The sequence below is a fragment of the Channa argus genome, chromosome 6, assembly GCF_033026475.1.
Source record: "Channa argus isolate prfri chromosome 6, Channa argus male v1.0, whole genome shotgun sequence".
NCBI lineage: Eukaryota > Metazoa > Chordata > Actinopteri > Anabantiformes > Channidae > Channa > Channa argus.
In genome coordinates, this window is record NC_090202.1 from 8,249,472 (window position 1) to 8,321,560 (window position 72,089).

At 41.0% G+C, this 72,089-nt stretch overlaps 2 protein-coding genes across 4 annotated transcripts; one reads left to right on the forward strand and one right to left on the reverse strand.

The window, feature by feature from the left end:
* Window positions 1-1,020: 1,020 nt before the first annotated feature.
* Window positions 1,021-39,325, forward strand: dhx36 (DEAH (Asp-Glu-Ala-His) box polypeptide 36). 3 transcript variants are annotated; one of them, XR_010914588.1, is made up of 27 exons: window positions 1,021-1,605; window positions 2,225-2,382; window positions 2,551-2,664; window positions 2,814-3,015; window positions 3,281-3,319; window positions 3,472-3,642; window positions 3,834-3,913; window positions 6,974-7,048; window positions 7,841-8,007; window positions 8,128-8,209; window positions 8,329-8,469; window positions 10,299-10,404; window positions 13,254-13,341; window positions 14,201-14,256; window positions 14,378-14,442; window positions 15,005-15,148; window positions 15,583-15,700; window positions 17,236-17,334; window positions 18,127-18,300; window positions 18,421-18,507; window positions 18,598-18,681; window positions 18,776-18,875; window positions 20,420-20,510; window positions 21,365-21,485; window positions 22,814-22,966; window positions 23,058-23,350; window positions 39,125-39,325. XR_010914588.1 is itself a non-coding variant. In XM_067506679.1 (26 exons), exons 1-26 carry the CDS (start codon window positions 1,348-1,350, stop codon window positions 23,292-23,294), a joined length of 3,210 nt encoding a protein of 1,069 aa, XP_067362780.1. In that variant the 5' UTR covers window positions 1,021-1,347; the 3' UTR covers window positions 23,295-24,460. The 3 variants fall into 3 exon arrangements, 1 of the variants encoding a protein (XP_067362780.1); XR_010914587.1 differs by lacking the exon at window positions 39,125-39,325 and adding an exon at window positions 24,970-25,109; XM_067506679.1 differs by lacking the exon at window positions 39,125-39,325 and having other exon boundaries at window positions 23,058-24,460.
* Window positions 24,005-49,672, reverse strand: LOC137128522 (rho guanine nucleotide exchange factor 26-like). The gene is made up of 15 exons (XM_067506680.1): window positions 49,441-49,672; window positions 47,562-48,990; window positions 47,007-47,058; window positions 46,736-46,878; window positions 44,732-44,788; window positions 44,197-44,357; window positions 42,088-42,240; window positions 41,765-41,894; window positions 41,104-41,178; window positions 40,790-40,879; window positions 39,338-39,492; window positions 31,848-32,057; window positions 26,301-26,371; window positions 26,011-26,112; window positions 24,005-25,638 (listed from the first exon to the last, which is right to left on the reverse strand). Exons 2-15 carry the CDS (start codon window positions 48,885-48,887, stop codon window positions 25,496-25,498), a joined length of 2,868 nt encoding a protein of 955 aa, XP_067362781.1. The 5' UTR covers window positions 48,888-48,990; window positions 49,441-49,672; the 3' UTR covers window positions 24,005-25,495.
* Between the last annotated feature and the right edge of the window lie 22,417 nt (window positions 49,673-72,089).

Sequence of the window (72,089 nt, forward strand, 5' to 3'; positions counted from 1 at the left end):
AAAAAACACTCAGAAGGCCACTCCTGAGACCATTTACAGCTTCAGAAATGGTTTAACAGTATATTTGTTTTCCCAGGCAAGCTATCTACGGAGAGTTTTTTAGATTTTATGACTTGGTTTTTGTCCTAACATGCAGTGAAATGTGGGACGTTTTATACAAAGATTATTGATGACAGACCTTTAAAAGAGCCATTAGATCAAAATCTCACCTCGACAAATGTTTTATGCTAAAAGTAACAAGTTAGTTTGTGTTATATTGTATCTATTATCCAAAATTGACACAGTATAGCAGCTATAGGTAACAGTATTTGATTGTGGAATCCATGGGAATTGTATCTATTTATATGTAGGCTGCTACAGTAGCCTACATATCAACATCAGAGTTATCTATGGAACAAATATGTCTACCAATGGTGGAAGTATAGGCTTAGGTACTCAGACCCTTTATTTAGGTAGGTTAACATACAAATAAAATAATCTAAAACTTTTATTGCAAGAAAAAAATCAATTATAGTTGGTAGAACTTATACTGTAGCAGCCAATCTATTTTGTATGAAATTGCTACTTTTAAAGCATAATGCACATTCTGCATGTTGAGCAACCTCACTCCCAACATTCAAAAAACAGCTGAGGACAGAAGTCTTCTGCACTTCCTACACACCCAAAGTAAATTTAAAAAAAGAAAAAAAAATTAACTCAATTTAAAGCAAAAAGATATTTTAAGCAATAGGCTAGAGTAACCCACTCATTGTACAGCATATTAATATAGTACAATACAGAGACATAGACTTTATCTTTGTTTTGCTTTGGTCTATGTAAAAGCAACCAGCATGAGTCACATAAATGAAGTGAAGTAAAAAGTAAATTTCACCCCGAAACTAAATGTGAACTGTACTATTAAATGGAAACAGTAAGTTTGTCCGAATAGCTAAGTGCAGTAATAAATGTGCGCTACTCGTTGCGTGGCCGAACAACCAATCACAGAGCGTTACGTCAACATCAGTCAGCTGAAAAATGTAACGGCATCAATCTGCGACATGCCGGATAAACGCTGAAGCTTTTTTTTACAACATCACTTCAATTATGTTGTTTTAAAAAGAGAATTCGTGTCCAGAATTGAAACTGTACTCTCATCTATTCATACATTTACAGTTTGTGGCTGTGTGTGTAGTGTGTAGCTTTATGGTGTTAATCTCAGGCTTTGGGCTGTAAATCGTCCAACACAGTTCGTAGCTAGGTAACGTTAGCATTAGCGAGTAGCCACAAGACACCTTCCCAAGTAACGATAACAGTCGTTTCTTTTATTCGACGGTGTTTTAGTATTTGGTCTAGTTGCCGTTTTGCGGTATGAGTTATGGATACGGCGGTGGAGGTGGAAGAAGAGGTAGAAGAGGGGCTCGAGGGCACAGAGATGGGAGCAGAGAAAGATGGGACAGAGGAGGTGGAGGAGGAGGAGGAATCAGGGGAAACAGTTCCGACTTTGACCAGGACCGAGGGGGAGATGGACAACGGGACCGACCTCCTCCACATCTGAAGGGCCGTGAGATTGGACTTTGGTACGCAAGATACGGAGCCGTGCGGAGGAAGCAAGCTGACCGGAGATCGGTATGGGTTTGGTTTTGGTGCACACACTTACACATTGTGTTGAGCTAGACAAGTTGTGTGTGTTATAAGTTGTAGACCAAGATATCAGGGGCTTTAACATAGACATAAGATACCAAAAGAAAGGGACAGAACCTGGTTTAACGGTTATACGCAATTTGTTGAGAGTACAAATACTTTATAGGGTTGTGCACACTGATCCGTTACTCAGGTCTTGTGTTTAAAAAAAAAATCAGATGCTGGCACATGTTGTATCTTGAAAAGTCAATTTATTGGCTAGATCAAGGTCCTACAAATAAACACTTTTTCTCTCTTTTGCTTCACAATAAAATGCCATTAGATAACCTATATTTGTTCTTAATTTAGTGGGTTTTGAAAAGGTATCTCAAGTTTGATAGTGACAAAAAAGTTTGACCTATAAAGCAAACAAAATGTATGAATGTGTGTTACACACAATATTAATTTGTAAAAACATTATAAATTGATATATTTTTTAAAAATCCTTTAAAAATCTGTCACTAGAAATGACCAAATTTAGATTTCTGTGATTTAAACTAGGCCCTTGTGTCATATTTGGCTTTGGCAAACTGAGTGAGGTTATGGCTAGAATTTCCTCTTGCAGCGGGCAATGGTCCAGATGGATGAGGCCAGAGAGCAGCACATTACCAAACTGCTTAACTCAGTCCAAAATAACCAGCCTGGTCCAGAGAGAGATGGCAGGGTTGCAAGAGCCTCTACATCAGACAACTGGCAGACAGCTGCCAATAGAAGTGGTCACTGGTAAGAACAGAAGCTTGTATTTTCCTTTTTTTTTACTGTTCCAGCTGACAATGAGGAACATAGGAATGCTAGATAGGATCAAAGTGCCTTATGTGTCAATCATTTTTTTAGCTATGGCTGCTGATAAAAGTATGCTGTGTTTAACTTGCTTGTGACCTGTAAATGCAGTTACTTTGATGGGGACATGCCTAAAGAGGAAAAACAGAAGCTTGAGGTCAAATCAGAGGAAGAGGACGAAGACTTTAGTGTTGATCCCAAAAACGCAACCCACAAATCAAAATGGTAACCATGCAAGCAAATCTGACACATGCTAAAATATACCTGGACTTAGTCCAAAGATCTGTTTTTTTTTTGTTTTATCACAGAACAACCAATGCTGCATGGTGAGTGACTTTATCAAGGGTATTTCACACATTCATGTTTTTGTTTAGTGGCTCAGCAGTCCCTAAAGATGAGCCTCCAGATAAGTGGGATGAAGGTGATCCAGAGGATGAGGAGAAAGAGAAACTGAGAAGGAAAGACAAGGATGTGGAGCTCTTGTTTCAGGAAGTAGTCAGAGATAGTTCTCTGGATGACTACTTAAAGAGAGATCTGCAGAGCAAGAAATCAGACCCAAAATACAAAGAAATGCTGGTGAGTATAATATTCTCAGGTTATTTATCTGTCTTACTATATGCCATACAATGTTTTTAAATGCCAAATTATTTAAAACCTTCATTTACACAACAAATGTCACAGTAGTACAACAATGCCATTTTATTACACTGAGCGAATCCTGCAAAGATCTCTGCTTATCAGAACTATCCAGATGATAAAAGTTTACTCTCTGTGAAGTTATAATGCCATGGTTATTTTATTTAATTTTAACAAAGCTTTGCCCACTTTTTCTTACCCTCAGAAATTCAGGGAAAAACTACCATCTTTTAGGAAAAAAGAGGTAAGGTTTTTGTTTTCATGTACATGGTTTTGCAAATAGTCTCCCCTTTTCTTGCACAATTGCACAATTTAAGCTGCAAAATGTTTCATCTGCATGCTGCATGTCCTTCCACTTCCACCTCACCTCACCTGTGTCTATCTTTCCATCCTCAGGAGCTTGTGAAGCTGATCAACTCTAACCGTGTTCTGGTTGTAAGTGGAGAAACAGGCTGTGGAAAGACCACTCAGGTCACTCAGTTCATCCTAGACGACCATATCAATAGAGGCATGGGCTCAATGTGCCGGGTGGTCTGCACGCAGCCTCGTCGGATAAGTGCCATTTCGGTATGTACTCTGCTGCTATTTTTTCAGGTCTGAAAGGTTGTTTGCTGTCGTGTGCATGCTGAGGATGTTCTTTCTAAGGTGTGTGATAGTATGTTCATCGGCAATTTTCATTCATACACATTCAGTAGATGTTTTGTACAGTGCTGACTTATCTCTGAAATCTTTGTTGCTATTTGTGTCCTTACTCACAGGTAGCAGAACGTGTAGCAGTAGAGAGGGCAGAAACTGTTGGGAATGGAAATTCATGTGGCTACCAAATCCGTCTGCAGAGGTACAGAAATCTTTTTAAACATTTGCTGATGCAAACACTATAATGCTGGTTGATTCACCTTTTAGGAAATCAGCAAAGAGTGATCTGTTCTAAAAATCTTCATTCATCATTGACAAAGTAATTTTTAAATTTTTGAAGAGTAGGATCTAATTTCTTTTCATTCTTGTTGGCTTAATTCAACTAATAAGAATTTTTGTTTTTGAACAATTTCAAAAAGTCCAAACTACTTCCTCTTTTGGTGGCAATATAATACCAGTACCAGCCTTTCCTTTAAGTTACGTGAGTAATATCATCTGTCACTGTTCCCATTGGGGACTCCTTCATCTGGACTAAGGGTCTTGCAGCAGGTGAAGATGACAAAATAAGTCATGTTACCTCAGTGATGTGAAAATTGCAGATATCCCATCTCCTCTATGAATCTTGTCTTTGTGTATGGGCTTCACATTTAGAAAGTAACATTCTGTGTTGTATTAGCCAACTGTTAGCAAGTTACCTTGTGACGGTTTGCTGTTAAGGGCTGTTAAGGGCTGTTAAGTGCTGTTTAGGGCTGTTTAGGGCTGTTTAGGACCGTACAGCTGTTTGTAGAGCCAAACGTGCAGTTACTAAAGGTTGGCCTTACCTTTTTGTTTTCATATTTCATATAAGGATGTAGTTACTGGGCATTGGTACTAAATCTAGTTTATAATAGTGTTCTGGCAAACACAGAATTCTGATTAAAACATGAATTGTACATAACATTAAAGAATTCAGTTCAATTTGTTGACCATATTACCCAGCCCAAGGTTACTAGCAAGGTTGTTGCAGCACAGACAAGTTGATGTTTATTTCTGTCTTACTTGGCCTGGTTCTACACTTCTGACTTGCTTCCAGCATCTCAGTGTTTTATTAGTGATTGAAAAAGTTTTTTGTGGCTTGCTTGCATGGCTGTTTCTAAAACTGAAAACATAACTAAGAACTTTTCTTTTATGTGGTTAATGACATTAACTAACTTTATTACTGTTGTTTTTCTTTTTTTTTGTCTGTTTTTTAGCCGTTATAATACTAATCAATGGCGTTGCTGTTATTACCTAAAATTCAAAGCTAAATGGAAAGCACTTGGGGTCTTCGTCATTACTCAGAAATGTGCCTTTAAGCTAGTTTAGGTATCTTCTAGATAGGATTGGTCCAGATAATCCTGCAACTCCAGATGTGTGCATTTTGTTTGTTGAGCTTGCATAAATTTATATGTATAGATGTAACCTGCACCTGAGAAAATGCGGAATCCTGTATACCACAGGAAATTAGTTTAAGGAATAGACCTAAAAGGATTAGCACATAGGAAAGGTTTCCCAAGACTAGGTTTGTAGGAAGACTTGAACAAAGCTGGGATGGAAGGCACTTGAACAGTATTCACATCTAGTAAGCAGAGAGTTACAGGAGCTTAGCGGGTGTAGCTATCCGAAGTGCAGTATCTAAAGCAGTGTATGAGAGAGAATGAGATAAATGCAGTCAGGAGGGGTGGAAAGAGACAGCTTAGGCTTGATGTGAAGGGAGACAGATAAGGGGAATCAGAAGCAAAAATATGAACAAAGAAAATTGATTGCTGCCTGTTGCAGAAATGGGAAAAATAACCAGGTGCCAGACTGAATTTAAGACCTGTTTCCACCTTTTCTAAATCTTTTCGAAATGTGGTGCCATTTTTCGCTTCAGTTGTCTCAGTTTAGGTTCATAGAGTAAATGGTAAATTAAACTGTGTTTTGTATCAGTGAAGTTAAAGTCTAGCCAATTTAGGAAGGCTTCTGTGTGCTATCACTGCCCACAATTACTGTCACTGACTGAGACTCTCAGTGGATATATGCAAAAATGGGCAATTTGTACTTCAGGCATTGTTAAACTTCTGCCGATGTGCCAGCTCCCCCAAATAGCAGCTAATATATTTTAAAAAATCATTCACTTTACAAACTTTCTCATCTTTCAGGGAGCAACTTCTAGAAAATTGAATTCAAATTGGTACACATTTAAATCTGTTTTTGCCAGCTTCACTAACATTTGAAGGGAATCAGCACATTCCATTACTGTATATGACCCAATCAGTGCAGTCAATAAATTAAATCAGTTCTTTCTGTTGCTGGTATTGTGCAGTGCAGTGAAGGATATGTCGTTCTAACAAACATGAATTAGGAAATGTTTCAAAGCAAGTAAAATGAATACGATTCAGATTATTCTCTCTCAGCTATAATAATCAGAAACAGAGATGGCAGAGAGTTTCTAAGTGACTATAGCTCCATTTTAGCTTTCTCTTCACTTGTTGAATTTCAGAATAGCGATTTGTAGGCACCATATATAAGTAGTTTTATGGGTGTGATAAAGCATGATTGCCAAATTGTGCTCAAATGATCAACTCTGTTTGGGTAGTGTTGCAGTTCAGTGTTTAAAGTGGTAGGGGGGTCAAGAGAGGCCCAGCAAGTGTCTTCTTCACTTGTTGTTTTATAATTTTATGATACACATGCTAAATATAAAGTATGTGTGCTGATATTGTTGTTGCTATTATCAGTTCATTTCACATCATGCAGTAGTGGCAGGGCTGTTGTTGATCAGTAAGTTTTTATTTTTTAATGAAGTCTACGGTTAACTTGCTTGTGTAACTGCTTTAGTTGTTTGTATTGCTTGTTGATGTAAAATATTATGTTTTTTATATTATATTTTCCAAATGTATAGTTCAGTGTTGTAAGTGTTTCACTCACACCAATTGTACAACAGAGCCAATAGGACGTTGGCCAGTTGTCATTAAAATGTGTTTCATGGTTACTGTTCAATGTGGGAAACTATTCATCACTGACTCATACTTATGCAAAGTATGATTATAAAGATACTTTTAGAGAAAAGTGCCTGTTATAAGTAATTACATTACTTATTCGGCAGCAAAAAAGTTTGTGTGTCTGTGTGAGAGAGTGAGAGAGAGAGATCCTAAGAACACAGAAACTCATTCTGCATCCTTTGTCTTCACTTTACACCAGTATTAATTTGTGTAATTTGGGAAATGTAAAGTCTTTTCTGTCTTCTTCTCCTCCTATTTCTCAGCCGGTTACCACGGAGACAAGGTTCAGTCCTGTACTGCACAACAGGCATTATTCTTCAGTGGCTTCGTTCAGACCCGTAAGTTTCCCCCATCCCCTCAACCTCATCACATCTTCTCTCAGCATTTACCCTTCTTCTCTGCTGCTTTCCCTCTCTCTGTTCCAGCTGTCCTTCATCCTCTCTTATTCCCTCTGTGTCACTTGCTTTTATCCTCATTGATTTGTGGTTGACTTTACTGTTTGTGGAAGAAGCATTAGTATGGGCCCCCATACTCATAGGCAGAGAAATGAAGAAGCACACTTTCACACAGAGCTTCTGTTGACTCATCCCTGCATGCTCACCCTTGCATTCTGAGTGGAAAAACCACAGATTTTCTTGCTCTTTCAGAATTGGCTCGAATCCGGTGAGTCATTTTAGGAGTTGGACTTGTCTGACAAAACGCTGCAACTTTTTGGCATTGAGGTGTACTGTATTTACATAACACCTGGTGAACAAGCTGCACAGTCTGTATCAATTGCAGTTACACTTGCCTGGAGACATACGGTGTGACTGTATGTCTCCAGGCATCGCATTAGTGATCTATTTGTCTTTTCAGTCCCTCAGATCCTTTTGCTTCCACAGTTGTATTAAGTAATATTTTTTCATGGGCTTTTGCAAATATCTAATGTACCAACTTAGATTAGATAATATATTTGAAAAGTGAGACAAGAAATTTAACAAACAAAGCTTAAAAAAAATTATCTTTATGGGGAAGGTAGTACATGATGCCATAATGGATACAGAATTTCAGTTGTTTAGGCCTAATGAGGACATTTTTCTTGACCAATCTTACTTAACTAAACCTTTTTCCTGTATTTGTCCATTCTGTAGTTTGTTGTCTAGCATTAGCCATCTGGTGTTGGATGAGATCCATGAGAGAAACCTGCAGTCGGATGTTTTGCTTATCATTGTGAAGGACCTGCTCCAACTCCGGGATGACCTCAAAGTTGTCCTCATGAGTGCCACACTCAACGCGGAAAAGTTTTCAAAATATTTCGGTATTTATACCCCTAAAGAAATATGTTCAGCAAAAATGTTGAACTGGTTTAAGTTGTTCCTCTTTCTTATGTACTCACACATATGTACTGTACACTTTCCCTGTGTCAAACTCCCTCTAGACAACTGTCCAATGATCCATATTCCTGGTTTGACGTTTCCAGTGGAAGAGTTTCTTCTTGAAGATGTTATAGAGCTAACCAGGTACAACACAACTCCCACACATACACAGACTTGCTCAGTGATCCACATAAACGAATGGAACAGGTACATGATTTTTTTTTTGTTTGTTTCACTTGAGCTGGATTGTGTCTGTCTGCCAGGTATCGTCCCCAGAATCAGGACCGTCGCCCCTCATGGAAGAAAGGCTTTTGGCAGGGGTGCCACTCTAGACCAGAGAAGGAGGAGAAAGAAGCTGAATACAAGGAGAGCTGGCCTTCTTATGCACGCACACTGCAGGGCAGGTGAGCTGTGAGAACAACAGGGTAGTTAAATTGGCAGAGCAGCTGCCAACGTGATAAATGGGTTGTTTAGGCAGGAAATTGGAGGATTTAGCTTTGTAACAATCTGCGTGAGCACAGACTGAATACAAAGTGATTTGGTTTAAAGAGTGCTTTGGAAAACCGGAGTCTTTGAGAGGTTGTATAGATCTGCATCAAAGTATCTTGCCATAGGTGGCTGCAATCTCTACTAAAGGAAAAAAATGCTACATTGCAGAATAATTGCTCTTCTTCAAAACTTCCACCACATTTACAACTAACAGAGACTTCGCTAACCCTCCAACAACTGTTGTATTTACCTTGCTTTCGTCACTTTGTACCCACTGAATCTTTGTGGTACTTTGTGGTTTTGCCCCCTGCTACTGCCTCAAAGTTTCTGAGGGGGATGAGCTCAACTTCTTTTTCTTTTCTGCCATTATTGCGGCTCTGTAAATGGGAGAGAAACTAAATGCTTCTAGAATACTGCACCTGTAAGAAATGTACTCAAGCTCAACACTGCCTAAATGGACAATGGACCACTGTCCATGTCATCCTACATGTACTACGTGTACTTACATTTACTTTCATACAGTAGATTGCTCTTCTACACAGTATGCAGTCACAGAAAGCTCTTGCTGCCCATGTTATTTAATTGAAATGTATTTTTAATTACATTTATTTTTTTATTGAATCGATAGTGGTATGTACTGTGCCTGTTTGATGTTTTTAGTTTCATTTAAAAAAAATGAATCTATGCAATTTCATATAGTCAGTTTAGCATCACATTGGTGGTGCTCTTGGAAAAGGGGTTTCCATAATTGGAAACTCTGATTTCTGTGTCCAGGTAATTTGCAGCAGTAAAAACCTGAGCATTAATGCTAGAAAAAAAGGAGGAAAAAGGAGAAAAAAAAGGATCCAGTTGATCCACTTATTCTTTTGATCCAAACAGTAACAACTCTGAATCATGTTTGAATCAAAACTGTTTATTTTTTATTGGTGCATAAATATACTCCTACAAAAACCTCTATCTGCCATAATATACAGTCATGGCCAAAAATATCGGCACCCTTAACTTAATATTTGGTAGCATCCCCTTTGAAAAAAAAAAACTGAAATCAGTTGCCTCTTGTAACCATAAATGAGCTTACACCTCTCTACTGGAATGTTGGACTACTCATCAGATCTCATCAGATCTCATGATACCATTGACACAGTCAAGGCATCCAGTGCCAGAAGTAGCAAAGCAACACCAAAACATCTTTGAACCTCCACCATGTTTGACTGTAGGGACTGTGTGGTTTTATTTGAAGGCCTCATTTCTTTTCCTGTAAACGGTGCCACGATGTCCTTTACCAAAAATCACTAACTTTTGTCTCATCTGTCCACAGTACGTTCCCCCAGAAGGATTGCGGTTTTGTCACATCAGTTTTGGCAAACTCCAGTCTTGCTTTTTAATGCCTTCGTGTCAGCAGTGGTGTCCTCCTGGGTCTCCTACCGTGCCTGAAAAGCAATTATGTCTTACAATTTTGACAAGGTGCCAATCATTTTGGCAGAGACTTTTTTTGTGCTGTTCCAGTGCAAACAAAAACAATAAGCATGTGAATACCAAAACATTTGCAATTGGAACAATTTTCTGAGAGAAGGGTTGCATTTTCTGACAGAAATGCAAGGGTGGCGATATTTTTGGACATGCCTGTATATCTCTTGTAGCGGTAACCCATGTATGAGGAGCCAAACACAGAGTAGGTGAACAGTTAGAAACTTGAACCAATAATATTGAACCAAATATGTTGTCTATACGATTTGTTTTACAGATACTCGGACAGCACAATCGCAGCACTAGAGATGCTGGACAATGATGACAAGATTGACCTAGAGCTGATCGTGGCACTGATCCGTCATATTGTGCTCAAAGAGGATGTGAGTTTAACCTCGTTTTTCTGATTTCAGCGCAGGTGTCTGAAAGTGGCAAACAGATGAAAATGGGATTTCCAGGATGCCTGTTACAGTATGTGTCTTGAGGCTGAGCAGCCTAGAAAACCCAGCGTGCTTGTGTCACTGAAACTTGTCTTGTAATTTTTAGGATTTGTGACCTTTTGTTAGAAGAAAGTTAGTAAAGGAGTATACTCTTAGGCGGAGTAGAAAGGGGGAGAGCTTGCTTCCAAACACAGAGGAACATTAGATCAGCAGAAATAACACAGATCCTGGCAGCAGATCCGTGCTAATGAGTGATGGAACAGATGCTATCCCACTGCACGTCCATTCCCTATTTTCTCTCTCTGGATCTTGTTAAATTTCCTAATTTTTGTGTCAGCGTCATTTCAGTGCTCTAAAATGATGCTGACATAACACTGACAAACTTGGTAAATTGGAGTCTAATGTCAACTGAGTCGGATGTTCACCTTACCAATGTCAGGAATTGTTAGAAATTAGGGCAGAATTCATCAGTCACAATTTCAGTAAATTCAATGTTTTATTTTGTATTCACAGTCACGAAAGCTTTGTATTGTGTCAACATGTATAAGGCCAAACCTGCACAATGATACAAGAGTACCACAAATTTACCATTCAGCGTAGAATTTTGTTAATGTCAGAGTAGAATCATTTTTCCTGTGTTTTTGCAAGTTAAGAGAAATTTGTTTCCGAACTTCATAATGTTAGTTTGCGTCTGTTGTTGAAAAACCCTATATGAGAGAGAACCAGACGAAAGAGAAGGGCCCAGAATGAGGAGTGACTAACACAGGCAGACAGAATAATTATCCCTTCCCATATGAAGCCGTATCTCTATCAGTCACGGCCGCCCTGAGTCAGGCAACCAGCTGATTCTCCATGGCACTGTCAAAACGGCTGAGAGGGAACTGTCTGATTTGCCGTGTCGGCATGGTGAACTAAGGGTACGAGCTGTCTGCCACACTTTTGACCGTGATGATTGGTTAATTATGTTGCAGGGGTCTGTGATTAGACACCTAGTGGGTAGACATGCTGGCATTAATTAACGCCTGCTGTGCAACTATGCATGTGTGCATGTATGTGGGTGGTTTGGTGTGGGTGGGTGGGTGTGTGTGTGTGTGTGTGTGTGTGTGTGTGTGTGTGTGAAGCAGTAAACCAACACTTTAGAGCTTACGGTGCTGATACTTGATTTATAGTTGGAATTAATTGGGGCATTTCTCTGCATTTACAGTACGTGTTTGTGTATTTTAGGAACTAGGTATGTTTCTCCTCCTCCAATATCACACACAACAACATACAGTCTTGTGTGGGTGAACAGTGGCTATAATAATAAGCTTGAATTATAAGGCAGGGCTGCTCAGGAACCTTAAGCTACTTTATATCTCTCTTTTTGTTTTATTCTTTTATTATAGTCTCTTTTATTGCTTTAAAGAAAATTAATAGCAGAGCACGGATTTAGTTATACCTGCTTAATAAGATCCTGAGAATCAATTTTGTTTAAATGTTTGTCTTGATGAGCTGAAATAAACTGAAATAGGTTTTTGCTCATGTTTAGATATTTTAACACAGTATTGCTTTTTATTGTGTCATTTCCCATCCTTTTGTACATAATAAAATGTAATGTAAATATTAAAATCATATTGAATCGAATACTTCCATATTGTATAATACTAAACCTTAACATAACTGTATCATATTATATCATAATAGCTTATTGTATACTACTACAATATCGTATGATATCGTATCGTAAGATAGTATGGTATCTTAAGATACGATACTGTATTATATTGTAGTTCATATTTAATGTTCCTGCTCAAATATAAGGAACAGAAGGATAACTCAACCTGTCTGAATTTAAAAAAAAAAAAATCTGTAAGTGGTAAACCAATTTATTCAAACTTCTGCAAGGCCCTGTTTTAGTTTTAGTTTTTGTCTGACTTTGGGCAGACTTTGATTTAAAAACACGGCATTATTGCTCTGTTAATGTTCTTGTTGTAGTGTTTTGTCATGCACATCTGCTTATGTAGAAAACTTAAAAAAAGAAAGAAAACCTGGTAACACAAATACATATCAGACAAAACCATGGTCTCCAGGAAAAATCTTCTTGGGAGAAATCTGGTTTCCTAATTTCTCCCAAGTAAATCCGGTTTCTCTTATCATCTGCCTTGATTAAACAAACTAGGTTTCAGTTTAGGAATCAGCTTTCTTAAGAAAACTGACTTAAACCTTGTTAATTATGTGCGTGTGAATACAATGATGTTAATTGCCTCATAAGCCCTCATTCATTTTAGATCTTTATCTCCCACATATTCATCTCCACATATGCACTAGTGACATCGCTCAGAAACCTGTCTGTTGTCAGACACCTGATTTGTCCACACTGGAAAACCTCCAACTCGATTAGCCACCGCCATCTGTTACCCTGGTGATGTTTACTCAGCTTGCATTTGTGTGTCACTTTATTTTCCAGCCTATTCATTCAGTTTCCTTTTTTTTTTCTTTTTTTTTTTTCTTCTCCTGCTTTGAGAGAATCAAGTCTATCCCTGTGGTAATGTGAAGGACATGTTGTCATAATGAGGTTGGCAGTGAATGTCAGAGACTAATGTGTGGCTGAATGTAGAGGTTGGGAGCTCAGGGCAAGTCGGCTCCATCTGCCTCAGCTCCTCGAAATACACAAGAAGCTTGTTCCTTGCCTGAGTTGTTGCTGCAGGTCTCCCAGATAATGGCTGCTCGTTTCTGATTTTTACTTGAAGCCCTGCTGTTTTTTTGTCTCTCTCTCAGCTGTCATGTGTTGTTTTTATTTCTTTGTCTCACAGGAAGGAGCCATCTTGGTGTTCCTGCCTGGCTGGGACAACATCAGCAGTCTCAATGACTTGCTCATTGCTCAGCAGATGTTCCGATCAGGTAGACACATGCAGTAACACCTATCTGACATGTATAGAAATACAGGCAGTGAAAGAAAAGTTATTATAGTCATTATCTATAGTCATTTTGCAGACCTACATCATTTTATTAATTACCACTTTATAGACCTAGCCCACCAACAGGATCCTGCAAGCTGAGCTTTGGTTTGGGGCCTTAAAGAGACATTAGCTGAAATGAATAATTTCACACAAAACTCAGCTAAATAGCGCATTAAGGCCTAGTATAAGAATAAGCTGTTTCAGGAATTGTAAATTGTCCAGAACTCTTTCAATAGAGCCCTGGAATAAAACCATAAACCCTAAATTATGCATATTATTGCCTCTTTAACAGATTTTTAAAAATGAACGACAAGTGTGTGGGTTGAGGTCAATTCTTCACCCTTCAACACACACATGCAATGTTGCCATCCACAACTATTTATATTTGATTAGGTGCTTTTTTTTTTTTTTTTTATGCTTTGTCTTCAGAGTGATTGCTTTTGACTCTAAAATGATAAAACAGGTAAACTCGCCAATCGCAGCCAGTTTGAGTTCTCTTTGATTACCATTCCTGAACTGATACAAAAGCAGCCTTCACATGTAACACATAAGCAGTGACTATGTTCTTATTTTTAGGTCTGTTGGTGAGAAAGTGAAGTCTATTTATAACAATACAGTAAAATTTGTTATAAATTATAGCATTTTTATTGTTTATTAAGATGTTTGTGTTTTTTAATACTTTTTAATTTTTCATATTTTTTAATACATATCATTGCAGCATCACACAGAACTTGTATGTTGTGTGTAAAAATGGTGATTTGTTGTTTTTTGTTTTTCTTTTGTGGCCTGTTGTGTTTCAGACCGCTTCATTATCATCCCCTTGCACTCCCTCATGCCCACTGTTAATCAGACTCAGGTAAGCTTTCTTCCATTTTTCTCTTTTTCTGTCTGTCTGACCAGATATGTGTCTGTAGATATCAATATATCCAAGTTCAATCTTATCTTCCTTCACTGTCTTTCCTTCTCACTCTCCTCAGGTGTTCAAAAGACCTCCTCCTGGCGTTAGAAAGATTGTGATTGCTACCAATATAGCTGAAACCAGGTGTGTGTGTGTGTGTGTGTGTGTGTGTGTGTTGTGTGGGTTGTCTTTTCTTTGTTCTTACTTCCTTTTTAAAAGGTATTTTTGGCAATGTCATTTTCTGGTAACTGAGAAAATAAAACTGATGACACTGTCACATTCAGTGGTGTATAGGTGTGTTTTTGCATTTCAGTAAGTCCCAGTAGTTAATGGAAGCAGCAGGTTTGGGGTTAATTAGCATATATTTCTCGGATTGATTACAATTACTGTCATATTGGCTTGGATGGAATGCACTGAGTCTCTGACAGGGGCTTTGTTAATGTATTCACAGCCTCATGCACACACAAACACACACACTGAGCAAATTAGGAAGCTGTCTGCACTTCCCTCACATCACTCCACTAAATATAGACTCCAAATCTACCGAAGGGGAAAATTTTATTTTTACTTGAGAATAACTGGGTGTGTGTGTATATACTATATGAGTCTAAGCTAAGCATTATTGACAGGCTGCTTTGAAGTGTTCTTTTTTTTTTTTTTCATTCTGACTGATTTGGACTTTTTCTCCTTTCACTCTTCCTCACAGCATCACCATAGACGATGTTGTTTATGTGATAGATGGAGGGAAGATAAAGGAGACCAACTTTGACACCAACAACAACATCAGCACCATGACAGCTGAGTGGGTTAGCCTGGCCAATGCCAAACAGAGGAAAGGACGTGCTGGCAGGTGTGTGTTTGTGCGTGTCTGCGCACAGGTTGTTGGGATGTTGTTAAAATAAGAGCATGCTGCAGACTAGTGCTTCTGGACGTGTGACACTACTCTGGGAGGATTATTTTTTCTTGTGTTTGTAATCTCAGCTCTCTGTCAGTCTTCCCCATGAGCCCACGCCTTCATGCCTCCTATCTGTAAATAAAGAGAGAGGCAAAGTATAGTCCCTGCCAGGGTGTTTTTCACTGTTTGTCTCAAGACATTTGCTCTATTAGCTAGCTCTGACATCAGTAAAGTACAGAAAGAGCCAATTAGCCAGTGCTGCTGGATGTGTGCGGTTTCATCCCATTGATTCAAAATTAAACCCTTGTCACAGGACTGATACAACACATAACCTTCTTTCCTCTCCCCCATCTCTCTACAAACTCTCTTCTTCCTCTACATATAACCAGAGTGTGTCCAGGGAAGTGCTATCATCTGTACAATGGTCTCAGGGCCAGCCTGCTGGATGCCTATCAGTTACCCGAAATTATGAGGACACCACTGGAGGAGCTCTGCCTTCAGATCAAGGTTGTGTGTGCACAAAGCAGCCAGACAGAAAGAGACAAATGGATGTTTGCTTGGGAGTTGAGATGAAGACAAGATTGCTTTGAATGAGTGCAAATGGAGTGGGGTGTGTGTGGGTAAGGACAGTCTTGAAATACAGCCTCTCTTGCCTAATGAGAACGAGGGAAAACCGTCCTTGGCTGACTCATGCCCCCTGCTCTAATCACTCCTCTTATGTAAAAAGTCCTTTTTTTTTTTTTTTTTTTGGCTTACTATTCCCCACCCCACTCTCTTGTTGCTATCTCTCTTTAAATCCTCACACTCCACTTCACTCATATTTCAACCAGTGCTAATGGAACATTCGGCCAAAGTTCACTCAGATCTAGTGTTTGCGGTGATTGTTTTCACCAGTGGTTTTTATTGGATATGCATTTGAGTGTGTATCTTCTACTGGTTTGGGAGAATGTGTTTGAGTATGTGTATAATGTGGTTTTTGAAGCTAGTCGGTGAGAGGCGGACTAATGCATCAGGCTGTCCTTAAAGTGAGGGAAACACTGACGACATGCTAACCCTGAGCAGACTCTCTAAATGCACAAATGCACAAACACTTCATCACCACCCCGTTAGACAGGCATAGAAATGTGGTTGCTTTATTGTGTCCTAGTTGTTTGGTGCATTTCACAACCTCGTTTTGATGTAGAGCAGAATTTACATTAAGAGAGGGGAGCCAGTCATAGATTAAGTTCTTATGACCACAGTTAAACAGTCCTCAGCCTGAAACATGAATCATATTATTGTGGTTCTATATTAAATTAAAGGAAAGGACGTATTATATTTTTTAAAAAACAGGTTAAAAAAATGGTAAATGTTCGCTTATGTAGCACTTTTATCCAAAGTGCTTTACAGTTTTGCTTCTCATTCATCCATTCATATACACTCACACACCGGTTTTGATGGCTAACATGCAAAGGTCCTATGTCAGGAGTCTTTGTGTATTTTTCTCTGATGGTTAAATGTTGGTGCTTTTCCTGTTGTACACTGTATCACTTAATATAATCACTTAAGGATGTGTGACAGAATATAAGAAAACACCAACATAAAATGTCTCAGTAAATATCAACAAACAGCCTAAGTGTACCATGACATTGATTGTACAGCTCTCGGGAACCCCACCAGAGGCATGAAGCACTATTCTTATATTGCTCTGATATTCCTTCAATTAGTTTCTTGATGATGGATGTGGAGAGTGATGTGTAACATCGTAGTCTAAAATGCAGTCAAACCAAACTAAAATCAACTTGGCCGACTCGACAGTGCCACAGAGCAATGCCTGATGTTGATTGCTCAGTTTTGAAATGGAGTGCACCTGTGTGAAAGCCTGTGCGTTTGTTGTGTTTCTCCACTCAGTTATTCAGATTTTCCTTTAATGTGTCACCTGTCTGTATAATATATGCTTGTGGTTTTGATAGAACGGTCCTGTGATGCAAAACAAATTCTTGTGATTTGTTTGTTTCATACTGCATTGCCTTGTTAACTGTGATGTAATGTGTGCTGTCCAGATACTGAAGCTCGGTTATATAGCTAAATTCCTGGAGAAAGCCCTGGACCGTCCGACTGAAAAGGCCGTCAGCCTAGCCATGAAGAACCTCACAGACTTGGTGAGAAAACAGAGAGACTGTTTAAACAAATCCAAAAAAAAAAAATAAAAAATGTTAGAATGAGATTGTTGTTTAACGGTAATGTTTTCATTAGAGAATACTCTGCTACTCAGTTAGTGATTGTTTGCTCTAGAAATGTCGCTGAATAAACCATGTCTCCTTACAGTTCCATAAAGTCCAAGTTCATGTCTTCAGATAAAGAAGAAAATTCACTTTATTATTGACAATCTTCAAAATGCCACTGAAAAAAATCAGCAGATCATTAAGATAGTTGAGTGGTAATTTGCTACTAACTACTTCATTAGTTTACTGACTCATTGTTTCAGCTTTAATTAACTGTTCTTAACAAGAATGTAATGTGTAAACACCAAAACTGCAGCAGCCATTTGAGAAAACGTAGCATTTTTGGAAAATACTCCTGACCTGATTTTAAGGTTTCAAGGTTACTTGTCCGCTACTTCCAAGCATGCTGTTTAGTGGCTTACCCTGGAGTGCAGGAGGGAGGTGGGGGAGGTGGGGAAAACGAGATCAGTACCTAGGATTGAGAAGATCATACACAAGTAATATTTCATGCAACGAGGTCCCAAGTTAAAATCCATGGAAGAAGCAGTAATTGGATGTGACAATAGCAAAACTCATTGCAGTTGCTTCTGGAAGCTTTCCAGAGCTTGTGTTAACAGGGCTACATGATTAATGCGTTCTTTTTTTATTTACAGGCCCTAAGCAGTGTGCCTTGTGTTGTGGATGACTAAACGTGTGCATTTTATTTGGGTTTTTTGGTAACAATGTTAGAACGCCCTGGACCGTTCGGAGAATCTGACAGCGCTGGGTTTCCACTTGGCTCATCTGCCCGTGGAGCCTCACATTGCCAAACTCATCCTCTTTGGAGCTCTGTTAGGTTGCCTTGACCCCGTACTCACCATTGCGGCTTCGCTCAGCTTCAAAGACCCTTTCTTCATACCCCTGGTAGGGCAATGACAGACATGAAAGCTTGTGTCGACAGTGACACATGTGCACGACTTCAATACATTGCTGCACTCTACCTTTTACGTGAAGTTGGTTTTACAGAAATGTTCCCTCTCTCAGGGTAAAGAGAAGATGGCGGACATGAGAAGAAAGACCCTGTCTAGAAACTGCAAGAGTGACCACATCACTATTGTCAATGCCTTCCAGGTAAAACAGCCCACATCTGTCAGTTTTCTTTCATCTCTGACCGCGGTTTGAACAAACCCTGTTTGAATTTATCCTCCACTGATTGGCCAGGGCTGGGTGGAAGCGAAACAGCGTGGTGCCAGGTATGAGCGGGAGTACTGCTGGGACAACTTCCTGTCTGCCAATACACTACAGGTGAGAGAGGGGAAGTCTGATTACATGTTGCCTTTTGTCTAAACACTTAAATACATGCAACATTTTAGAAGTAATTTGTCTTTTTATCAATCAGATGCTGCACAACATGAAGGGTCAGTTTGCTGAACATCTTATGCATGCAGGCTTTGTTAGCAGCAAGGACCCCAAAGACCCTAAATCTAATGTCAACTCAGGTAACAAAGACTTCGTTTGGTTGGGATTTTTAACTGTGAGCTGGGGCTTAAAACCAGCTTTGGAGAAAAGAAATAAAACTCTAAAAAAGATTTTCAGCAGTGTCCATTTTGAATATAGTCCAATGTATCTTGTGTCACGATTTGCATCTTTTCAAATTTAGCATTAAAGTTTGGCTTGTTATTATTGGCTGTATCTTCAGTTTTCTTTACTATTACCTGCTTTTTGTTAATCATAGATTGGATTTTCATTTGGTCAAAAGTACATCTTAGTAAATACAAACCCTCCATGTGACATAACAGTGATAGTATAGTGTGCACTTTCCAAATGTGTCGAATAAAATACTGTTTGTTTTTACTTAGGTTTAAAAACTTTGAACACATCAAAAAATTACCTAAATTGAAAACTAAACCAAACTAAATCTAAAAAGACTTTCAGTATTTGTAATTGCAAACTCCAGGTAAGTTTTTACTGCTCAGTGTAAGGCAGCTTTCCTAATGTCCCAGATGCCAAGTCTTTGTGTCCAAGGTGTTTTCTTGTCCCTTGAATAATGGGAAACCATTATTTCAATCCATTTTTTTTAATTGCAACATTCTGTAAGCATTTGGAAACTGACAAAATAAAAGAATTTCCAATTTGAATAGATATAGGATTTGAAAAAAATTCCAAATGTTCACTTATCTACTTCTCTCCATCAGTCCATCTCAAATGAGCATGAGCTCAGAGGAATCAGCAGCATTTTTGAATTTTGTTTATTCATGGATGTTTTTTTGAATGCTGGTTTTAATTTTGTGGACGCAGAAACAAACTATTCACAGCCAGTGGCTTTCAGAGATGTTTCTGAGCCCATCCAGTTATTTCCACCACGGAATTCTACCTTTTGTTAACAGTGCTGCCTGAGGGCAAACGGATCCAAAACTATTCAAAATTGGTTTTTGGCCTTGTCCAGATTCTTTCAGTCTCTTTATTTTTTATTTATTTATTTTTTTGTTAAAATGTTTTGAATAGTTCTTCATTAGAAAGATGGAGAAATAGTTGAGAGCAAAAAGGAAATGGGAGCAATGGAGTTTAGTTCCAATCCGACTGGGGACATTTGCTGCATAGATGATAAATACTATAATTCTTTGCAATTTTATGTTGAGAAACATTTTGCTGAGATATTTAAACATGCTTTTTTTACAGAGTGATAAATCTCACTCCATCCTTACTTCTGAAAGACTCTGGCTTTTCTGGTATGCTCTTTTTATACCCAGTCATGATGCTGACTTCACTTGTGTTCACTTGTGAAGCATTACAGAGCTTTTTTACCCACCAACTTTTTTAAAAAAAAGGGTTTATTTTTCAAAAACAGTTCCAATAGTCGATATGTTGTTTTTTTTACAGTCCGACATAACTTTGAAATTATTTTCAAATTAGTGCAATGTTTTTTAATGACATTTTACACAGTTACCTACCTTTTGGAAATGGGGTTTGTATGATCTAAAGCATTGAAATGAATTCTTTTGTCTTCATTTGTTCTTTCTCTAATTCTCACTTCCTTCTTCAGACAATGAAAAGTTAATCAAAGCTGTGATTGTAGCTGGTCTGTACCCGAAGGTGGCCATGATCAGACCATCTCACAGTAGAAAGAGGCCGGGGTAAGTGTTCCTATTCAAAGAGGGAAATGAGCAGTGACAGACATGTGACAGGGCTGCACAGCACAAGATAGACAAGTGCACAATCATTCTTATTGATCTCTAGACAGGAAAAATGGCCTTCACACGGCAGTGTCGCATCAGCCCTCTCAGGTGAAAGTTCCATAAGGGCCCTGTGACAATTGCATGAGGCTGTGCTGAGACCATGTTTGGAAAATTGTCAAATACAGAAGAGCTTTTTCAGCTGGAGATCAATACAGTTGAAAAAAAACTGCCCTCAGGCAGCTGTCATAGGCAGCGGCTGTGACCTGTGTGCAAAAGACAGATTCATGCAACAGGGAGACAGGGGGCTGTCACTTTAGTTAGTCTCACTGACTTTAGACCCAGCTGCACAGTCAAATTGCCAGGGTCATTTTCTTTGCATACTTAATTGTCAACAGTCTTCATTCCAGATTTAATTTTTTTTACACCTCCACACCACAGCTGTGCAGTATTTTGTTCATATAGCTCAATAGCTCAATGAAGCACTTGTTGTTTTTAAACCCGACGACTGTCTGGTACAAGCAGCTTGTTTGCTGCAGTGAAGAAGCCAGTGTTGTTTGGCTGACATGCAGTAGATTGGAACACAGTGTTACTTTCATGTTAGTGATGATTTGTTGACTGCATCACAGTTTCTCGTTGGCACCCGTCATGCCAAAATAGTAGGAGGCTTCCTTTTTCCATCATAGTCACAAGCCAAAAGCACCTGAAGGATTGTTTCTAGCATTATTTTCCGATTCGTTTTAACAAAAAATGTACTCCGGTGATTGACCTTGGAACTTAATTCTTTTTTCCACCTTTCATCTTATCTTTGCCAGGGTTAAGGTGTACACCCAGGCTGACGGGAAGGTGTGTATCCACCCCAAATCTGTCAACGCTGAAGAAAAGGAGTTTAACTACACATGGCTCATCTACCACCTCAAGATGAGAACTAGCAGCGTGAGTAGGCGAGGGCACGTGGGAGATCGTCGCGCTGTGTTTTAACACTGCTGCATAAATGTTGTGCGTTTGTGTGCATGTTGCTGTGTGTCCTGTTTGGTGCAAGTAACCATCTAAAGCTTGGCCATTGGTTAAAGGTTGGCAGCAGTGCCCCACCAGCTTTACACTGCATGAATATTTGATTAAAACACTGGCTTTCAACTCTTTCTCAAAGGCTCTCGTGCTTCAAAGCTTCCAGACACAACGTTAAGAGGAGGAGGTGGTGGGGGGGGGACGACAAAATGGTCAATGCCGTCCTCTTTCCTCTCCTTTTTTTTTTTGTCTGCCCCTCTTCACACTCCCAATTTCCCCTCCCTCCCTTCACTGTCGTTGTTCTTTCTGTGCTGTCTCTATTTGTTACTGCAGAAAAAACACCGTTCATGTCCTCTCTGATTGCTGCCTGTGCTTTTGTCTCTCACTTTGCTGCCTTCATTTTTATGAAAAAGTGTTTTGCCGGGTTTCACCATTGTTATTGCCACCATTTAAATGTTTGTATTTTCTTCTTCCTCTAGCAGTGTGTATGTGGTTTTGAACCACCACCTATTTATTTGTATGTATATTATAAAACTCAAGTGTTGAGAGTGGGCAAAAACTGTCAAGGACATTTGTTCACTGGCAGACAGGGGAGCAGAAAACCAAGGCAGTAGAAAGGAAGAAAAAAGAGAAACAGAAAGTGAGGGATGACGTTAAACTTTATCTCCTCTGACGCACTTGCCCTGGTGGTCCATTACATTACACATTCATGCGGGCAGGTGAAGTCTCTCTGCTTTCTCTTTGGTTGTTTTGTCCCTTGTCTCCTATCTACTTTCTCCACTTTTGTCTACATCTGTGCGATGCTAATTTTGAACACTTACCTTCAGAGCTGTCATAGGCTTTGTTTGACCTCAGTCGGCTGCTTATGTTTAGCCTGTGGCCTTTATTTTCTGTCTGTCTTTAGGACTTATAATTTGCTGCAGTTTGTGAAAATTTTCCTTTTGGGAATCAATAGACTGCTCTACATAAGCAGCTGTCAGTTTAGCAGATGGAGGGAAATGGATGTGAAATGGATGGAAGTGTTACACATTAGCGAGATCCACAGACAGGGCAAGATGACATTTCTTCTGACACTGAAGGCACCGAAACACATTTCAAACTGGCACGGCCTCTCTTCACTAATGGGACACTTTCAGCCCACACCACAGAATAGCTGTTGGCCACCGTGTGTCATAATGATGCTGCTCTCTGTCACTGAGTGTCTTCGTTGTTGTACTAGTCTTGTGTGATAGCGCCATCTCTCTCTGCGTGTTTAGATTTTCCTGTACGACTGCACCGAGGTGTCCCCATTCTCGCTACTGTTCTTTGGAGGAGACGTCACCATCCAGAAAGACGGGGACCAGGAGACCATCGCGGTGGACGAGTGGATTGTCTTCAGATCAGCTGCACGAATCGCTCACCTCGTCAAGGTAAATGACGGACAAGTGGACGGACACATTTTGTGTTGATGAGATTCATTTTGCTGACATGTTTTTTTTTTTTTTTTTTTTTTTCTTACAGAGTTTAAAAAAAGAGTTGGATTCTCTGCTTGAGGAGAAAATCCGAAACCCAGCTCCAGTGGACTGGCAAAACCATCAGTCCAAAGACTGTGCTGTGATCACAGCTATCATAGACCTCATCACCACCCAGGAGAAGCCCACAGGCGGCACTAAGGGTCACGGCAGAGCGTGGGCGACTGCCCCAAGAGGACAACACGTTTACTTCAATGACGACGACGATGATGACGACAATGATTAGAAGTGGCCACATTTTTATGGCTGCCTGTGAGAAGATGAGAAATGACTGGCGCAGAGGTTAGTTGGGACTATCACAAGCTTTTAGTGCTCCCCCAACACTGAAGGCCAAACACAGGACACAAGAGTAAAAATGCACTTAAATGACTCCATCATACAATTTTTTTTTTTATATATTTGGTCATTATTTTGCAAGGACCAATCTACATGTCAATACACTCAGTAAATACCTTGTTCATTTGTAGATTTTTTGTTTGGATAACTTTTTTTTTACACTTAATGGAAATGGGCAGTAAATTAAGGATGTACCATAGCTTCATCTGCCCTGCCAGGCTCTATGTACCTTGATATGTTGCTGGCTTTTGGATGAGAGACCATAAACTTTTCTGTTTTATGACGGGCAAACTCCATTTATTCTGAGCTTTAAGAGCCCAAGCACTAAAACAACCTAAGTAATATTTAGTTGGAATGAACGCCTGTATAATTTGTCACCTTCCGCTGGCAGCCAGTAGGTAAAAAAAAAAATTATCTTAATCTTAAAGGTTATGCTTCCAAGATAATTAATGCATCTTTCTGATTAATCTCTGCCTAAGGCCCAGAGCACATTTATGGTTTCAGATGTCACTGTCATTTAAAAAAAAATTAGTAATTTTCTGTGGTCTGTCTAGCAGTGATTAGATGTCATAATTATCATTCGGAATAAAAAACAGTAACCAAGCAATTAAGCTTTTATTAATAGTGGCTGATACAAATGACTAAGCAGGTTTCTGCAATATAAATCTATATTTTGAAAAACAAACATGTTACAGTTCAGACCGTTTTACATATTTACATTTATACAGGTGTTTTAGAATAGTTGCAAGTGCAGGAAGTGACTGAAACAAAGATTTGCTTCTTAGATGTGGTTATCACAGTTAATTTTCCCTGAGTTGCAACTGCAAAATCGTCTCTAAAGTCTGGATACTCATGTCCTTCTGAAAATGCTTTGCCCCTTTACTGTCATACCTCGCTTCTTGTAGATCAGCAGTTGTCATCCTAGCCAGGGCAGCAGGTTTTTTAGACGGTGTTATCAGCACACTCTGACTAAGCCATTCATTCGCTTTAGCCGGGCATGGTAACGCTAAAAAGATGACTCACAGTGGACAATGACATTAAAAGCTGGGCTGGAAAGAGTCTCTCGTTTTTTTTTTTTTTCAGGTGTCCCCATTGGGCTACACGAAATTAATTCCAACTTGCCTCTAGAAGATGGCTGATATAAATCCTTAGCGGGGTATTTATATATACGCCTCTGGCTGGCATCAAGTGTGTGATATTTCAGGCAGTCCAAACCACTGAGTGAATGGAGAGAATAATGGCATTTGTGGCAAATGCAGAGTCTGATTCATGATGGAGACATTAACTGATGACATAGAGGAAGGTAGAGAGATACATGGATTTCAGCTTAATCTATGTGTGACATACGTGATTATACCTCCTAGATGACTGTAATTTCTAATTTTATCCAGATAATCATTATTCTGTTTACACAAAGTGCCTCAAGTCTTTGATAGTCAACATCCACCATATTAGATTTAGTTGTGAATATTGTTTTAGTTTTTCCAATAACTCACACACTGTAACATCCTTGCCAATCCTATCCACTCGCCAATTGATCATTTTTACAATCCATGTCTCCGCAGTTACATCATTCCTGGCAGAGCTCCTGATCACATACCCCGAGCCTCAGGTTGCCATCACTGACCTTCCACAGTGGCGCTGTAGGCTCTATTATTACATTGCACATTATTTCTACAAAAAATATGTGGAAAAAGACGACACAGTTTACAAATTTCACACCAGGAGTTGTTTTGTAGCGGGGTGTTAAACAGTGACTTTGGCGGTGGGTATGAAGTTCTCTACCAAACCAGGGAAGTAATAAATGTGACAGATCTCACTGTCAAACAGTCCCACTCACACAGGGACCCATCAGTAATTTAAGGAAATTGTTCTTCCAATGTGTTTGTTCTGAATTCAGTCTTTGCTTTACAACTCAGACAACGTGCCTGCGATTCACGATGAGCAGAAGTCTATATTGTCCAATTACAATCTGCTCATTCCCTGATGGTAGTAGGCCAGTGATGTTGTTATTTTCTGGGATTGAAGATATGAAAGGCAGGTCACCGCTGTTTTGGTGGGTCACAGACAGCTGAGTAAAGTCCTCCCTGCTTACACATTAGTCTCCAAGCCCTGCAGGCGGTTCATCCTCTGCATGTTGCGTTCGATGGCGGCCTGGCACATAATTGGTTCGGCACAGGCAGCTGCAAACCACCCCCTTTCTCCATCACGCAGTCTCTCCCCTTCATACCAGCCTGAAAGAAGAAATGACATGAAAACTAAAGCATGTGCTCTGTGTTCCTTGTGCTTTTCCAACCTTTTGATTTGGGAAGCTCAATGCTGTTTTACAACAGTGTCAGTTGCTTTGGTCTCCAGTTTGGAAAGACCTCTGCCCTGTGTGTTTGTGAAGGTTAAAAACAGCTTAAAAATCTGCTCCATTGGTTAAGAAACATGCTGAGAAGGTATTAAAGGAGAAACAGAGCATATAAAAGTTTAAAATGAAAGGAGCTTGAATCAGGACAGTGCAAAATGAGAGGAATACTAAAGAGCCTGAGGAGATCTTATACAAAGAGCAATAGAAGGAGCCTGAGCTGTAAAGGCGAGACAGACACTGACAGCTGACGCACCTTCTACAGTCTGCGAGATCAGCACCACATCAGCCACCTGCAGGGACAACTCATCTGGCTGCTTGGCTGTGTAAGTCCTGATGACCTCCACCTGCATCACGTCTTAAAACACACACCCACGTTCATCAGTCACTTATTTGTGTCTATCTTCATTAACAAACAATAATTAATTAAATCATTTACAATCATAAATTATTTTAAATCCAAGGAAAACAAATTTGTGAAATGACCACAAGGTGGTGCAACAGGCTAAAACAAAAAGTTCTAGGATTGGGAACAGGGGGGCTTACTGGATCTGTCCTCACTCCTCTTGTCGTTGACATTCTGGCCCAGGGCACTGATCCATCGAGCTCGCTCATTCCTGACAACACATAACAGCACATGAACAATTTATTAATCTCTGCTGGTACTAAAGGAGACTGAATGCTATGGAAAGCTGCACAAACTTCACAACTCCCTAAACACCCCTGCTTAATAAGTCCCAGCTGTTTCTGAGAACAGCCTGAATTGACTTAAACCAAGCAATCCAATTTGGATAAATGCAGGCTTGCGTGCGCTCTACCCAACAGGCTATTGAGGCAAATTGATTGTTTAGTTGACTAGCAGGTTAAGCCCCCCCCCCCCCCTTTCTCGCTCCCTCCCTCCCTCCTCTCTGTCTGGAGAGAATAGAGGTGAGGAAAGAGAAGGACAAGCACAAAAGCGGATTCTTAGAATAAGACAGACCTGCTTTTGCTTTCTCTCTCGCGCACTCACTTTCTTGTGTGTGTTACATGTAAGTAAACACCAATGGGTGGAGCTGCACAGGTCCGATTCACTGAAACTCCATCTCTGATTTCACCTGTTCTCCGCAACTACTGAATGGAGAGTAGGACTTTCATACCAACAGGCAAAGTGGGGTAGGGGGGTCAGGAAGTGAACTAGAAAGTGGGTTTATTGAGGCCCTTGGTGACTCAGTGCCATTGGCCTGCATCATATCAGTGGATACAAAAGACAGAGTGGTATTTGTGTTGGGCCTCAAATGGACCTTAAACTGGCAAGTCCCATGAGTCAGACCTCTTATTGTGTTCCCATTATCCAATGTTATGATGTTTTTTAGGAACAGATAAGCTCTGAAATATCGGGTCACGCCATCTTTAACAACTAACTGGATCACAGGAGATAGAAAAATCGCCATAAACCTTTATAACCACAGCTGAGTAAAAATCATGGACTTCAGTGTGAAGCCTCGATGTAATTCATGACCTTATTTTACTGTCTATAGGTGATACCAACGTAAACAGCTGGGGACGGATAACGTTTTTAAAATTCTGCCTTCGCGCGAGCCTTTGCAACACTTAAGTGAAGCTATGAATGTGCATGTATCAATTAAATTGAACACAAGCAAAATCACACAACCACAAGTGACTACAAATGCAAGCTAAAGAATCCTACATATGCACAAGCACGACGTTTTTCCACTCTGCCTCTCTAGATGGCTACAGGCCTGCACAGGATCAGTCCATCTTGGTAATGGTAGTTCATCGCTCTCCACCTTTATCCATTCGTACCAAAGAGCAAGTGAATATCACGAACCATATTGTAAGTCTCTTATCAGTTGTTTTCATTTCACCCCTGACAAGAAGAGAGGCTTCTGGACCGTAACACCTCACACAAGCAGATAAAGAGCAATGACAGACTGTTTCTAACCTTCCTGCATCTGCCAGCTTGAAGTTCATCTCATTTTAGTTTCATTTCTACCTCTCCTCCCGGCTCTTTCTTCTCACGCATCTGTTAATCATCAGCCAAATCCCTTCCCCCGGCTTCCACTTAACCTGTTACGAGAAACCCTGATTATGGTGCATCAGGCTGAAAATAATGTACAGAAAATCAAAAGATAACTGTTCTTCAATCTTTGACCTTTGACTCAATCAAGCGATGGCAAACTACGACAAAATGAAAAAAAAAAAAAAAAGCTGTTGTAGCGATATCCTCAAATGCGTTGCACAGTATCGGGTGACTAAAAGCTCATTTTTAGGGTTGTGTAAAGACTGAGTCCAGTACAGACTAAAACACACCTAATGTACCAAAGCCGAAAGACTCCAACGGATGGGGTCAAATCCGTATTTAGGTACATTTCCTACCTTTGGCAAAACATAACATGTTTCTCTTTCTGGACCAGAGCAGCCAGGGAAACTCCCAGTAACGGAATAACTCCCTTCAGCAACTTCTACGTTATCACGTAAGTGAAAGTAGACATAATAAAAAAAACCAAACAATCACATAAACGAAAGCAGACTGAGGTACGACTAAAAAAAAAAAAAGAAAGAAAGAAAAAAGTTTGCAGTACACACTCCCTCTCCAGACTGTTACATAACTAGTGCTGCTTTGTGTTATAGTTGCATATCTAACTAACAGAACTGTTTTGCTGCAGACCTCTGTAGCTGCTCTGTTCTACTAATAGAGAAGAACTATTCACAGACTCTGGACACAGAGCAAGGTCATTGGGAAAGAGGGTTAACACGTGCACGCCAAACAAAAGGATACATAGAAAAAAGAAGAGGACACAGATAGAAAAGATGAGAATTTACAAATGATGCCAGACAGACAAGTTGGGGACACACAGGCATCCTTGTGCCATCTCCAGTACGGCTGCCTGTCTGAATTCCTGTTGTATTACGCCACTGCTTGGGTCAAAGTTCACCCTGCTGCATGCGTGTCTCTGAGACCCCACAGAGTCATACATAGACACAGGTGAGGCACCAGCCCAGGGCAGGCAGTTAGAGATCCAATGGAAGTGAAAGAGGACCTGGCCACACTGACTGACAAAGAAAAATCCCATTTTTACGGTTTCATTTCCACCAAAACAGTCCCGCCTTTGTTCAGAATGTGTGGAATTTCACAATGAAACCCAACTTAAGAAGCCTAAATACAGTGGCTAAGGGGGAACAATATAATCAGTATGCCCACATCCTTTTTCTACAGAACGTAGAGATGCTTGAGAGCCACTGATGCAAACCTGCTGCAGTAAGTCTACTCACAAAGTACCATAGGCCGACAGTTGTGTGGCCTTTGCCCTGTGAAGTGTGACAGCAAGGCTAAATTCAGCTGCACGTCCCATCTACCCTGTCGGCAGTTTCTTCACCACGCTCGCTTTAACTACATGCGAAACAGGCTTGTAAACAGCAAGTTTTCACAGCGTACCCTCTTTAATCGCTACACCCCCAATTAAGATCTATTCTCTAATGAAATGACTATTAAATCCAGAAATGCAATCATTTAATTAAAGGTCAAAACATTTGTTTCAGCTTCTCAAAAGTGAGGAATTGATGCTTTGTATAGAAAATATCACTGTAAACTGAATATCCAGAGAGAAGTGTTTTGTTGATTCGACAGCTATTTAATGTTTAAAAAAAAAAACCTTATCAGCAAGAATTGTAACGAATTCTAAAGGGTTTTACCAGCCAAGAGTTCCTTTTTTTTTTCTTTTATTTTTTCTTTCATTTTATTTCAAATGGTAAATGTTTTGATCTTGGCAAGTTGGTCAAAAGCTTAAGTGGAAAATAAAAATATATCAATTAACAATGAAAATTAGGTAGATGTCACCTGGGTCTCTGTTAAGCCGTGATTTAGACCAATGAGTGATCAAACAGCAGCAAACCCTGTACATCCCAGCATTTCCTAACAAAGCCTCAATAGTGCTTGTTTGTTTTCCTCCCTTATTTTACTCTGATAGAAGACTGAAATAGACTAACAGCTAATGTTACACCGCCTCCAAGTGTCATGTCGGGTTAGATCACTAAATTGGGATGAATGGCCAAAGGAAGTGGAAGTTATTCTCTAGTCATCAGGAACAAAGAGCAGACACTGGCTGCTGCCTAAAAGATCAGACACAGGGCAGTGAGGAGAAGTCCGTGAGACAGAAGTAACAGACCGGGAGGAGGGATAGTCGTGGGAAACTGCACACTGAACAATGGTCTGCTGCTAGGCAACAGCTAAAACAGTGCCTAGCAACCAGCGTAACAATACACAGTTCCCAGGGATCCTTCTCTGCAGCTCATTCAGCACTACAGTGAACACACACACTTCATCTGAGGGCCCTGGCCCAACTAATGAAAGGAGAAGGGTTAGGGGCTTTCCACTACTACTCACTAGGCCAGAGGCGACAGTTAAGGGTTAAACGAGCATCATCTAAAGGCACAGCAGGCAGCACATTTAAGTCCTGTAATTAATACTGCCACACACAGACCTGTAGCAGTCACACCTAACACTATTACTGCAATCGCTTTGACCATTCTTCACAGTTCAGCCACTGATATCGGTGACCACACCTCTGTGTGACAAGAAATATTAACAGGTAACAAACGCAGACGTGGACAGCAGAGATATGTGATGTCTCAACTGTGTCACTTTATCCAGAGTGAATAAAGAAGGTGTTTTTCCCTTTCATTAAAGTTCTACCGACTACCATGTTCACAATTCAATCTAACATCTTAAAAGTGACATCTTTACCGTCCTTATTTTGTCTAAAGTATCTGATATGATAGTTGAAATCATACAAAACTGTAGAATTGTCTCGGATCTGAGGGGGCAGAGCCAGAGAACTGTTTCTTACAAATTACTGCAACCCATCCGTTCATTATGAAACCTGTTCTGTTTTTCTACTCTCGTGCACGTGTACTATGTGCTGAGCTGTTGTGACGTGGTTGATGTTCTACCCTTAAAAATAACCAATACTTTCTGAATAGGGCCCTTACTGTAAAGTTATTAAGTTTAATTATCACCTACAAAAGTCTATTACTTTTACTACTATTACTATTGACAAAATCCAAAGTCCTTTGGATTGAATCATTAAACCTATAGTCACAAAATACCACTGTGTGTACTTCTGGAACATGTGGCCGATTGAAGAAAAGAACCAGAGTAAGGCTGAGATGCGCCATTTGTACAGAGGAGCTGAAAAACCACAGCTTCTGTAGAGGGAATAGAGAGGGTGGATCTGTAACTCCCCTGGAATGAGGAGGAACTGGTCCTGTACATATGAAAACACTTACCACCACTAGCATTACCACCTTGAACCACAGCAAATAATTACAGTGAAAGCTGAGTGTGTGTTTGTGTGTTGAAGTGCAAGTGCAAATGTGTGCTGCATTGCCTAATAGTAACAAATAAACCCTGTGTGTGTGTGTAGCCAGATATGCGACAAATTCCTTTTGTTTGTGTGAGTTATATAATCTATGTGCACAATCCTGCTTTCAATTGGTTTGTTGTACAAAGAGTCACTTTGAGTTTTACCCACACAGCTACAGGCATTCACTTATTTTTAGGTCAGATGTGTGAGTAATCATTCTGGCTGCACACGCAGCACAACATATTTCAACCGATGGATTTGAAACAACGAAAGGTGCTTTCCTGGAATCGTCGGTTGGGTTTCAAGAGCCACTGTCAACAAAAACAATTTTCAGGTACAGCCGGTCTGCGTTACAGCAGGACTGCAACAGCTCAAAAAAAACATAATTTCCGAGGTCGCATAAACAAAAACAGTGAGGCTCCATCTGTGTCCTGAGAAGCAATGTAACAAAATACCCCTGTGACCTGTAATTGTCCAAAATAAGACTAGGAAACAGGAGCGAAGAAGAGAGGACTGCTAGGATTTTCTTACCACTTAAAAAGCATAAAGATAAGGCTGTAGGGGTCTGTTTCAGGGAGAAGAGAAGGACCTCACTGAGATCCCAGATGTAACCACACAGGGGATGCACACACGGGATTAACAGCAGGTCTCATAAATCTGTAACTGAGCACGAGTGAAACAGAGGCAGCACCATTAAGAGGGACAAAGGTTACAAAATAAAAGCACTCACAGCAACTCAGTCCCCAGGATCATCTGCACCTTGTCACCAGAGTGGTTGCTACGGAAACTCAGTTGAAACACATGGTTGGCGCCGGTTTGCCGTGAGCTCAGCATGCTGGTCGTGCTTCTGACCGGTGACAGGTTGAGATCCTCCGGCTGGCAGGAACTCACCCTGATCTTATCCCTCAGAGCGTAGTCTATCACAGCGTAGCTCTCCTCACTGACAAAGAGAGAGAAATATGGTTTCATAATTTTTATTTTACTCTGGAGGGAAGAACAGTTTGTCAATCAATGGTCTTCATTCATTTTAGATCAAATGAGCTTAATTTAAAGTGTGACAGAAGTTATGATGATCCCTTGGTATGTGTGGTGTGGATACAATATAATTAAAATGCCGCCAGCTTGGATCTTTACTGTGGCTTCATTTGGGAGAATACAATAAAGGAGATTCCCTTTCCCATCATGCCACAACCAACAAAGTCATATTACATGGAGATGCACAGTTTACACTGTGAAGTTATTGTGCAGCACGATACACCCTGAAGGTCTCGGCTATAAAAATTTGTTCTATAGTGGAACACTACACTACTGAAAACTAAATTTGACAGTCAAATCAGCTCATTAAGAAACACTGAACACTGTAGCTCTGTTACTCTGACTCACATATTAAGATCACAAGAGTCTTCGCATATTAAAATATTTGTTTGGGAGGCTGGTATTTGAATGTCCATGTGGACTTTCTACCAGATTTGCAACAATCATACCAAAAAACTTAGACAAATATTTTTTTTAATCCGGGAAGACAGAGTGACCATTAACACACAAATTCAATTTAATAAGAGATGTTGGCATTGACCCTGTTGATACGAATGAATAGGAATGAAGCAGCCGGGAGCAAATTCCTGCTGGGGCTTTGACACTGGTGACGGTGGGGTGAGGCTGCAGCGGAGCATAGGTGGAAATGACAGAAATGACAGACAACAAGGTAATAATGACTAGCTGTTCGTGTGCTGGTCTGCATTCCTGTTCCTCTCCCAGCACAGCTAAATTTAAACAGTATTTCGTGTTATAGTACAAAAATAAATTTTAAACCGTTTCAAAGAAACTAATGTCTCTTGTGTCGGTAAAAGAAATTCCAAACTTTTGCAGTTATAATAAGTGAGTACTTTACTCCACTGGAAAAATATAATAGTTTGTGTTTACTGTTCACCTTGTTTTACGATCCGATCCACAAAACACATCATATTAATCATGTGTGGTTAATCTGATTCACCTGGTTTAATAAATCAGCTGTATCTCAGAGTCTGTGTCAGTCAAAGGTCCAAACATTCGAATGCCCCCTGCTTTCTGCATTTCCCATGACTTCCTCTATCTGAGCATAGCATGACCTCACTGTAGTACACTGTGTTAGTTAGAAACATCTGGAGATGTGAAACAAGGTAGCTCGACACTGGCACTGAAATAAAAGTGTGTGTGAGTGAGTGTGTGATTGTTATAAAACTGAGAATTCGGGTTAAATGTTGAGAGGCATTTAATATTGAAGAAAAGGTCAGAGTGAAGAACTAGATTATGCATAATGTCAATGAGTGTCATCACAACTACAGAGAGATAATTGTGTGTGTGTGTGTGTGTGTGTGTGCCCACAAGGGCCTGTGTTTTCTTGGTACTTGGAAGAACAGGATCTTGACTCCAGCCCACATGTGTTTTATCAACTTGAGACTGGAACGGGAGTCAAGCTATGAAGCTGCTGCAGAGGACACCACTGTAAGCCAGCATGTCCATTAGTGCACGTGTTCAGGGCCAAAAGTAGCCATTAAAAACAGCAGGGAAGAGTGTATCTGCTCACAAGGGGGCTCGCAGGATAAAGTCTGGGTTATCTCCGCACCGTCTCACAGTGACATTTGCATTCTCTGGGTAAATTCAGGAGAAGACCAGGATTAAGGGAGGCTTTGGTGTCTCACTTGTGACAATACACACAAACTAGATCCCAGGATGATTGGAACATCTGGTCACGGTTGGGAGGATGTCAACAAGGTTCACCTGTTACCCTCAGCCCCTGTCCACCGGCCACTCAAGTTACAGTCTGTTGCTTACAACTAATTCGACTTCTTGGAACAGAAAGTACAGAGTGGCACTAATCAGGTAAAAGCAGAGGAAAAAGAGAGAAGAATAGAAGACATAGAAAAGGATGGAAAACATAGCATTTTTGTGCTAGAGCAGCATCTAACTTTACACACAGCCTGACCTGTGCATCGGGCCAATCAGTCTTTATTAACCCCCTTTACTTTGCACTTAAACTGAATAGATTTCTTACCAAACCTTTTTTGAACATGTTTACATTGGCCTCAGTGGTTCATTGAATGTGTTTAATAATTTTCCAACTGAAAGACCACTCAGATGATACATTCTGGCATGTCTGGTGCTCTCGATTTGACTTTACTTCTTTGCAGCTGAAGCCTGCCAAACACTTCTGTGAAGCATGTGAACCATGGATCAGGTACCTACTCTCATTTTAATGTGTCCTTGGTAGTAGGTTTTTCCTGGGCAGTGTCTGAGCTGAATGACTACGTAAATTATTCATTTAATGACCTCGAAAAGGGAGAAATTCTGACTGACTTTTTAAGCAAAGTAAGGGAGGATGTGGATTGTATTTGATGTTTATCCAAACTGGAGACCCATATAAGTGTACAACGTGATCACATGGCATAATACCCAATTTTCATTGGAAGATAATTATATTCCATCTGTTAGCTGGATTTTAGGGTCATCGGCATTTTGTCTTCTCAAAGAATGGAAATGTATTAACAGTTGCCAGGAGTGTGATGGGAAGGTGAAAGGAGTACTTTGAAAAGTTAAAGAATGAGGAAAATGAAAGAGAAGTAGAGGGTAGAAGAGGTGACTGGTGTGGAGCAGGAAGTAACAAAGATTAGTAAGAGTGAAGTGAGGAGGGCGTTGAAGAGGATGAAGAGTGGAAAGGCAGTTGGTTCTGATGACATACCTGTGGAGGTATGGAAGTGTCTAGGAGAGGTGGCAGTAGAGTTTCTGACTAGTTTCTTTAACAAGATCTTGGAGAGTGAGAGGATGCAGAGGACTGGAGGAGAAGTGTACTGGTACCCATTTTTAAGAACAAGGGAGATGTGCAGAGCTGTGGAAACTACAGAGGAATAAAGCTGATGAGCCACACAATGAAGTTGTGGGAAAGAGTAGTGGAAGCTCGGCTAAGGGCAGAGGTGAACATTTGTGAGCAGCATTATGGTTTCATGCCTAGAAAGAAACAACAGATGCAGTATTTGCTTTGAGGAGGCTGATGGAGAAGTACAGAGAAGGTCATGAGGAGTTGCATTGTGTCTTCGTAGATTTAGAAAAAGCGTATGACAGGGTGCCGAGAGAGGAGCTGTGGTATTTTATGAGGACGTCTGGAGTGGCAGAGAAGTATGTTAGAGTGGTGCAGGACATGTATGAGAGCTGTAAGACAGTGGTGAGGTGTGCTGTAGGTGTGACAGAGGAGTTCAAGGTGGAGGTGGGTCTGCGTCAAGGATCGACTCTGAGCCCCTTCTTGTTTGCTCTGGTGATGGACAGGCTGACAGATGAGGTTAGACAGGAATCTCCATAGACTATGATGCTTACAGATGACATTGTGATCTGTAGTGAGAGCAGGGAGCAGGTGGAGGAAAATCTAGAGAGGTGGAGGTCTGCTCTGGAAAACAGAGGAATGAAGCTTAGCTGCAGTAAGACAGAATACATGTGTGTGAATGAGAGGGACCCAGGTGGAACAGTGAGGTTACAGTGAGCAGAGGTGAAGAAGGTGCAGGACTTAAGTACTTAGGGTCAACGGTTCAGAGCAACAGTGAGTGTGGAAAAGAGGTGAAGAGGTGAGTGCAGCAGGTTGGAACGGGTGGAGAAAAGTGTGTGTGTTGTGTGATAAAAGAGTATCAGCGAGAATGAAAGGAAAGATGTTCAAGACGGTGGTGAGACCAACGATGTTGTTCGGCTTAGAGACAGTGGCACTGAAGAAAAGACAGGAGGCAGAGCTGGAGGTAGCAGAGCTTAAGATGTTGAGGTTCTCTTTGGGAGTGATGAGGATGGGCAGGATCAGGAATGAGGACATCAGAGGGACAGCTCATGTTATATGTTTTGGAGATAAAGTCAGAGAGGCCAGATTGAGGTTGTTTGGACATGTTCAGAGGAGAAACTGTGAATATATTGGTAGAAGGATGCTGAGGTTGGAGCTGCCAGGCAGGAGGTCTAGAGGAAGACCAAAGAGGAGATTTATGGATGTAGTGAGAGAGGACATGAAGTTAGTTGGTGTGAGAGAAGAGGATGCAGAGGACAGGATGGAGGCACATGATTCACTGTGGCAACGCCTGAAAGGGAACAGCCGAAAGGAAAAGAAGAAGAGCTCTAAAGGTAAAATGCCAGGAATTCCATTTACATGATGCTGAGGTGAGGTATGGGATGGGTGAGGAATCTGCATGTTTGTTGGATGAGTTATCCCCCGTGTGTGTGTGTGTGGATTATTGCTAAATAGAGGTATAAAAGGGGTAAAGTTGAGAAATCCTACATTAACACATGAGGCAGAGGTGTTAAAAAACTGGAGAAAGATCCCCCACTTTGTGTGTGTCCTTCTCACCAGCTACTAACACAGAAACACAAAAACAGCCACAATCTTACTATACTTCAACACACAAGCAGAACGGAAACAAACCTAAGTCAAGCATGCACTCTCACACATAAACACATGATGTGATTAAGGTGCAAAGTAGGAGTGTTGAGACTATGGCACAGTCAAATAAACAGGCAGAGAGAAAAAAAATACTAGAGCAGAATATGTTTGGATATTAGACTTGCACACACAAAGATAGGAGGGACAAAAAAGCCCCAAGGTCACGACTACAGAGAAAAAAGGAGAGAGAGAAGAGAGATATGGAAACCTCAGCAATGCTGAATGTTTCGATGACGCCCGGCATCACACAGTAGAACAGGAGGAAGTGAAGATGAGAGAGGAGCCAGCTGGTGTGGACTCAGAGTTATGTAAGTGTTCCTGTGAGTCAGAGTGCAGCAGGTCAACACTTTGCCCTGGTGCGTGACAACGGCCTGGTCCCACATGGCCAGGTTCCATTCTGGATCCCGTCCAAAGTTGGTAAAATAAGCAGATTTTGTTAAGCTTACTGAAAACTACTTTTTCTAATTAGCAGTTGGCAAAGTATAAATTATTAATTAGAACGTGGACTGAACAAAGAATTGGAATGTTGAACTTTTTCCAGTAGTAGTAGCTATAAAATGTAAGGAAATGAATAAAACCCACAGATTAACTCGTTTTACCAGCAGAACTTGATTAATTTAGTCCAATATCATTTGGAAATTTTAGAACAATTGTAGGATCATTTTAATGTTTCCATGGTCCAAGTGGATGTTTGCATTAATGTTAAGGAAAGTCCCTCAAAGCGTCATAGTCAAACGATTGAAGCCCATAAAGATAATTCCTCTGACCATGGCTGTCACAGGCATAAAACATTCTCCAAATGACATCATCATCTGGCTTTATCCAATCAACTCCCTAAAAACCCCAGACTGTTTATTTTGCACGAATATAAAACTAGTTTCTGTTATAGGAGCAAATACAAATGTTTAGACTTTGACACTGAATCAGAGTAGTTGCCAATTCATTTAGTTGATTGATTATTGTTTAAATTCGGAAATTGATCGTTTGAGTTAACGTTGGTAAAAGGCTGAAACAGTAAATTTTTATTAAGATATTGGAAGAATATATTGAAACGCTGAAGTCATTTCCAGTTAAATGTTACTGAACCCACCACAGACAGCATACCAAAGAAATATAGGCCTATAAAACTTGAAATCATTCTAAAGATCAGAAGCGTGTTTTTTTTCCACTGGCTGTCTAAGTGCTGTGGTCTTGACCTTTTCACTCCTTCCTTTGGGTTTTTATGGTATTCCTAGACATATAAGCTTTCGGAAAAACAAGACAAAGAAAAGCCCAAAGGATCCAAGCAGGCAGCCTTGTTGCATTTGGCTACAGAGCATGGTTAGCTGCTTCTACGCTGGTCATAATGACAAGGGAAAGAGTTATTAAACCATTATGTCTAGGAGGGTTTGTGCTCGGTGAACCTTGTGTACCTACGTGTGTTTAGGTTTTGATTAGTGCAGATGGAGTAGCGTGCCACAGCAGGGCTGCAGCACTCCCCACAGAACAAACCAATATTATAACAGCTTCACACACACACACACACAGGAGCACTCCCTTTCCCAAACCTGTCCTCCAAACACAGGCCTGACACCACACTCTGCTAGAGTCTGCCGTCCCAGATCAGATTCCCAGAAATCATATGGAATGTTGTTTTTTTTTTTTCTTCCTAAGAAATTCTGAGCCTGCGAGTGGCGGGACAATCAGTTCCAGACACAGAGTGAAATGGAGGGGAAAGATTTTTTTTCTTTGGGTCGAAACATACGCAACTACGCACATGCCACTTTATTAGGCACATCTTGCCGGTGGCGGGTTGATATCATGGCTGCATATCCATGATGTGAATCTTCCAAAGGTTCTCTTTTGGATTGTGACTTGGTGATGGTGGAGACCATTCTCCTTACTTCACTTGTAACAAGTAGTGATTTGAGTTACTGTTTCCTTTTTATCAGCTCCAAGCAGTCTGGCCATTCACCTCTGTCCTCTGGCATTACCAAGGCATTTTCCCCCAGAGAACTGTTGCTCACTGGATGTTTTCTTTTTTTTTTTTTTTTGTTCAGACTATTCTCTGTAAAACCCAGAGATTGCTGGGAGTGATCCTAGTAGATCAGCAGCTTCTGAAAACCATTTTTCAGAAGCTTTTCTTCTCCATTCGGATGCATGTTTGAATTTCAGCAGATCACCTGGACCATGTCTACCATGCCTAAGTTGCTGCCATCAGATTGTCGGATTAGATATTTCTTTGAACAAGCAGTTGAACAGGTGTACCCAACGAAGTGGCCAGTGAGTTTAGCTGCAAATGAAAACCACATCATTTCAAGTCCTCTTTATGGCCTGTGTCATGGTGTTGTGCAAAGACGAGGGAAATCGGTGTGCTAGTATCAGATGACTCAGGAAGTTCTCGAAACTGGTGAAGTTGAGAAAACAAAAGCTCATATTCACAAGGCCAAGCTACAGCAGCTTCTGAAACCTGCACCTGTTCGGCTTAACAAAGCAGGGGGGGAGCGTGCCCTTTAACTCCTGTTAATAATTCCCGAGGACATAAGGTTTGAACTCACACTTCAATTTCTTTGCTTTCTTTTCAGAGTGGACCTCAAGGTTTTTTTATGTGAAAAGGCTCAATTCCCAGAACAAGTTCAAACACGAGGACAATGATGCACACTCTGTATTTTAGATATGTGTGCACTTCATACTCTCAAACACAGTGAAACCCAAGGGCTTATGGTTACACTTTCACCATCAACATGCCAGAACAAGTGAAGAGCCTGCCCACACTGTCTAACAGCTTGCTGGCTCACCTCTTCTTCCTGGTGACGATGAGGACGTCGTTGAAGAGGAAGAAATAAACCTGTTGCCGTGACATCCGCTTGAGGAAGATGTTGTTTTCCTCCACAAAGGCCGTCAGCTCTCCTCTCTTTACCATCCACCTGGAGGATGAGACCAGTGGGAAAGGCTGGAGGAGAGAGACAAAGAGAATGTTATAAAACGCAAAATGTACAAAAAGAACAGTAACTGAAGTATGTTGAAAATGTCTTTTGATGACGTGAGGAAATCACAAATGATGTGTTTGTGTTTGTTTGTATGTGTTTGGGGGGGGAGGGAACAGCTGGCTATGCAGAATGACAATATGTTCATGAGACATTTGTGAATCCCAAACGTGCCAACAGTTATTTCCCACACTACTTAGACACACTTGAGCTTGCCAAGCCTTGTATGTATTATGTTTATACTAGACACTCGCCAAGAGAGCGGTGTGTCCTATTGGTATTACTGTGAGTGCATGTGCACATTATCCTGGGAAATAAGCTTATTAAAATGTTTACAATTTTGTGCTTTCATGTTAGTTCCTAAGCAGAGTTATCTTATTTCTTTTTAAAGAAACACAAAGCCTATTTAAAGAAAAGTCGGGACACTGATTTTAAACATTTTTTAATTGTAATTTTATTATTATTTTTTTAACTTTATTGTATTACAAGATACCAAATGTTGAAAATGTGACATATGTTGAATGTGATCCTGTGCAACACTTAAAATAATTGGGCAGGTGTATAAAATAATGTATTAATACGTTAAATTGTTACGATTTGGACGTATTTCATTATCTACACTAAATATTATTGTTGAAAATCCAAAGAATCCAGACAAATCTCTGTAGGCAAAACCACTATTTAATATTCAACATCTTCCAGCCCTCAGGCAGCACTGCAATAAAACCACCATCATTTTGTTGGAAATCACTGCACTCATGAATATCTCTTTGTCACTGCATCCACAAATGCAAGTTAATGCTCTATTATGCAAAGAAACAACCATATATAAACAAGATCCAGAAACATCATCACTTTCTAAGCTCAAGCTGATTTACAATTGACTGAGGTGAAGTGGAAAACTGGCCTGTGGTTTGATGATGGAATCAAGAATATAAGCATTTTTGATTTCAAAATTGAGGCCATTGGTTTCCACAGACTTCTAAAAGCAGAGGTGATGTAACGCAGTGTCAAACAGGCTCCTGTCCAAAGTTTTTTTAACCGTGTTGATGTTATCAAATTCAAAACAAATTTCTCAGTTTCAACAATTTATGTTGTTTTTATGCTATTAATTTGTTTTAAATGATTTGCAAATCATTGCATTCTGCATTTTTATTTACAATTAACAAAATATCCAAACGTTTCTGGACATGGGCTTTGGACTATCAAAGCCCATGTCTGGATATGTCTGGATACTGGATTTGTTATACACCACATTCATACCTTGATCTTAAACTCCAGCTGAGAGTTGATGGTGTACATCATCTCTGTTCTCTCCATTGTGCGAGCTCCTTCATTACACTTTTTTACCACCTGTTCACGCATGTCCACACACAAACACACACGCACACACACACCGAGTCAATCACAATGATTGTTGTGCTTCAGTGTTCAGTGTTGTTAAAAAAGAAACTACAAAATTGTGACATGCCTATGGCAACAAAATGAGGCTTTTAAGAAATACTATGCTCTACAACATATGAAAATATGTAACCATATAATCCAGAATGCAGTGTGTACATTTCAGGTTGACTGACCTTGCTTACTGCTTGTAAAGCCTTTTTACATTCTTCATATTGTGGGGAGTCTTTCGGTGTCTTTTGACAAATTGTCTGTAACACAGGGAAGGAAGGAAGAGATCATTTACACTAATGAATATATCAAAAACCCACAAAACACATTCTTGTAAGACATTTTAATTGTGGCTGTATTGTACAACAATTCACTGAACCCATGCACACCATCAGAAGCCTGATCAAATATTGATGCCTAAAGGAAGCTGTGGGAAGAAACAAACTGAGACCGAACTTTCTCAGGGTCCAGAAGCCTCTAAGTGTACAAGTATAAACCCCAGAGTCTCTGGAGAGACACTGACGGAAGACTGGAGAGAGAGAGAAAGGGGGGGGGGGGGGGGGGGAGGTTGGATGAAAGCACAACAAAAAGAAAGAAAGAAAGAAAGAAAGAAAGAGGTGTGATGCCAAAAGAAGCATGAACATAAAGAAAAAAATATTAAAAAGGAAAAGGGGAGACGTTTACACCAGTTAATACTATTAATAATAAACATAAGGTCGCACAAATATCTGAGGTTGGAACACACCCTGTGTAGAATCAGTAAGTATAAATAACAAAGTGTTGCGCAAGAGTCGAAGTCTTGTAATTCCAAAGGCTGTTTCTGCTACTGTTCGTCAACACACTCACATCCATGAGAAGAGGCAGACGAGTGATCCTCTGCATGGGCAGGATGAGGAAGGAGATCATGGAGAGGTTTCTGCACTCTGGGTGGCCCTCTATTCTGGTCAACACGTCCTTGAAAGCTGGATTTGTAGACCTGGAAAGAGAAGCTGGGGGTTGAGACAACCAGCTGATGATACTCAAAAAAATGAACAGGGAGGAAGAAGGAGACTCCCTGGTTCAGTGTCAGAACATGTTGGATCAAATCCATGAGAGATATGATAAGAATGTCTGGGGGGTGTGTGTGTGTGTGTGTGTGTGTGAGTGTGTGTGTTCGTTTGCTCACTTACACCAGCCTCTGCAGGGTTCTCTGCTGGTAGACCTCATTGGAGCAGTAAGTGATGTAAGGGTCAAAGTTGGACTGAGCATGTCTGCAGACAATGTCGCTGATGTCGTCAATCACTATGTTCTGTTGGTGTCGTTCTTCCAGTTCCTTAAAGAACCTGAAGAAATGGTGAATACGGGTTAGTGTCACATGGATTCAAGCCGTACATAGCCACAGCTTGAGTCAGATGCACGGAATCATGAGTCATCCTACAGTGGAAAGAACATACAATGTCAAAGTCAGAAGGGCAGGAAGAGCCACCATCACCTTTCTTTAAAACCTGCTACAGTGTCGCCACAGAGGAACTGAGGACAGAGGAACTGTGGCGACACTGCCTCTTAAAATATACAGTCCATCATCACCCAGAGGCTTTTCCTCTTCCTGAGCACCAGCAGATGGCCAGTTGAACACCATGCCACATGTCTAACTTCAAAAAGTGTTTTTGATGATGGATAAAGCCCAGCACAAAACTTATCGGCCTATGGGATATGCTCTCTGTTACATCTTGATGTTTATAGTATATTAATGAATAAAGCACGTCATATCCAGAGGCTCCAAGTGAAATTACATTCAGCAACACACCTGCACATGAAAAACTTCACCATCCTCCTGCTCACTGTTCATGTACAAGTACTCACTCAAGATTAAGGTGCACATTTTGATACTACATGACTCTATGTTCAAATCTCCTGCCCTCTAAAGTCTATAGTTTGGGGAGGGTAAAGTAGCTCATCAATCTGTGGTCCGAGAAAGGGGTTTGAGGTGGGCTGCAGCAAATCTGAACACAGGAATGTGAGGAATGAACAGATTGCGCCATTCACTGAAAGTGAAAGCGCCACAAATAAATGTACACATACTGTCTACGTCAATCCACGTGCTCCCAGTAAGCTGCCGAAAGTGGGAAGTCGTATTTGTTGAGGCTGTTTTCTCAAAACCAAATGCACATGTGGATGGTTCACTGTATGTCAGAAGTTAAATCTTCCTCTCTGTGGAGGGGGCTGTGGCCCTGAAATGGAATACTTGAGCAAATGTCACGAACAGTTGCACAGGAGAGGCAGGGAACGCTCTGCACACGGCAGATCTAGACCATTAGAGACATTCCTCAGTCTCTAACGCTAAGCCTAAAACCAACTCTCAAACGCGCCTTCTCGTTAGGCCAAAAGGTTCTAACGATTAGGGGAAACTTTTTTTGGACCTAACTAGGTAATAAACACACACACATACCCCTTTTCACACTTACATCCCTTGGTAAAACAGCACCCTAGGTGACAGACAAAAGTCTGGCTTAACCTCATTTCACACTTACTTTTATCAAACCACAGCTTTTAGCTGGTAGCTGCTTTGAAGGTCAGAGGATTCACTGCATTTGACTTGCTTGGCTGTGAGAGGTCACAATCTTCTGACTGGGGAATTTAATGTTAAACTTGGCTTTACGTTTTGACCTCACCACCAGATTTATTAAAAATATCTGAAGAACTTTAAATGTGATCCAGCCCATAAGCCTGGCAAGGAACCCATCAGGTCAGAAACACTTCTGTCAATCATTTGTAGAAATACTGGTTCAACCTAATAACTGCTGAGGCAGCACATGCAGTCTAAAACTCGCCGGCCTCTCAAGCTGTCATTAAACACTCTACACATCTGCATTAAGTTGTAAATCACAATTGCGAGTTGAGCTCAGACGGCTCGTCATGGTGACAGCCCCAATTAAGTTTACTTGTTCTTTTGTTCTTTAATATTTCACTTTATTCACACCTCGCTTGTTGCAGGCTCTTTCATTTTACCATGCGACCTCACATACACTAAACCAGAAAACTCAGTACTGCTTAAAATGAACCCCTTCACAAACTGTATGAGCAATGTCAGGCTAAAAGAAGGGTGTCAACACACTAAACCGTGTGTGTTTGTGAAATGCACTTAAATAAGACAATTGTCCACTTCATTAACTCCATCCATTCAACTGAAAACAGTGACAAGTGAAGCCTAAAAAAAAAAAAACAGTTCTAATAAGTCATTCTCAGCGAATCTGCTTCATCTCATAATAATTGGCCCTGCAAAAGCGAGACACACTTACTTAGTGCTAGCCTCACTGACGTCGGTGATGTTGGAGAAGAGATGGTGGTGTTCGGTCTTGGTCATGGCCTCGCTGAGCTCCGCAGAGTTCTTGAACAAGCGGATTAGAATCTCCAGACTGTGCAAATAGGAGTGTTCTGACGAGATCACCTCAAAAATGGCCTAATAAGTGTACAACAGAGCAGAGGGAAATGAAGAGAAGCATATGCAATTTACACGAAGTGGTTTTGACACAGTGACCTGCTACATGAGGAGGTATCTTTAAATAATAGCATCCAGAACTATACGTAATCTCTGTCTGCCAATCAATTTATTATTTTGGAATATCTGTCCTTCTTCTGCTATAACAGTCCGTGATGTATGTGTCCTGCTCTGCTCTTTAATGGCTTTTTTATTAGTCTAGCGGAGTTTACAGAGACCAGATGGAGAACTGTACTCCCCTGGTGAATGCTACAGTAAGTCCTAACATGTGTATGTGGTCCTGAATGAAATAATAGTCAATCTGAAGCACACTAAGTTTAAAATAGGATTCCTACCTCTTGACGCTTGCGTTCCTCCTGACTCATGCGGTCAGACAGTCCATTTTTCTTTACCTAATAACAAAACAGAGGACAACAAAAAAACGTTTGTTTGAACGGCGGCGGTGTTTGGTCTCTGCACATAAGAAAGATCTTCACTGAATAAAGTGGCCTAGTAGAATTGGGAAACTGTCCATCAAAGTGTAAAAGGTACAGCTGGCAGCTCTTGGGCTCAAAGTCTAAGTTCGCTGAAAGCACATATTTGAAAGGAAAGTGTGTGTGCATTTAGTACACGGCTGTGGAGTTTGGCCCAGTGATATCTGAATAAGGTCAAAACAAAGCAATCTTTTTGGACAGGACTGGGTGTGGCACACTACTGAACTGATCAACCTGGGACTTTGTTAGACTGGGAGCGAGGTGGAAGAAAAAGCCTACCTACATCTCAGGTTTCAGCAAATGAAAAAAAAAAAACACAAGAGGACATTTTTTTCTTACTTCCACTGGCCTCTCATCCTGTTTGGGTATAAAAAGCCACGAGGTATCGATACTGCTCATGGAGGAAGGTTCCTTTCCTCTACTATTTACACTGCAGCCTTCGACAAGCACTGAGAGCAAACAATCCTGCAGCAGACCAAACATATATTCTGGTTCTTCCTTATTCCAATCATCACACCTCGCTTAGTCCCCCCCCCCCCCCCCCCCATCTGTAAAAACCTATGGCAACCACTCCAATTGAGCAAAAACGTCCCAATATAAAGCTTTGAGGTTTCAGTGTGATGGCCACCAAAACCAAATCAACTTTACCCCCATTTGCACTTTCACAGGGTGTAACCCGACTATAATTAATTAAGTATCAGTATTCGAGCCAATTAAGGGTTTCTCTTTAGAAACTTGAATCTGTGTTTCCTTGTTCGATGCACTTAGAGGCAGCTCGCAGACAGCTCCACCTTCTGAAGATAAAGGTGAGTGATTCCTGGAAATACAAAAATTTGGGCATGTGGCATGTCAATGGGGACAAGAGTACCTGGGAGGAGCAGAGTGAGGTGGTGTTTGTTGGAAGGGAAAGACTCACATAAGGACAACTTGCATATCTGGTTCTAAGCTTTACTGGAAATGACCGTATTTCCTGTCACAATAAGGCACTCACAGGACCATTCCAGCATTTCTTCTGAAATGGGAAAGCGGACGAGGAATCCCAGTGTTACATCATGTACCGTCTGGCCCAACCCATTCACAACAACACATCTGCACTCTGTAAAGGAGCTGTAATGAAAACAAAAAAGCCTACTTCCTCTGACTGGGTTTTGTTCACGTCTGACATACACAGACATGAACATCCTCTAGTAACAATTTAATTTGTCATTAATTAGCATATGCGTGCGCATCGTTAACTGTCCTGCAAATTTCGAACGAATCCTAATGAGTTCCATCTCAACTATGGCCCTTTTTTTTCTCCCACACTTTTCTTCCTCAGTAAGTAAACAAACAGATGGGAATGTCTAAATAGAAAATTAAATTAGCTCATTCCCTTTCCTCCATATTCTCTCTATCCGCCCATTACAGTCCCTAACTATATTATGTAATGCACAGCCCCTGCACGTCTTTCTAGAGACAACATTTAAACATATTTGCAGTCTGATGAGTTTGGAGTTTGCCAACGCGTTGGCTGAGGGCCAAGTACTGCTTCCAAGATTTCCTGTGGGGAGGGCTGAATGTCTCCCTACCCACCCGAGTGATAAAAGAAATGCTCCTGTGCTCCCTGATAAACAGAACGAGGCTTCCTCGGAAGGCCGAAACAGTGGGAGGATGGGTATAGACTGTGGCCAAACTGGATATGACAGCATTCTTAGGAGCTTTAGCATTCCAAGATGGCACAGCTGCAGCACCGGATGCACACTGAATGTTAGTCAGGGCGCTCAGTGTAGAGAAAGGCTGAGAAAGCTATACAAAGGAGAATGGAAGCGACTGTAGCCCTCTGTGTCTGTGTGTGTGTGGTTGTGTGTGTGTGTGTGTAAGTCTGACCACACTGAGCTGACTCCAGGAGGTGCGTATGGGTCTGTACTGCACCACGATGCCATTATCAGGTTTAGGTTGTCTGGAATCTGCATCCTCATCTGAGTCATTATGCAAGGCCTTCTCCTGGTAGTTCTGATACAGCTCCTCCTCTGACGGAGGACAGAAAAGATCCGTCACGTTAACGTTTTTTAAAAATGGGGATACAGTGTGGTTGACACAGAAACAGAAAGGAAGGAAAACACGTAAAATAGGAGCAACAATGAAGTGTTTTTCTCACCCTCGCTGTCGAATGTTCGTTGAATGGTTAAAACTTTCTTCTTATCCGGGCTCTGAAAGACAAACACAAAATGTAAAGTAATGACCAAACAGAGACACCCACCTAAAATGTAACGGGCTGGTGTAGTTATGTCGCCTGTCCATGACCCGTCCATGCCCTTTACAGGAACCACCTTCAGTGACCCCGGCCTAAATCCAACACCACTGTGTATATACTGTAAGTGTTTATGTGCCTAAGGTGTCACATTACGTCATGTCTCCCCTGTATCCTTGTAAGGCCTGGTCGTAACTTCAACTGCTGCTGCTGCTGAGTTCATTCAACTCAGCCTATGCTGTAATTTTACTCTTTGGACTTGACCTCCAAGGAGACAAAGTCCATGACAAAACAATCTTTGTACATAATCCAATATAAACACAATCAGCTGACATATTATAAAAATGCCATATTTTTATGTACTGTGGGAGATTTTAGCCCCTTTTTTTCTGTAGAGCATCCAAACACCAAACCCTTTCTACCCACCACTATGTTTTATGTAGCACTAACAGGTTTACCCACCTTGTTTTTCCAATTCTTGGTAGGTTTTTCTGTCCGAAGGCTTGCAAGTTTTGAAATCCTATTGTTGGCAAGTTTGGTTGTCCCAGAGCCCTTCGGCTTTGTTGTTCCAGGGCTAGTGAGGCTTACGCTGCCTGTACTTGCTGGACTAACTGGTGAATCTGGATTATCTCCACCTGGGCCTTTGATGACAGGCTGGGACAACGGTTGGATCTTGAGATCTACCGATGGCTCTTCTAAGTCTACTCCACTCACAACTGCCCTCCTGTAGGATGTACTCCTCAAGCCTCTCCTCGGTGCCCCTGGGCTCTCGCTCCCTCCTTCTCTCCCCTCGCCCTGGGCCCCTCCTGTGGAAAAGTAGGTTCCTGACTCCACCATACTGCGGACTTTCAATGCTCGCTTGGAACTATCCCCTAACCCCAGCAGCCCTGAGGAAGGCGTCTTGCTCTGGCGGCTTTCACATGCTAAACCCTTCGGAATGAGTTGCTGAGTGCCCATCTTTAGGGCAGCGGGGCTGTGGGTGCTTAGAACTATGGAAGGAGTGGGAGAGACAGATGGGGAAAAGGTGGGTGAGGGGGTGGAGGTGGAAGAGGATGAAGAGGCATGCCTGGTGTCGTGGGAGGAGGCAGGCGAAGATGCGGACTGTCCGAGGAGTGTCTGTCCTCTGTCTGCTGGCGATGGGGAGCGTGGGGTCGAGGGTTCTGAGGAGGTGAGCGAAGAGAGGGAGGGGATGCTGGAGGTGGAGCTGTGTAAGGGGGTAGGGGACAGTTCATTGGGGTAATAGTTGTTGTTGTTTGGACTGAAAGGGGAAAGGGCAGGAGAGGACCCAGTTTCGGAGGGTGAACTCAGACTGAATGGGCTGGAAATGCGTTTTGGGGGGTTCTTTTTAGGCCACTCTGTGTCTCCATTACTAGTTCTCCCAGCGTGACAGTCTCCATTATACACTGTATTGTCCAGTGAGGCGGTTCTGTAATCCTCAGACGTAAATTTGGACGGTAAGATGCATCCATTGGGCTGGTCCCTGATGCTGATGCTTCGAAAAACTCTGGATTTCCTGGCCGGTTTGTTTAGAACGTGCTTCATCACCACAGTGTTCATGTCCGCACGCTGGGTTGTGACCACCCCTCTCTCAGCAGGCTGGCCCAAGGTGAATGAGCTCCTGTTGTCCTTCACAGGAAAGTCTGTCACCATGACGCCGGTCATGTGATAACTGACAGGCCGCGGTTTGGGTTTGTATGAGTCCTGGAGGTTTTTACAGTTGTCTGTGCGACGTTTCCACAAAGGAGTAATGTTATTATTGGACAGATCTACATCATTACCGAAATCCATGTTCGCAATGTGTCTTGTGTCCTCTTCAATATCTGTTTCCCAAATCCACAGGTCACAGTGCAAATACTGCTGCTGAGTACCCTGTAGAGAAGTGACCTCGGCCCTAAAGATAAACAGGAGAGAGGAAAACCAATCAGTATCAAAGAGTCACAGGGTTTGATTATTAACAGGGGCTCAGTGCAAACATGAGTGAAAAAAGTGGCTGAACTGTGCAAAACAGAAGCCAAGGCAGCCGACAATCCTTTTGTATATGTTCACTGTTGTGAAATGCCCTAATTACAAGCACAAAGCTGATAAGATCCTGTGAGCTGCGAGCGACCACTGTAATTGTCCAAAAAGGAAACAAAACTCCGCGGCAAAGTGTTATTTTTATCCACTTTATCTCCTCAAATCCTCTTTGGCGCTTGTGTTCGTGCGTAACCGTGCGAAAATCACTACATAAACAGGTACATGCTACTGTTATTTACTATGCACCACACAATCCCCGAGCCTGATGTAAAAGAAACAAGATTTTCCAGCAGTTTAAAAGTTTGAAGTGTTTGGTCCAACTCACCTCTAATCAGTCGATCGGCAGCACAATGCGCTCATTGTACCTGCGCAGTGGGAAAACGGCCCCTTTTAAGAAGAATAACAACATTTAAGGGGTTTGGTCCGGCGTCTTATCGAAAACTAATAAAGTCTGTAAAACTAGGAACTGGTGGACTTCACACAAGTTGACTGTGTGTCGACTGGAAACTCGTGCGCGCAGCAGTGAGCGCGTCTGAAGCGCTGCTGGCGGAGCCACGGAGTTTCTATCAGCTGGAGTAGGAAGAGGGGGGGGAGGAGGAGGAGGGGGAGAAGAAGGGGGGGAGGGCACGGCCACAACACCCAAGTTCACAGCCACTCACCTGTAGACTGTGGTTCATTCTGAGGATGTGCGGAGACGACGTGACGCATCACATTTAATGTGAAAACGGCTGCGAAATTACGAAATACTTAATTCAGTACGAGTGTGTTTGAGTCTTTAAAGGTCATAAATAAAAAGTGTGACGAGCTACATGTGGACAACTCTAAAATGTGTCGTTTGTTTAATTTATCTTTGATAATAACGACAAAGCCTAACGTGTCTCTAAAGGGATTTTTATTCCATTTATGTGTTTTTGACATAGACACCGGTGTTAGTGTCTCGTTTATTTAAAAAAAAACACCATATTGTGTTACGTATAGTTCCTCTGCCAAGTCTACACACAAGTCCAGGTTTTTGAGTTCTGATACATTAAGTACACACTGGCACAGATACAACAAAAACAAAATCGGTTACTAGTTTGACTGGTTGTTGTTTTGCGCCATCGCGTGGTTTGTGGCGTAATTGCAACTGTCCTGTAAAAATATATGTGTGTGTGTCACTGAGACTGTAGCGCTTTTATGCCAAACTGATGGTGTTGAGCTCATGTCCATAATCAGCTCATCCTGCCTGATCGTTTCATACTGTGTCCATATCTCCCAGTAGAAGTATTTTTTTTTTACCAATCATTTGTCACAATGAGCCTTGTAATAAACGTCAAATAAACATGTCTTTGTAACATCTGATCATGTTCAATGATTTGCATCATAAGCACATATGGCAGTGTAATAGACACCTCTTGCATTTTGAGGCGAAAATAATTTAAATGAATCTTTATGTTGTATGGAACAATTTAAGATTCGTTTCAAGTCTCACATTTTCTGGATGCTTTTAGCACTTGTTTGGCACTTGCATGTTCGGATGCTTTTAAAAAGTACTGAACAAACGTCATCTTGAATGATTTATATCGTTTAATTGCCTCTCTAATAAAAAACTTGTTGCGCAACTTGTGGCTGTGGTTAATTCACGCATCACAGAAAACTTAAGATTGTGCAATTGCATTTGACAAATATGTTTTTCAAAAGGTCCGTCCACATGCTGCAATAAATATCTTTCATCTCTTGAAGCATTAGTCACTAGATGGCAAGTTTTAAAATGAGTTTTCCAGGTACTTGCTGTAAATAACCGATGAGACGGGAACGTGCGACATGTTTGGACTGTGCGTCATGCGTAACTCGCCAGTACTTCATATTACTCGCCGCTAAGAGGCGCAATTGTCATGTTTCCTTATCATACTCTTTATTAAGAACAAGATGAGACTCAGGGGAGACTTTTAGGAAGTTGATTCTACAAATTAGACATTCTCTGTAACTTAAGTACGGTGGCATTTAGTGACTTTACGGTAAATAGTCATCACTCCCCTTTGGAGAAGAGCACGGGTGAGGTCGTTTTCTTGCAATATCTTTGTAATGAAAAGTTGTTATCCCATCATATTCCAGCTATTTCTAAAAGAAAACATGTCATTGATATCATGCCACCTACCATTTCAACCTATCATTTCTTACGAAACTGTAGTCATTGTATTGCTACCTAAGCTTCCATAGGTGGGTCAAAAATGACCCGGAGTCATTTCCTATGGGTTTTCATGGGAACCTGAGATTCCAGGACAAAGATAAATAAATGAAGCTAACATTAGTGTATGTACTGCTTGTGTGCGCGCGTGTGTGTGTCATTCATGATCATTGTGTGCGAGTGTGTGTGTTTCTTATCATCTATCATCAAATGTGACCATTGTATAGTTTGCAAAACTAGCTGGATAACATTATTCTATATATTGCATGTGTGTGTGTGGGCACAAATGTATGCGCGCATGTATTTTTATTGATCAACGGTTTGCTTGCCATTCAAAATATTCAAGTAACAAAGATCATAAAGTCCACAGTCGGTGTGGGACATTGTACCTCTGTGCAATGATCGCAGCCAGAAACAGGTAGTTTGTCACAACTACATTCAATGATGAGACAACAAGGCAAGAAAAAAGAGTTAAACACAAACACACACACATATAGTGTCCCTCACACAGGGCATGAGTAATATAATTACGTGGCTGTAGCTCAGTTTTTGAGGTGGTTGCCATGGATTGCAGGGTCAGTGGTTCGACTCCCAGACCCTCCTGGCTATGTGTCGAAGTGTCCTCATCCAGGACACTGAACCCCAAGTTGGTCCTGGTGGGTCAGGTGCTCACCTTGTGTGTCAGCTACCACCATCAGTGTGCGTGTGTGTGAATGGTTGAAAGAGAAGCAACGTTGTAAAACATTGTAAACGCAGACAAACTTGAAGTCATAGTATTTGGGCCCAAAAATCTCAGAAATATGATGTTCAACCATATTGTTACTCTAGATGGCATAAGTCTGGCCTCCAGTACTACTGCAAGGAACCTTGGAGTTATTTGTGATCAGGATTTGTCCTTTACCTTACATATAAAACAAATCTCTAGAACAGCCTTCTTCCACCTACGGAACATTACCAAAATTAGGAGCATCCTGTCTCAAAGTGATGCCGAAAAACTGGTCCATGCATTTGTTACCTCTAGGTTGGACTACTGTAATTCCCTACTTTCAGGATGCCCCAGTAACTCCCTAAAGAGCCTGCAATTAATCCAAAATGCTGCAGCAAGAGTGCTGACTGGAACTAGCAAGAGAGATCATATTTCACCTTCACTAGCTTCTCTCCATTGGCTTCCCATTACATTTAGAATAGAATTTAAAACCCTGCTTCTTACATATAAAGCTCTGAATTGTCAGGCTCCATCATATATAGAAGACCTCATAGTTCCACGTCATCCCAGTAGACCACTTCGATCTCAGAATGCAGGCCTACTTGTGGTTCCCAGAATTTCTTAATCTATCAAGCTCCTCTTCTGTGGAACCAGCTCGCAGTTCAGATTCGGGAAGCAGACACCCTCTCTACTTTTAAGTCTAGGCTTAAAACCTTCCTCTTTGTTAGAGCGTATAGATAGTTATAGTGATGGTGCTTTAGGCTTAGACTGCTGGGGGACTGAGCTCCTTTCCTCCTCTTGACCCTCTCTCCTTTCCTCTCACCTCACAATTGTCACCAATGACATTAACTCTGTGTGTTTTCTCCCGTAGTTGTCTTTCTCCTTCTCTGTCTCTCTCTCTGTCCCTTTCTACATGTGTCCACGGCTTTGGAGCTGTGTGTTTCTAGTGTGCAGCTACTGGTCCTACCAACCTGCCCATTGTTGTGTTCTGTACTTTCCACTCACCCCAACCGGTAAAGGCAGATGGCTGCCCACCCTGAGCCTGGTTCTGCTGGAGGTTAAAGGGAGATTTTCCTCCTCACTGTGGCCTAGGGCTTGGGCCAGGGGGAATTTCTTGGGTTCTCTCTATACATCTTTATAGTCTGGACTTTATTCTGTAAAGTTGCTTGAGATGACTTTGTTGTAAATTAGCGCTATATAAATAAAGTTGAATTGAATTGAATAAAGCGCTATATAAGGGGCTATTTACCATTTACACACACACACAAACACACAAAATAAATGTTTACATCGTTCTACTACTATTGTGTAATTTTCTTTTCAAATTTTCACAATGTTTAAAAAGTGAAAAAATAAAATATTATATTAAAATATACTAGAAAATATAACAAAATTATCTTTTAATACGTTTACTATTATTTATAATTACATACCAAAATGACAAAAGTGACATAAAACACATGATTCTAACCCGGGCAATTTTTGACCCACTTACAGGGAGCAAGGACGCAGCCGGCTGGTGGATTCAAACTGGGGACCTAGCAGGTTTGCTGTGAGGCACTTCTTCCACTCCTTCACAGTGCGGACTGAGTTCCAAACCATGGTCTAGTCGGATGGATAGAAAGCTCAGTTTTGCTCTCATCAGGCCACTGGGCATTCTTCCAGTTGACTCGGGAGCCTCCCACATACTGACGCTGTAATATAACAAAAGGCGAAACAGTCCGATGCCTATGTGTTTACTGAGTGTCATCATTACAGCCTTTTAGTAATCATTATTCTGTACAATTTTTGAAAATGCGTATGATTACTGCCATTTTTTATGTTTATAGCTTGGATATGCAGCATTGCCAATAACAACAACATAAATTCAGATCAACATTACTGTCACCACTGGACACATTACCATCACCATGCATTTATCGGGAACATTTGCATAATAGTTACCATAATTATCATAATGAATTACCACAACAGTACTTGAATGCTAGTCCTTGTCCAAACAAACCCCATTTGACCCTCGTGGTGTGAATGTCCTCATTATGTTCTACAGAGGAAGTGCAGCAGCCTATCCTGTTGTATTGTTTCACAGACGTATATTGCTCTTGTTTCCTCTGCCTTCAGACAAGATGGACGGCCTCAATGCAAGTCTCCTGAGTGTGAGGGGGCAGCAAAACAAACCATGAAGCAGAACACTGAAAAAGGGGAGATGGGGAAAACTAGAGAAAATCTATGGTGTAATCACTGATATTTTGTCAATTGACGCATTGATGCTGCATCTCTCCTTCTACACACACCAACGACTGACAAAGCAAACACATCAGTGGGTTTTTGCCTGTCTGAACAAAGTGGCAAGACTACACTAATGGGATTAAAGTGATAGAAAGAGAAAAGGTCCTAGAAAATTCATTAATCTCACAAGAGGATTTGTGATTGTTGTGAAAATGAAATGGATTGCATTCTGTCGCCTTCAGGTCAGGAGCAAGGCAAGTAACTGAGGTGGTGTTTGGTGTGGAGATATATTGGCACGTGGGTGTTAACAGCATCATTTTCCACACAGTCACTGATTAGGTTTTTGTTGAAAGCAAACAGGAGGGATGAGCTCTTCTAAAAACAAAAATGAGTTGAACCTCAATGGATGAATCAATTGTTCTGCTGAAGCTCTGTTTCTGAAGAAAACAATCAAAACAGAGGCGATATGGAGAAGCTGACCCTTGCATCCCTCCTACAAACTCAAAAAATGTATTTTAGTCACGAGACCATACTGAGTGTACTTCAAGATGGACCAGTGCATTATCACCGGATTCTTCACTGCTACAAACTAGCCACCCTGCTGACCATCTGGGAATAGAAATGCAGACTTCAGTTTGTTAGGTTCCTCCTGGAGACAGTCAGTGCTCAGAAACAAAAATACCAAAAGGTCCGGATAACTGTGGTGTCTGTTTTGCTGCTTGCATGTGCGAAGATGTGCTGCATATAATTGAGGTAATTCACAGACAATAGGGACTGAAGCAGAGTGTGTAGTCTTGGGAGTCAGGAATGCAGGGGTCAGATGATTCCTCATTGTGGTGATGACGTGGCGAAAGAAATAAAAGACATGAATGCATAAATGCTCCAGAGAAGACACTTAGGATTAAAGTTTTTAATGTATTCCAACAACAATAGAAATGTCAACATATTAATTTTACAATACATCTTCAATCTTACATAAAATAGCATTCATAAGTTTAAAAAAGAAAGCTGAGATCTTTCACACAAACAGTAAGAAGAAAACTCTGGAGCATTTTAAGAGATTGCAGAAGGATCAAAGTAAGAAGACATTAGTTTTCAGACGTATGAAAAATTGATCAAGCCCTTGTGCTGATGTTAAAACAAGCTCACTAGGTGAAACAGTCTAGACAAAGATTAGATCTTTAGAATCTTTCTTTCCTATGGGGTTGACTCACATGGGAGAGAAGGTGGGGGCTCTTCAAGCATGAAAGCACAATGCAGTCCTACGATAGTTTCGCATGTCTCAGATGACTAACAACTGTTTGAAGGGTTATGCAACCTTAATAACCTTATTTAACCGTGTTACACCATTTTCTGTAAAACTAGAACTAAATGTTATTATTTGGTTGTATTAGAAATTAGGATGCTTTGTTACATGAGGCAGAAGTCCGACCAAAGATCTGCACGCGCAGCACATGTAGCGACGTTTGAATGGAACAGAGGCCTTCACCTAATATTAGCAACACAAAAGTGAACAGGCAGCGTACACACAGCAACACATTCATCACGCAGGCCGTTGCGATGTGCACGACTGAAGGTCGATCTACTCTCAGAGTGGACCAATCAAGAGAGCAGCTGGATGACACTGACTAGTTCTTTCATATGGGGCTGAAGCATGTTTCTGTGGAGAGGACAAAAAAGACAAGTACATACAATATACACGAACATATTGAATGTAACACGTCTCAAATTCAGACACGTGGGCCCTCTGGATTGGGATTTCTTTTCTTACATTTCTGTCTGTTTTTATGCCTCATTTTGTGCCTCTTTACATATTTTCATGTAACTGTTCATCATTTTGCACCACTTTGTCTTTGCCTGTAGCTGAGCTCTATACCACGGTTCCCCCCTGACCTCTCAGGACCCTGGGACCCAATTGCAAATTTGTCCATGATAGTTTTCCACTTCAGAGAATCGTATTTCATTCTTTTACATGCCTGACCGGTTTTGTCTCTACGTATCATTTTAAAGCATGTAGTGATCAGGGCCTACGGACAGGTGGATGTGGTAGTACGGCTCGTTCACCAATTGCAGATTTGGCAGTTCAGTTCCCAGCTCCTCTTATCAACATTCTCAAGTGTTTTTAAGCAAGACACTGACTCCTCAGTGACTGGATGTAACAAACAGTTGTGAAGTGCTCCATCAGTTAAAGGCACTTAAGTGTCTCAGACTTCTCCTGTCTTAAGGCAAAGGGGTAACTGACTTCAGTGCAGCCACAATAACAATGTTATTTACTCCTCAGGAGACAAAGGTAAGATGATTGTTAGCAGCAGCACAATTGTCCTCTGGGCCTGTTTGTGCTCAGCTTAAGCAGATATGAAAATTAAAGCCATAACACACAGACAGAGCAGCAGCACAACATACCTGCACTTTCTTAGTCTTTGAGCAAAAAATCCCTCCACACACTGACCTTTTCTCAGCATTGCTCTCTTTCTCCTGCTCCTCTCTCTTTTTTTTTTTTTTTTTTGCGTCTGACTCACAGTCCATTGTACTTCTCCCGCTCAGCAGTGCTGGTTGCTCGCCGTCCTTGTCTCCCCTCCCCTCACCCTTCACTGCCACCCACACGTCTCCTCATCCATTCTCCAGGAGAACAATACAGAGTGCTAACACCTGTAATTACCATAGCTATAAGTTACAATGACTATAAAAAAAGTGTGTATATAAGTGTATGGATGTAAACACATTTAGAATCTGGAGAAAACACATGTCTAGTATGCGTATGAACCATATTATATATGCATGAGCCACATGGACAAAGTTGGACAACTGCTCATTATTGTATGAGTGGTGGTGTCACTGAGTTCACCTCATGTTTATACCCACACACAGTATAGGATTAATGCAGTGGGCCCGTTTATCTACACAAGTGCATATGGAAACAACACAGGGGGCATCTGTCGCACATGCACACATTTGAACCCAGGCTATCTACCATGGTTACGGGCCTTTTGGCTTGTGCCAATTGGCTGAAATCACGACGATGACCCATGATTGACTCTCCCCCTGTGGGTTCTCATTGGCTGCCTGCCCCAGGATGATGATGATGTCATCATGTGTGGCATGTTGCAGTGGATGTGACATTGTGGATGCACCACTGGACATGAAGGGAGAATGCTAATTTTTATCAAAGGTGGAGGTCTGGGCCATGTTTGTAGAGCGTTTAGCTTCATGCACAGGTCTGTTCTGAGCATTCTTCTATGGATGAGATTTCCTGATCAATTAGCCGGATGGTTAACACAGCATAACTGAAAAAATGCCAATTGTGACCAGTAGATGGCATATTCAGAGAGTTAGATTAAAAGATGGCTGATAGACACTGAAGAAAGAAACATTTGGCTGCTTGAATGTATAATTTATGTTGCATTGTTTTCTCTTGTAATTGAGCAATGTCCCTTGAGTCTATCAGATTATCTTTATTTCAAAATGTTAAAGTACGTCCCATCCCCAACACGTTTAACCCAAAAAGCTCGTACCATTTTGTATCTACAGGCATTTACTACTGACTGTTTGCAACAAGACAAATGAGTTGCTGTGTGTTTGGCACACACACCGATCACTGCTGTTATCAGCCGCAGCTTCGCTGGTCTGTTGGTGTATTTATTAAACTGTACTCACAGCTCTGTTCCTGTGATCAACAAGAAACCAAGCATTCGGCTCTAAAGCTGCACAAGACAGAAATACAAAAGTACAGCACATCGAGTGTCTTTAAAGACAGTCTGAAGGTGGAATTAATAGCAGCCCTTGAGGAGCTTATTATGTTGCCATGAGATTTGCAATTTTTTTCGTACAGTTGGTTTTGACAGTAAATATGATAATGGAACTCCTCTCATGAGGCAGACATGAAGATCAGGACAAAACAAATAATTGTGCAATCAAATGTGCAGAACCGACATGAGAAATATTTCTGTGATTTGGGTTTTTATTTTCAAGTTTTTAAGTATAAATTTAAATAAATACATAATAATAAAATCAGCCACACTAGTAGCAAATACTAACATTCCAAAGCCATTGCTAGTAAAATGATGTACCATGTACCATGTTCACCGTCCGTGCTTAACACACTGCACATAACATACAGCTTATACGTACGGGTAGTGAAATGCTTAGAAATTGAACTTTGCGGTGATTGTAAATAAAATGTAAAGTCATTAACAAGTTTTAACACCAAATCCAACAAACAATTACTTAGATATTTTTCTCCAAATAAACCGCACAGTAGAGCTAGAAGAAAATGTATATAAAACTCTCTATATAGACAAAATGTATTTGGCTCTTTAGGTTACAACCAATTGATAAATAAAACCAACAAAACCCTATCATTTTTCCGTATATGTTTCTCCAGTGGACTCAGATTTCCAATCTGATTTGATTTCTGCCTCTCCTGGTCTCTTGCCAGCCATCTTTCCTTAGCTTCTTCATTAGAGAGCTTTCTGTTCATCCCACGACTCTGCCACCCCTCCTCTTCCTCCTCCTTCTGCTGCTGACTCATCCTGAACCCCCAGTCCGGCTCACTCCTCCTCGCCCACCCCTCCCCCGCTCCACTGAATCCCATCAAGTCAACTAATTACTCTTCGCAAAGCTGCTTAATGAACCCTTTAATTAAATAAAACTGAAAACTCGCCCCGCGTGGTGCAGTGACCCGCACCTTCGTCCGACCTGCACAGGACCGAAGTTCAGTGCCTGGGGCTCGTCTGGACGAAGTTTCCGGGCGATAAGCTTGTGTGAGAACAGAAGTTAAGAGCACTCTAGTCAGATAGTGTTTCAGCTCATCCCTTGTCACCAGGTGTGTTTATGGAATTAAAGATTCTCAAGCTGTGAGATTTTGTCTGTCTGCTCACCTTGTTTCTTAGTTTTAGCCATGTTAGGAACGTGACAGCGTGGAATGAGATGTTGCTTTGTGCCTTTCTTTAATCCAAACTGAAAACAGTGTCTCAACAACTGTTTGATGAATTGGCAGATATTCATGGGGTCCAGAAAATTAACCATGTCAGCTTTGGATATTCCCATATTTTTTCCCAAGTGCTACCAGCAGGTCAGTTTCGATATGATTTGCAGTCAGAGATGTTGGGCTTCCAACTTTGGTGGATAGTAAATATTAGCCAGAAGTTATGAATTTATTAGAAGGAGATAGGGAATAAAACTGAGTGGTTCGCTTTGTGAAGAGTCACTGGTCTATGTGATAAGGCCTATAAACAGCGTAAAAAACATTAACTTCAGGAAAACTTTGATCAAGCTTCTCGTCACCTATCTGTTCTTTGAAAGCCCTCTTTCAATTTTTACCTATATGTAAATGCATCTGCTACACTGAATTAAAATGAGTAAAAGGAAATTTGGCAGAACGTTAATTCCGAATGAATCACAATTGAAAGATTAGTTAACTCTCCATCTATACTTAAAGTAGTTTGGTAAATGGCAAAGCTAATGACATGTCCATCAACATTTATGCTTATTGGCATAATTATTGCGGCCATTTTAATCAGCTCCGTTCTTCTTTCATCTTGTCTTCATCTTATATGCAGGTCATTAGTGTGATGACTGTGCTGCTATCTTGGCAAGGACACCTGTGTCAAAGACATTTTTGATCTCACTTAAGGCTTTTTTCTTGTCCTTAAAGTTATAAGCACTAAAAAAAATAAACACAAAAAGAGGAGGAAAGTCACCATCATGCGCTAATCCTCGATGCCTGTTACCAAAGAGCAAGAAGTCAGTAACCACTGTGCATACAGACAGCAGGAGGACCCAACAGTCCAACAGGAAGAGGTGATAGCATCACTTCCTCTCTGATAACTATGGAGTGGAGTCTGCAGTTGAGTGTGTGACTGTGAGAAAAAGTTGTGAATGTGTGTGTGTGTGTGTGTGTGTGTGTGTGTGTGTGTGTGTGACAAACTTATTCACTTTCCGCTGCAGATTCCTCACATTGCTGGAGGGACGGAGGTGACAAAATGAATATTCTTTCATTGGTTTCACAGATTCACTGATGGATCCTGCACTATTCCCTTAGTGGTGTCGTCCCTGCAGCTACTGATTCATCATTGTATTTTAACTAAATTGCAGTAGCAACTGGGACCCATTATGAATATGTTGTTTATGATTAGGGATAATTACTTACCTTTGGGATTTTCTACAGCCAACACACAAGTCTCAAGGATCGCACCTCTCTGTTTCTCTTCACTCATGTACACATAATGCAACAACCAACTTCCCGTTTACTCTGTGGCTTCGGTTTAAGTCATCTGGTGGCAGAAAATCACATGTAACATCTTACCCAGATGTTGGGAAAGAAAGAGGCAGAAAGAAATGCTCTTGTGGTGCAAATCACATCAGAAAAAAATGTTATTTGTGAAAGAGAAAGTGTGAAAGACACAAGCTTTGTCGCAGGATTGTGCATCGTGTAAGGATACAACCCACACAGTGCAAACAGGCACCACGCACAAACTGATGCATGCTAAAATCAGACTGACAGGTAAATCGGGGAGGACCCAGCGACGAAACTGTTTCTCTACAAACTGCACGATAAGCAATAGCTTTGTATTGAATATAAATAGGGAAACAGCTTCACACACATCCACACACACACACAATAGAGGGCCACATGTCTGTCCCTCTGCAATTAAAGTCTTAGTCACACTGTGCCAAAGGCTATTTCAGGCCCCTTTCAGCCCAGTTTCCTCAGCAATCTTCATAGCATGTTTTTACCCTTTTTTTTTTTCCTTTTTCCTCCTTTCTCTCTCAATTACTTGGTGACAAAGTTGTGAGTCATAGTCTATTAATGCTGACTATTATCGATGCGTGTCAAAGGCCAAACTAAACTCCCAATACCGGTTACTTGATGTAAGTGTGTGCTAATGTATTATGAAGGACAGGCAGAATTGTTTTTTTATTACACACACACACACACACACACACACACACACGCACGCACACACACACACATCCTCAAAGAGAAAAAAAAAACATTCAGTTTGACAATTTTCATCTGCTTGACGTGAGCACACAGCTCGCTCAACACTGTCCTCCTAAATCACTAGAATATACAGCCATCTCACACACTTCACTGTCCTGTCACTCAGTCACAACACGACGAAGGCTCTCTGTATACACACCTCCTCTCCATCTCTTGTCAGTCCTGCCTCCCACACTTCTCAGCTCGCTGTAGATCTGCGGTTCCTCAGCGGCCCAGAATACCGCTGAATGACAGTTCTGCCCAACGTGCCACGTCTGCAGCTGACAAATTTGGCAGCGACTCCTTCTCTCTCATCTGCTCATGTTGTCTTCCTCTCAGGCTGAACTGCCTGTCCTTGCTGGTTTTCATTTCCCACACCTATGAGATTTTTCTTCTTCTACACGGTGGTACTATTCCAACGTAGGCTACATGTTTTCTTTTGGTCAAAGTAGCAAAAGCGCACCTTTTTTTGTCACAGCCAACTTGCTGCGTATCAGGAACAACAGGTGGAGACACCACTATGTCGGTTCTCAGCCCTTGTGACACATTATGAAAGCAGCACAGAGGGAATTTTATCTTTCTCCAAATGTGATGTTGTGGAAATACCCTCTAGGATGTACTGACATGGCACCATGACAAGGCTGAGACAGTGGCATGAAGTCACTGACACATAATCAAAGTCTGCAGGGTGCTGAAGACATCCACAGATTAATAAATGATTTAGGCTGCCTTGCATGGACAAAAACAATGATGTCACCAGGGCATACGAATTACACCACCAATAGTTGGTAGCTGAAATTTTAAGTCAGTGTTGTGAAAGACACGTAGAGGTTTTTATAACAGGAGTGGCTTTGGCCATGAGTGAACAAAGAAACTGCAGCATGAGCTCATCAGTGAAACAAGTGAGCTCATGGTTTAGACATTAAAGGAGTAGTCCACAGGATGAACATTTTCTTTTTGGTTTTGGGAATTTCTGCGCTCAAATGTTTACTCTAAATAAGGGCTTTGCAGCCGGTGGTTTGCGGCCCCTGGTGGTACAGTACGCGAAGGCTTTGACCATTCATTCATTAAAGAAGTTTCAATGTGGAAATCACATTTGTTATCGGGTTTTTTAAAACACATTTCCATGAATTGTTTGTTAATAACTTAGCCCAGTATATAAAGCCAAGGTGACTCATAATAGAAAAAATATTCATCCCGTCTGTGTTTTGCTGGTCGAAGGTCACACACATTTTAGTTTATTGACCAGCATTTAATAGAAGTTACTACTTCATTTTTTGCCACTAAAAAGCCTAAAAAGCCGCCCACAGTTTGAACATTGATACCCCCTTGGACCAAATTAAAATTAAATATCTCATCTCCTTCTTCCGTAGTTGATCCTGTGAAAGTTTTTAATCCTCATTTGATCTAGGGGTAATGATAACCTGCCTCCATTTCTTGTACTTGGTCCGAAGGTGCAAACCACGCGGAAAACGTTTTCATACAAGACACAAACTGAACCGTGGTTCAGTTTAATCTGGACCATCTATTTTGGTTAAACCAAATTCTGCTTTCTTAGTTTGGACCATGGTCTAAGTTACATTTGACACAGGTTAGTTTGATTCTGACCAAAGTGAAAACTCTGAAGGTTCTGGAGCAAGCAAGGTAAAATCCCCTTAATCAGAAAGATGGTTCCTAGGTTGAAAACCTTGCCCTAAATGTTCACTCATTAACTAGTTTTCTACATAACAAATCCTTTATGTTTAACTGTGGACATTAAATTAGGATTTATACCAGTTGAGAGTTAGACTCAAAGGTGAACCATTTGTCTACATCTCTCAAGGACTTGCAAAACTCTCAAATGCACCCTTTGGGGTTTCAGGCTTGTTGACAAAAAGCCAATTTAGTCTTAAATTGTTACACTTCCTAAAGCAATAAAACAGAATTAAAAAAAAAAAAGCCTTTAACAGTGTGGCATGTCCTTGAGAAGCAGATATCAGGCTCAGATTATTTTTATACAAAAGGATATGACAGTTCTTTTTTTTTTTTTTTTTTTTTTTTTTTTTTTTTTTTTACAGTAAAGCAATATTTAGCCACAAACAATACTTTAACAATACATTAATTTCTTGTTTGTTTCATTGTAAGAATTTATAGGGCATTATATGGTCCATACAATTTCCAGGGACAACTTGGACACAAAATGCAGTGCATTCCAAACAACTATTCCATTTTTGACCAAGGATCCTTGCTTTAATTTCTGTAGTGATTCGGTTCTTGTAGTAGCATTTTCTTCTGGGTCTGTTCAGTGAAGGTGGCTCTAAGCCCACAATGGCATTTTATGAATTTGTTCCAAACAAGGGGTGGTCCCTACTGCCAGAAATACAAAATGTGGTGTGAAAATTATCAGGGGATCTGATACAGTATGTGTTTTTCTGGAAATGTTTAGTATCTCATAACGGAACTTACAAGTAATAGATTAAAGGGGTGTTTGATTGGTTTAAAACAGGAGTTTAGAGATCAGTTGACTCTGAACTGATTAGTTGATCAGTCTGTGAAAATTTAATATGCTTGAAATACTTGTCAAATACTTGAAATATTTGACAGCAAACCTGTGTCACTGACGAGGGCCCCATCAGAAAAACTGATGGATGCTAAACTTTATGGAAGTACAATACTTATTAAAACATATTAAAATCTTTAGTGTTACTTTGGAAGGTATTTAATAATGAAAAAAGGAAAGACATTTTTGCTAATCAATTAAAAATCACAGGCAAATCGCTTCAAGGTTAACATTTCTCCAGGAAAGGTCTAAAGCTCTTTTTGGTTCCTGGTCATCTCCCTGAACAAAGTCCTTTTTGTCTAATTATTCGGTTTGGCTGCACGGCCCATTCTAGCAAGGCTGCTGTTTTCTTCCATTTCACACAGTCTGGGGATACTGTGCTACTGGAAACATTCAAAGCTTTAGCCTGACCTGTTACTCTGGACGTCTACAGGGACGTCCTTGGACTTGGTTTATACCCTGGCATGCAGTATAAACTGTGAGGCCTTATATAAGCCAGTGTGTGTTTTTCTAAACCATGTCCAGTCAGTTAATTTGCCTCGTTGAACACGGTCAAGTTCTTGACTCATCTTAAGAAAAATTAAACTGTTTTACAGGCTAATATATTTATTTTAGTACAAATGACAAAATACAGCAACTCACAGATTATTATATTTGTTATCATATTTGTCATTGTACTTGCATGTACAGATAGATAGATAGATAGATAGATAGATAGATAGATAGATAGATAGATAGATAGATAGATAGATAGATAGATAGCATCAGTCTTTCTCATCTTTATTTTTGTATATTTCTTTCAGTCTTTCACAACACAAGATGAAATAAAAAGCCTGAGGGTCCAGAGAACTCTAATCTATTTTTCCTGCTCCTACACACTGTGACTCATCTATCCACACTCAGCTAACCCCTCCTTTATCTCCCTCCCTCTAAGAATTGCACATTGGAAGAGAGCCTCCTCTCCCAGATGAGCTGTTTGACTGTGACCCCCAGCGACTAATGCAACACTTTCACCATGACACCCATTCACATGGAACCGAATTAGATAACTGTATGTAAAACAGCCTGCAGGCTTCATTTCGCCTGCTGATGCCTGTGGCGTGCAGGTAAAAATGAATACAATGAACTCTCAGCATCATATTTCTATGTGTAAGGAAGAAAGAGTCGGATTTGTGCCTAGTTGTAAACACACATTCAGCATCTAGTGGCCCCCATTTGGTTTTGTCTGAATGTGAATAGTGAATCATAGCACCACATCACAGGAAGGAGTTATTCTCTGCATAACTGGGAGTCATAATAATTGGGGTCTTATGCAACAAATTCATTGGATTTTTGAAAAATTGTCACACTTCCTGTAGCGATGGTTATAAATATGGAATTTATGCACTTTTCAAACAGACCATGTTTGGACTGTTTCCTCTACTACTTGGACACTGTGTAATGTGAGTCTAATAAGAGAACTTCACAGTACACATATTTCAGTGCCTGACTAGCATTGTCATTGTCATATCTTTTCGTTATGTTATGATTTCATCTTAGCTGTTTCTCACAAATTTCCTAAATTTCCTACAAGCTATAAAAATTAAATGTAATTTCAACACATCACTTGCACCTTTATTATCCCTTTGCTTCTAAAGCTACTACTTTAGGAAACGTTTACCATTAGTCTGTATACAGAACTGTTGTATTGAACTGCAATACAGTCTGAGTGACTGTAGCTGGCGGATGGATGTATACTGTCCCTAATAAACTGGCAAATGAGAGCAAAATTATGCACTGTGAAATCACACATAATGCTGAATGCGAAATTGTTGTTTTCACAACTTACATCTTTGAATATTGGAAGTCTGACAGCAAAATATCAGCCATGAAATCATATCATGTCTTACAGTACAGTATCCTACAGTGGATCATTTGTCTGCATGTTGATTCGGGACAGTTTTTTATGCCGGATGCCCTTAGTGACGCAACCTTCCCCAATTTCTACCGGGCTTGGACCGGCAATGCACAGTGCAACTTTAAAAATGGAACTGGAAAAAATTTGGGGGCCAACTGGGGCCTCTATAAAAAAATTATTTAAGTTGTCTCAGAACTTTTGTCTCGGAATTCTGATTGTTGTCTTTGATTTCAGAATTCTGACGTTTTCTAAGAAATTGAAGAATCATAGCTTAAAGTGTAACTTTTTGCCTCTTTTTTCGAATTCTTGCATTAATTTCGAAACTGTGAGTTTAAAATGACAGTTTGAAATCGCAAATTTCACATTTAAAGCAAGAATTATGAGAGAATCATGAGAAAATCAAACAAAAGTTTTGAACTAGCCCTGTTTATATTTCAGATTTTTCCAAACTTTCATGTTGCCACATTTTTGTGGTCATGGAACCACAAAGAAAATATATGTGGCCACGTGACCAACATCTAGTCACATTCGACTGGTCCTAAACTCTTGTGGAAATTTTATATTTGCATCCAAATGAAAGTCTACAGCAATAATAGTTTTGTTTTTTATTACTACACGAAAATCTTTGTAAGAAAAATTGGTCAAAGTTGAGGGATAAATGGGGTTGAAGCCTGCCGGTATCAATAAAAATACACAGCACATGTGACTTGGATAGCTGGGTCAGTGTGTTTGTGGGTCTGTGACAGGGCCTTTATTCACCAGAACACAATAGTACCAGCTAGTACGGTCTCCCCACTGTCCCGTCTGGTGGCCAAATGGCAGAATGCAGACTGACCTACAGTATGGCTCCTCTCTCTTTACTATCTTTTGGTGCAGCCAGGATCGTTCACACAGAGCACAAGAGCCCACTCAGACCCCGAATGAGTGGAAGCATTCATAGAGGAAAAACTGTGAATTTGGGAAACCAGCGTTTGACAGGAGGGGAGAGGGCAAACGGTCAAACAAGAAGCACACACACCCAAACACAAACAGGCAAGGAGATATGAAGCCTCAACATCCCACCCTGTTTCAGTTTCCTGTCAACGGCTACAACAGCATCTGCTTGCAAGCCGTGCGACCCACCCCTATCTTATCAACTGCGGGGTCAGACACGGCTGCAAAACTCTGCAGAATGAGTGAGTGTGTGTGTGGGTGTGGGTGAGAGAGTATGTGTGTATGTGTGGCTGCCCCAGGAGGCTTGGGGAATGAATTCACTTCACAGGAATGCACAGCTGAGTCGCGCTGTTTTTACATCAAAACACCTACTGTATGTTTCTGAACGTTACTACTTTAACCTCAGTTCTCTATTAACTCTTTTGGCTTGTTGAACATCACTTCCTCGTCATTTGGCGTAGCTGCAAAATCCACCATTTTTTTCTTACTTTCTTTTTGCTGCTGGCTGCATTAAAACCAAAAACTGTATGTAGATAAGTATAAACGTTGCTCAAACTTTGGACTTAAAGACGGGAATTAATTGTCTGATATCTTTACACAACAGGCTCCTTATATCCTATACACACACTTGAGTTGTGATTCTTATCTGCTTATTGTCCTCTCCCCATGCATGTACTTCTCTGTCACTGCAGCTGTTACATTCTTAACAGAACATCTACATCTTGTCCTGGCTTGAATACTTGCTCTTTACCGCCTACAGCTCTCTGAAAATAGACAAATAACCCGTGGGGAGCCTGACACATTCAGAGCGCTGCACCTTGAGAAACAGTGAAATTGCCATTTGCCAGCCACGATTCCATCGCCTCATCTTGCTCTTAATTCTGCTTCTCAGTGTTCCTAAGTGTGTGTGTGAGCTGAAGCCTATGGTTACTACACCAAATGCCGACACCGAAACCTACAGAAAAGGTAATCAGCCCGCAGGCTAAAGAGGAGACAAGCTTGAAGTGTTACGTCGAAACTGAAAATATCCCGCTGTGTTTTCTGCTTACCACACTTGGGTTTTGGTCTACAAGCCTCGAGCCAGACCTGTGGCGATCGGTAAAAACTGCAGCAAAACGATTTGTGATTGCTTCGGATCATAATTTCTTGCGTGCGATACAAGAGGCTGCCCGTAGGCCAAACACCCAAACAAAGAAGTCCTGTCAAACGTGCAGAGAGCTTATCTCATGTCCAGTGACAACAGTTTTAAGGAGTTGAGTAGGGCGTGAGATAAACACAAGACACCCAGTCCCTCATGCAAGTACGAGCCAGCGCAAACATATACCCTCCCTATACTTAAACAGAACACAAGTATCTTTACCAGCAATCTGCTTTGTCTGACTTTTAGAGATGCCTGAGGCTAAAATATATCAGTTATCATAAACTGAGTCATTTACTGACTATTCACTCTAAAACAAACAACTGTCATGTTGTTCACTTAAGAAATATGTACTTCTCTCTATCCAGTACAGGCAGTGCATTCCATTTTCATTTACTGTGATCTATAAATCCAAGCCTAACCTGATGTGGCACTGATAGAAAGTTGATCCATATTACAGTGTGAGATTACAAACCAAACATAATAATATATACCATATGGTAGGCAGGTTTGTGCTGGCACATGATACCACAAATCACAGTATAATTATATACTGTACACTGAGGGAGTGAATGGAGATACAACAGACAAGTGCAGACAGCACCAATTAAATGCTGGTTTAAGTGTGTTGTTGTCATGGCGACTAAGCTAGTAGGCTACCTCTGAAATTCTGTTTCATATTAAATGCCATTGCTTTTGTTCCTGTGCCTGTCTCTTTATCCTTAACCTCCCTCCTCGGTGTGTCTGTCTCTCACTTCATCTCTGCCTGTATCCCTCTGACGGCCTGCAAAACAGAAAAGAAAATCAAAATCAAAAATAGTCCCAGTTAACCAGTCTCCAACTGTCTCATTTCCTTTTCCACCCCTTCCTTTGTACGTCTCTTTCTATCTCTCTTCCAGCTGTACCCTCATTCATACCACAACATTGGACAGTTAGCAGACATTGTGGCAGATGATGCAGTGGGGGGTGGACGATTCTGTACCATGGGGGTTTACACAATCGCTCTCTCCCCACATTTCTTTAGAAAACACCGTGTTTCATTGTTTACCCGAGTGTTGAGAGACACCGAGGTAAATGCTTTTATGTGATCTGTCTAATCTGAGAGAGAAAGCCTGACTAGAGGAGAAGCGTGGGAGTTTTGGAGTACTTTGATTTCAGTGACCTTCCCTTTTTATGCAGTCTGACTCTGCTGCAAGTCTATGCAGGTATAAAACCTAGACAGACAGCAACGTGCACGGAACAAGTTAATAGCAGTTTTTCTGCAACACTAAGCCTCTTTACAAATCATCGCTGCCTGACTACAACCTGGATTTTAAATCTATGCATGAATTTCCCTATAAAATTAATTAACAGACAGGAAACTTGCTTCAGCTGTGTAATATATACCAACTGGTTAATGCCGCAACAATGTTAAAATGCTCAAATCAATCGCACGTAAAATACAATCTGGGCTTAATTGGGATAGCGTGGTCATAATTCTCAGTGCAGAGTTGTAACCCAACTGAATGAACCAAAAAAATGATGTGATTGACAAAAGAGTTACACAGTTTGTAAACAAACCAGTGTGATTGGAAACTGAGTTCAGCTAATCAACTGCAGGAGATAAGCCAAAAGTGAGTAACAATTAAACCAGGAAGTTGGTTTGTAAACTGTGACAGATGTTTGCAACTGAAACTTTATATTTTTTATACCTTTCTCGTTGCCTCTACCATACAACTGTGGCTAACTCGGGGGGCTTGCTTAAAAAAACCTGCTTATGTGTTCAGCGTCTTATCAAACATGGTTCCTCAGTTGTGTCCAACTTCTTAACAAGTTAGAAGGTATCTCAGGTAGAAATTATGCGTAAAGCATTTTCCTTTAACCTACAGTACATTGCTAAATAGCTCAAAACATGCAAGGTGTGCTTGGTTAACATGTACTGCTTTTATGAGAGTTTTTGTAAATGTGCAGAGAGATGGAGGTAGAGAAACAATCAGAGGATGAAAGAGAGTAAAAAAGAAAAAAGTAAGACAGAGTGAGAATATACACTTCTCTGAACTGACAAAGTAGATACACAAATGTCCATACAGGCAGCTGGATGTGTGGGACGAACATATGAATTCTGCGTTATGGCTCAGAAAAGGCCCCGTGACTCAGGTAGGCTGGGGGCAAGTTGCTTCAGTGATAAATGGAAGCATGAAATGTAGACAAGTATGGGCAGGCAGGTAGAAAGCAAATCAGCCAGAGAGAAAGAGGAGGAGGAGGAGGAGGAGGAGGAGGAAGAGGATGAAGAAGAAGAAGAAGAAGAGGAGGAGGGAAGACAGCAATGGGAGCGGAGAGACTGACAGATGAACACAGCACAGGCCTGTTGGGTATCGCTGTTATACAACAACAGACGTGAAGGTGCAGACTAATTACAATGCACAATACATGATAATGACGTTGGGCTAACTACTGTGTGATGCATGTATATATATGTGTGTGTGTGTGTGTGTGTGTGTGTGTGTGTGTGTGTGTGTGTGTGTACTGGTGTCTCTGCTGCCTTTGCATGCGGGATTTTCTTTGCCCAGCAGGCAGTGTAGTACCATATGGTCTACAGAGGAGATATTCCTAAAACAACACACACACACACACACACACACACACACACACACGCACTCAGACACAAAGACTTGCAGACGAACACAGACATGTGATGCAGAGGAAGAAGAGGAAGAGAGAGACTGAGAGTCATTGGTGAGCAACACAGAGCCATCTGCCCAGCCTGGATTGCTGAGATCCACAAACCAAATAATAATTACATAACAAGCTAACACTGTGCAGAGACAAGCAGTTACCTTAAATTTGCTTACAAATGTGCAAAATGGTGGGGTTTTAAATTCAATGAAATGATCCAGGCAGGGAGAAAAAGAGGGGAAGGAAAGTGAAATTGCTAGATGATCTCAAGCACTCAGACTTCCTTTTAATTTTACAGAAAGGAAGTGGGGAGCTAAAGGAGCTGAAAAGAAGAAAAGATGCCCCTGAATTACCCTCAACAGCAGGCCCTCCAGGGGGTTCGGGGCTGGCTGGAGGTCCACTAAGCCCCTAGAGCCCATATGGTCTGGAGGCTTATACACCCGGAGACGACATGAGAAGGCAAGCCCAGAGGCTGGATCTACAGACTGGGAGAAGACACGGGAACTGGAGGGTGGGGTTGGGGCCCGTTATGAGCTTTCAGACATGTGCACTCATGTGTGACGCAATCTAGGCATAATTTGTTTGAGCCCATGTGTGTTTACATTGCCATTTGTCTGACTTTAGGGGTACGGGGGGGGGGGGGGACAAACTTTACAGGATATGTGACATGGTACAATTTATGTGTGCGTGTGTCAGGGTAAATAAATAAGGAGCAGTAATGACTGTGTGTCATATGATCCGCCTGCATGGTGACACTAATGGTATTAGCCTGAATGAGAGTCCTGCAGCGTCGCCTCCTCTCATCCCTCATATCCTAGTGTGTTCTGACTTCTCTCTCTCTCATTCTCGGATCCGTCCGCACTATCTCCCTCTCCAGCACAGCTGCATTCATCTGTTCCATCATGTTTATTGATTTGTTTAAGATTGTTGGACATACCGTTTCTGTAATGATTAGGTCGGCCTCACTTTCACAGTGGGATCTCGTTACAACTGACAATTTACAGACTCTGTGATAAACAACCCAGATATTAATCAATATTATTATGACTGGAGTTTTATACAGATACACTGATCAGCCATAACATTAGAACTACGGAAGTGGAGCACGAAGCAATGGAAGAAGGTGCATAAAGGAGTCAGATCCATGGAGGCCGCACCCCACAAGTTAGAGGACTAAAAGAATCTGCTGCTGAACACAGAGAACACATTGGAACCCACCTGGAGCTACACTGAGCACACAGAGTGGTATGGAGTATCGAGCAAAGCTAAAGCATTTTGACGTAATCTTTAAACACAAACTACATGATGAAATTTTAAAACAAGCAGAGATGTCAACATTGTTTTTTTTTTTGTTACATTTCAAAATGCCGCCAGTATGTAGCTGCAGGCGCAGCTTAATGGGAGATGTATAATTCATTAGATTATGCTCCCACTGGCTGCCGTTGAACGTAGAGGCCACACCTCCAGCCAATCAGTGTACATAAATAAATACATAAATAATGCATATATTGTGTTAAGAAGGTCCAAATCAGCCTGATAAAGAGAAACTGGGATATATTTAATGCAGAGCACAGATTTAAAGACAAGGATGCTGGAAAAAACTCAGAGTTCACATGATGCGACATCTGTGGTTGTTTAAATGCGACAGCGTGGCAGGAACACCTCTCTGACCAATCAGTAGTCTGCTGTGTTGTCACATCACCTTTTATTTTCTCAGCCAGGTTGGAA

What these genes read in the sequence shown, in the direction of transcription:
- LOC137128522 (XM_067506680.1), bottom strand. Translation starts at nt 48,887, where the DNA reads ATGGATTTCGGTAATGATGTAGATCTGTCCAATAATAACATTACTCCT. An exon ending in CCAAGAATTGGAAAAACAAG is followed by an intron (nt 47,059 to 47,561) that starts GTGGGTAAACCT and finishes TTTGTCTTTCAG; the next exon opens with AGCCCGGATAAGAAGAAAGT. An exon ending in GTCAGTGAGGCTAGCACTAA is followed by an intron (nt 42,241 to 44,196) that starts GTAAGTGTGTCT and finishes CCATTTCTTCAG; the next exon opens with GTTCTTTAAGGAACTGGAAG.
- dhx36 (XM_067506679.1), top strand. Translation starts at nt 1,348, where the DNA reads ATGAGTTATGGATACGGCGGTGGAGGTGGAAGAAGAGGTAGAAGAGGG. An exon ending in CAAAATACAAAGAAATGCTG is followed by an intron (nt 3,016 to 3,280) that starts GTGAGTATAATA and finishes TCTTACCCTCAG; the next exon opens with AAATTCAGGGAAAAACTACC. An exon ending in ATATTGTGCTCAAAGAGGAT is followed by an intron (nt 10,405 to 13,253) that starts GTGAGTTTAACC and finishes TTTGTCTCACAG; the next exon opens with GAAGGAGCCATCTTGGTGTT.